General features: G+C 33.2%; 1 protein-coding gene across 1 annotated transcript; it reads left to right on the top strand.

The window, feature by feature from the left end:
* Positions 1–25,786: 25,786 nt before the first annotated feature.
* Positions 25,787–44,446, top strand: LOC128982314 (roundabout homolog 2-like). The gene is made up of 17 exons (XM_054401306.1): positions 25,787–26,051; positions 34,606–34,890; positions 35,783–35,936; positions 36,474–36,604; positions 36,757–37,029; positions 37,236–37,453; positions 38,685–38,976; positions 39,156–39,406; positions 39,588–39,899; positions 40,171–40,396; positions 40,799–40,914; positions 41,154–41,353; positions 41,473–41,639; positions 41,937–42,238; positions 42,616–42,736; positions 43,192–43,382; positions 43,957–44,446. The coding sequence occupies exons 1-17, from the start codon at positions 26,003–26,005 to the stop codon at positions 44,140–44,142; spliced, it is 3,474 nt and encodes a 1,157-aa protein (XP_054257281.1). The 5' UTR covers positions 25,787–26,002; the 3' UTR covers positions 44,143–44,446.
* The last annotated feature ends 27,643 nt before the right edge of the window (positions 44,447–72,089 follow it).

Here is a 72,089-nt window from a genome sequence, read left to right as displayed (position 1 = left end):
ATAGATCTGGAGCCCGGAGCAGATGTTAGTTAAGGAACAAGAGCCAAGGTTACTGACATTGAACATTGTGTTGGCTCAACTCTTTGTTTCAATTATGATTTCATCACGGTAAGCTAATTTAAGTGTGTGACAGGTTAAACAAACCACTGCTCATGTTTTGCTAAGTGTCTTGTATCATGGTATTAAAAACCATTACCTAATTAATTTTACAAGGTAATTTTTAATAGTTGAACGTCCAATGTGATATATCCCTAACCAGTAGTTAAGTGAAACATATTCATGCGTGAAGACAGTAAGTAGCACATTCCAAATTACATTCGATGACCCCTATATACAGCTTTTCTTGCTCCCTAATGGTCCAACAGAAAAGTGCCAACTATTACTCAATGTGGAAAATATTACACTTACTATAAACATCTCAAAATATCTGCTCATGTCGCTTGGTAAATTTACCTAAAAATAGTTTTTCCAGTATAGAGATAGTTAATAATATAAATATAAATGGTTTGGATAAAATAATTAATATAATTTATAACCAGGAATTGCTATTACATAAACTCCCTACGAATGATTAAAATGATATATTATTCAAATTGTTCGAGTAAGTAGTTGATGATGTGATTATGTTCAACGAAAATCAAGAAACAAATATGGATACTGTACAAGGTGAATATGAGCAACAGTGAATACCAATAGAAAGGATTGTTGGTTTGTTGTTTGATTCAACAATGCCATCATCCCGAGCTATCGGAGCTGACCGTGGTTGACCGCAGACCAAGCGAATCACTTGGTATCCATTGTTATCATATTGTGGCTTTCACCAATCAAACCAAGCCGTCAACCAAATATACATATTGTATTGTAAAACTAGACCATACTTTGACGTGTTGTAGTAGTCGAAAAGACAAAATATAGTTTTAGCAATTTGATACAACTTCATCATTAGCTAAGCATAGGGAAACCCCCTAATTTTTTGTAGCTTCTTCCATTTTTGCTCCAGAATTAAAAGCACGTTTTTGACGCGGAATAAGAAGGCCTTGGAAAAGTAGTGATTTGTAAAAAAAAACATAAAGAATTTATTTTTGAAATACGCCATAGAACGTGCAACCTATGAAATTGACTATTATTTCCGCAATCATTATGTAATAAATAAGTATATTAATTATCAATGCATGTATTGCCAAATTTTGTTTGAAAAAAAAAACTTTGTGAGGTAATACGTTATATTCAACCAAAACGGCCAAGTTAAAAATTATCGAGGCTTAATCAGGGCAAGACGTTAAAAGATATTTAAGAGCCGTTCACGCATTCCCTATCAAGAAGTTCTCGTTTTCCTGTCCAGAGTAGTCAATCTCAGTTTGTAGGTCGTTAATTAGTAATGTACGAGCTGGGGCGAATGTAGGAAATGATGTTCCATGTGATTGGGTTTGTAACGTGATGGGGAGTTCGCGAATTGGCTGAAAAGAATTAATTGATAACTGATGTTGAACATTTTAATCATATATTTTTTACAGTAATCTATGCTGGTTCTTATTCTGGCCAAACGAAAACTCAAATACAATCCTGTGAGAATAGTACTAATGGGTCCTGGATGGGACAGCACAGGTGTAAAATACTTGCTTTCTAATGAAATGAAGAATTCTGTTTTCTTGATCTCAAAAAAGATAGTTAGTAACACTTAATTACAATGGCAGCCTTTCTCATTGAGCTATCAATAAACGCTCTTTTTGTAATGGTATTTTGCTATGTCTTACCCATTGTTTTAATTGTAGAAAATAGTCTGTAAATAACATAAACTTACACCTCGGTTCTTTATAACCTTAACTTTACCTCACCTAATCTAACCTAACTTCAAAATGCTTAACACTGCTCTGAATTTCAATAACCCCCATCCTACCATCCTCACATTTTTCTGACATCCAAAGGAATTTGCCAACGTTATAGAAGTTTGGTTAGGTTAGGTTGGGTTGGGCTTAGAGGTGGTTGTATTAGAGGTGGCTGTGGTTGGGCTCGGTTTGGTTAGCTCTTATTGGCACTTATTATGATTTAAATACCCACGTAAGCCACCAAATTAAATATGAAACGAACAAAATAATCACGTTATGGCCTTCCCTTTGGCATTTACAGAAACCTTGAAAAGCGTTTTTTCGTAATAATGGCGTTTGTCCCAAAAGTTTCAGAGGGAAAATGTGCTTGGAATTGCCTAATTTATCAAATACAAACAAAAAGGTTTGTAAAAATTGCCTATGTAACTGAAGCCATCTATACTATTATATAAAAATCTAATGGTGTCTGTCTGTATGTGTATTACTAATAGGTGCAAAAACTACTGAACCAACTGGGCTTAAATTTTACAAAAATATAGCTACCATACCAATGACCATTATAGGACTATTCACATTTCGATACTGACCGTAGGCTTTGCCCCTTTGTCTTTAAAAGTTCCATGGTGAACATTTTAAAGGTAAATATTGATTGGTCTCCATGGCTGTGATGAGAACACTAACAATGTTTGTTTACATTTGCTTTGACATTTAAATATAAACAAGAAGAACTGCTAAACTGCATATTTCACAATTTCAGACAGCTGATACAAAGAAATTAAACATAACATTTTCTATAAATATGAGGTAGGTTTATTTTAATCTAACCTTTTATCATGGATTATTTATTCTAAAACTATGTCAATGAGTATAGAAAAAAAATATTTTATAACTGTTGCTGTATCAGCTCCGGCTCTGCTTCGGATTTTTTAAAGCGTCTTAAGTTAATAATCTTAAGTGAAATTAATGTTATTGATATGTTTTCATGGAAACAGTATAAAAATTACAATGTATAGACGTTTTGTATGAATTTGGAGACTACTTGAAATAAATTCTAACTGCTTCACATGTGTTAGATTAACTTATTATAACTTGAACATCACATTGTTTTTATATGTTCTTTTGTTTCTAAAATCAATGAAATATCTGTTAATATGTTTACTTAATGGTAAGTGTGAAAATGTAAAGGCAATAGACGATGGAACTGAAAGAACTGGTATGATATTAAGTTGTTTGTTGATATTTTAGTAGAGTAGAATCAGAGATGCAATGAAGCATTGTACTTTTTTGTCCTTGGTCCTTGATAGGTTGATAATTATATCAGTTTTATCTGCTGTCGTTAAAGCTAAATTGTTTGTTTAACATTTTTTATAGTACGGATATAGTCCCTTTAATATTTCAAAAGACTATTGATAAGGCACAACAATATTTCTAAAGATTCTAACAGCTGACTTAGTTTTGCTAATGATTTATTGTGAGTGTAGAAACTGAATATGGAAGGATTTGTGATTTAATATGAAGAAGAGTGCAATTTAAAAAATGTTCATTTAAATTTAAAAATTAGTATTTTTGCAACTTTAAAATTGAAATTGAAAATGTCAAAAATAAAGAAAAAAAATATGTAACTAAGGGAGATGAAGGTAAATCATGTATGTGAAAGTTTCATTCGAAGACTTTTTCAATTTTTCTCATATCAGCCTAAACAAGATTTAAAATTAATCAAACCCAAAATGGTGGTATCCACTACAGTACTTACGAGATTTAAAAGTCATAACTTAAAAGTTTCTATTAAGGCCATAAAAGTTGAATTTTGTTTCTAAAAGCGTTGGTGGATGTGTAACTATATTATATGCAACAGACGTAAAGATAAAAATGTTTCTATTTTGGGTCCTCTTCCCATTGCAAAGCACGGGTACAACAGCTAGTACTTAATATAGGCAACATTTTACATCTGTAACCTGATTGAGGTAGGTAAGTGGGTTCTTCATATTGTAGAAAAGCAACAAACTAAATTAATTTTAAATTGGTAGTACAACTACTAACTGTATAACAAATCAAATATTTAAATAGTAAAAGGGTACAGTATTACATTATTCATTACTAGGGGGCCTATGCGATTTCGAATGAAAATAAGATTAATTTTTCTTCTTGAATGAATGAATCCATTCTGTTAGTAAAGTGTGCAATCTACTTTTCAGCCACCTTGTACATAGTCACTGCATAGTTGGCTAAAATGTATGGTTATAAAACCTGTGTGATTTGATAAACATACAATGTCTTTTGACTTTAAACGGTTTGTTTGATTCTCTATTCACTGACAACGACTTTGTTTGGAGGTTTCGTTTTTTTTTGTGAGGTTGCCAAGCAATTAAATATCACCAGGTCTATAGTTGTCGTACTATTGCATTCATTTAAACTTGTATTTTGACTTGTGTAAAACCTTAACAAACCAGCAAAGTTTACTAAACATATTACGTATGATGATAGTGTTTTGAATAGTTTATAGTGATTCTGTAAATAAAGAATATTCTATCCCTTGGAAAGAGTGTTTTTACAGTGTATAATACCCCCATAGCAGAAAGACTGCTAACATAGTGAATTTCTATTTGTCTGATCCGATTTCAACTTCAATAACCTTTAATAATTTTAGATGTTTTTCACATTTAAGAAACATTAGGTTTAGTGAGTACTTAGATTTGCTGCTAAAGTAAGATATTTTTTAAATTGCCTAATATCGAATAAACAAATTTTGCCAAATTTGATCAAAACTTTTACCAAAAGAAGAAAACAACTTTACTTCTCCTTAAGTGGGTAGCATGGGATTTTTTTATATTTGGGGACATAAAAACGAAAAAGTGAAGTGGTCCTGGGCCTAGGTATACCATCTTAGGGAGACCTACTATAATAGCGTATTCTCTATATGAGAAATTTTCTCGTAAAAAAAAGTTCAGTGAGAAATGCTTTCATGCAGTGTTTTTTTGTGTGAGTATTCCAGTATATTTATTAGGAAGGCGAATCCTCCCTTTATTAGGAAGGCAAAGGAAATTATTTTATACTGTATTATAAATTGATAAAGAGCACTTTATTAAGTTATGCAGTTTGTCTCAGAGAATTTTTTTGTTTAGAGTAGGAATTTTGACAAAAAGATCGTTAATATAACCACATTATAACAAGCATCGTTTTCAAAATAAGATTTTATCTTTGTGTGGTGGGTTAAAGAACGTTATGGTAAATACCTTTTAGTTTTGAAACCTTTACTGTTGCATTTTGTTCAACATTTAAAATGATAGTTCAGTTTGTCCAAACTAAATTGAATTATTATAGTGCTTACATAAACAATTGCGAGTGGTTTCATTTGTTACTACTATACAAATTTATTCCATTTGTTTTGATTTTCTGTTGTTATTTCGTTGTTATTTCTTCAACCCATAAGACCCATTATATATTTTTTTAATTCATTTTTAGGCTATAGTTATTTTTTAGCCTTTTTCAATTTATAAAGGGATGCTGCACATCTACAGGCAAATCTCTTTCTAACAGTATGCGTAGATTTTCCCTGGGATGAACACGAGTTGAGAAAAAAGGTTTCAAAGAAACATGCTTACCTATTAATATATAGATATGCCTAATAAGTAAGTAACTTGTTATTATTGCAGTTATCCTGATGTAGTTCTACGAAAGTTGAATAACTTACTCCTATGAAAATGGATACCAAATATGCTTGGATACCACATATGCTGGCCCTCTAAATAGTTTACAATAGTACTCATCGTTGTATAATATTTGTATAATATCGTTGTTAATATTTTGGCTGACGATGGCGAATCGAATAACTTTAAAGGCGAATCATGATATTCATTACAATTTATTATAAAAATCCAAAGCCTTGATATACAACTAAATATCAATTTTCGATATACATTTGTAATCTATCGCACAATGTTAAGATAGTATGAGTGTAAACAAGGATAATACATTTTTTCAAACCAAATACTCTTGCCTTACATAACATAAAAACACAGAATAGATAATGCATTCCTATTTTAGAAAACAGTGCTCGACTGAACATGATTATCGTTACCCAAATTTCATACAACTATCATAATACTGTACTCAGTTACTTCACGCTACATATAAAGGATTGATGAGTGACGTAAAACTGTGACGTCCATTTTGATTTATGAGGGATCAGAGTTGTATCCAACTGACCATCAAAAAGCTGAGAAATATTGCGCAATAAATAACACTTACGTCAATGATTACTTTTTTTCTGTACTGTGTCAGGATGGATACATCTACCTTTGTATATATTTAGAAATCCATAGTCTACGATAACTCCAACTCTATATAAGTGTTTGTGATGAATAATAACTACAATAGACCTATTTTTTATATGATTTATTGTTGGATTAAACAATTGTAGTTTAAGCCATTCTATATCCATTGTGGACTGTAGGTTTGGCTACATAAAAAGGTTTTTAAAGCATTTTGAATGGGTTGGAACTAAGCCAGCTTTGACCCTTGATCATTTGGCTTTTAATCATTACTCGAATTTGACATTTTTTATTGCAAACATTATTGCTCACCGAATAAGTAATCACATATTGCAAACACACAGTGGCCAAACACTGATAAAGCAATGCAGCATATCCGGTAACATCATCGCCATTTGTTAATTATACTTAACAGTGTCACTTTATCACTGAATGTCTGACTATGTGTATCAGTTGGACTACGTTCAATGCGTTATACGTGGATTTTGTTAATTGTTGTTAACTCCAGTTACTGATGCTGTTGCACTGATTAACATCAATTTGCTGATTTGCTTTCACTGGTAGAAGTGTAAAGAGTTTGTTCCAAACAAAATTTTGTTAACTCCGCACAAACGTGATTTGCTGTTGGACCATACACGTTCACGTAGTACAAATAATTGAAAAAGGTATTTCCCGTGAAAATGTTAATTGTTATTATAGTTGTCATTAATGTTGCAGGAAATGCATGTTGTTACTTGTTTTTGAAAATTTATCTCTTTTGTAACGAGATTTCGTGCATTATTTGTTTTGGTAAATTCATACTAATATATAAATATCCCCGCTGCAGCAAACCTGCTGACTAAGCGAATTTCCATTAGCCTGACCGAAAACCCCTGAAATACTACCTGAAAAAAGGGTGGATTTAATTCCCATTTAAACGTTTGCCGCTACGACGAATGTCAGAAAATGCGTTTTTATCTACATGCTACATGTTAGTAAATGCTTTATTAAAATTAAATTTATGTTAAAAATAATTGCTTAAAACAAAAAATAAAACACCAAAGTTAACCACAATATCCATAAATATGTAAACTGCAACAGCTTGCATGTTCTCTATAAGACATGTGAATCTTTAAGTTACATGTTGTTGAACTTTTTTCCGTAACCATTAGACGTACAATGACGCTTCAACTTAATAAATTATTTGTTTTTTAGCTCGACATCATGGACTGTAAAGAAACTTCAAAATATTTTTATTATAATTTTAGGGCCAAAATGAGGGGAAATCCCCCCCTTTCTTTCCCATATAAAACCCCGTTTCCATAGTCTGATCATGCTGGTACGCGAGCTCGTTTGAAAGAGCGTAGATTTACGCGTTTATACCACAGAGAAGTAAGGTGCAAAACTGTATCACATTCGGATGATTTTGATTCACGTTATCGTAAACAAGAAGTAATTTTAAACGAGGTTGTAATCATGGCATACATGAAAATAAAAGATCTGTTTTCAATTACTACGTACATCATTGACATGGAAAACATTTAAGAGGGTGTAGGCCTACCTCTACTCAAGTCGAGATTGCAACAACACAGTTCCATGTTATGCTTGTATTTAGTTTTGATGCTCGAGAGTTTCTAGTTGCAAAAAATGTCCCTGCTTTGTTGTTAATGCTAGTCCTTTTTTAAAATACAACTAATCTTAACAATCATAAATGGCATTGCAGCAGTATGATTAAAATGTACAGAAATTAAATTTTCTCTTGGTTTTGTTGCGTCTTTATTCGGTGATACTTTGGTATTAATTATCTACGAGAAAATATAAATGAGTTTCCATAATTTTATGAATTTTAAAGGTTCCCAACGATGTAACGATCTATTTAAAACGTTATGTTGATGACAAAACTAAATGTCTAAGATGTCTTTTTACAGTTCAGTTGACCTGATAGCGTAATATTTAATATAAAAAGGATCCGTAATGGGAAGATGAACGGCAGAAGAATATTGGAAGGATTCTGTTACAGCCCATAAACTTCAAGGGTCCTCCTGGGCCTTTAAACATAAAATATATATCGTAGGACAATCTGAGACAATCACGGTGGCTCCTTATATAAGCGCCGCCATTGCACCTGTTCTCCATATCCAAGCTAAATCCCTCCAAGATCGCAATTCTTTGGTTTTATATTGGCTGCTCTTTGGGCAATTTCTGCGAACTTATAAAGTATGACCACTATTTGTCAGTTAGCACATCCAGGAATGGGCTCACCTGGCGTTCTTAATTTTGTTATATAACTGTCAATAATAACTGTGAAACCCTTGATGATATTCACTAATTTTACATGTTATTAGCAAGGGAATCAGAAAACCCCATTGTGATCAGGCTGAACGCAAACATTTTGAATACAAAAATTAATTTATTGTTGTTAAAATTTACTTCCGATCCGTAACTATATATAAATGGAACATCAGTACCCAATACATTGATAATACGAATGTGTTATAGTAACTAATACTATTACTATTACTCCTGAGTTCCATAATTGATTGAAGAATACAATATTTCTACAGTCCAGCTTAAATAATGGAGTTGAATTCTTACAGTAAAACCCTCAAGGCACGGACGGCAAAAGTTCAGCAATAAATGTCATAAGACGTCAAAGAACATAAACACAAACCCCCATAATAACATAAAGGAAATGTTTCTTTCAGAAAAAAGAGCAGTAGATAACGCCAATGGTACTCGTTAACTACCACTGGCTTTACACATTTGCATAGTCATCGCACTAGGCAAGGGAGGCAAGGTCACGTGGCTGCCCGAGTGATAAGCTTGTGAAGGGATGGATGTGATTGCTGTCATAAATTGTCGATTTCCGGGATCAAGTAGTCAGCATAACTTAATCAGCGGCGAACATTCGATCAGTGGGCACTGCAGAACTTACAATGGTTTTACTGTACACTACCAACGGGAACGTAAACCTAAAAAAAATCATAATTCGAATCACGTGACCTTGGAACGAAAAATGTTAACTGGGCCCAAAAATACAATATGTAGGCAGGATGAGGAGAAAAATTGCCTAAAATAATGTTGCTTAGAGATACACGGAAGCTACATACATATCTGTTTTATTAATGGGCTTCAATTAAAGCAAAACATCATTATTTGTTTAAAATAGTAATTTAAGCGAATTTACCTATAGAGCTATTATCGCAGGTGGCACGGGAAGACCTTGACCTGGGACTAATTTACTTTTTAATTTTATTTCCAAAGAGGCCAAAAACACAATTCGTTTATATTTGTTAATATGTCCAGTAGATGTTCTGAAAAACTGTTATATATGAGATACGTTGGCCCATAAAGATATATTCATTTATATTTTTTTTTAAAGTGTAAGGAACTTTTTCAACGATGACTTTGGATCTCGTTGATGGAAATCATAATAATAAAGGTTGTTAAAACATCCTTAGTGCAAGTAAATTTATGAAAAACTGGAGAAAGAAAAAAATTATACAGATTTTAAACTAACAAAGTGAGTGTAAATATCCTTAAATGTTCTTCCTTAAAGATCATAACCAAAGTAAAATTCAAACCAAGAGTTTCGACAGAGAGGAGGAACCAGCAAACCCGATGTTTGGAACACGTTCTCCTTAGATCGTCTGACTTCGGAATGCATAGCTTAGCAACTTCTCTCAAGTTTGGCGTTTAAGTTCCAAACTTTATCCTTAATAGGAGGATCTTAGTTATCATCTGTAGATGTAAAACAATTTAACTATATATGAGACAACGCGATTGGTAAATAGAGTAAGATTTGTAAGCCTTATTCTACACTACTGCACTCTACTCCTTACATATTACTCTATTTAAAACATCTCCAATGAAAAATAATTAGTGTGAAATTCATTCCAACAGATTAGGCTCACTCCCTTGTTGGCTTTTGTCATAATGGATCAGCTGATGGTAGTTTTAGGTTCTACAAGCAACTTAAGAGAAAAACCTGTGTTGACACCAGCGCGCTCTAACTTAACCAACACGTTACACAAAAGACTGTTATTTATTAAAACAGTCTTTTTATTTTAAGGGTAGTATAAAAAGTAGTCTAAGTGTATTTAGACTATCTAAAGTCCAAGTCAATGTTTTAATGTGTGTTATAACTTCGGTATTTAATGGAAATGTAGACATTAATTTCCATAACATACAGAGTGAACACCTTAAATGTGCCACCAATGGCATCTCAGAAACTACATATTAGATTTCGAGAAAACATGAAATGGAACATTTTTAAAAATAGCTTATATTTTTTAATATTGCGTCCAACTTTTAAATATCTCATGGATCATCTTGTATTTTATAATTAATTGTTTAAGATTATAATGTGTTTTGATACGTTTTATTATTGGATTTCTTCGTCTAATGCTATTTGTTATCCCAGCGTGTAACACGTGTCAACCATACTTACTGTGTGGCTTACTATGTAAATACTGCATCCTGTACTTCCATAACGAGTAAGTTTGTAGAGGAAATGCAAAGAAAAAAGTTGTAGTGAGCTGACAGATTTATCAGCTGACAGATGTTTTAAATAGTTTATTGAATTTTGGTTGCTATGAAAAGAAAAATAAACAAAGAGACATTCTTTTAGGCTTTTCAACCAAAGTGGTTCATTTTTATTTGTTCCAAACAATTAATTGTTAATTACTTGTAAAGGTATGATAAACTAAACAATAATATTTAGTGGAAACCTCTAGACTTTTATTTAAAGTATTTATCCTATTTAAATGAGGTTCTTTTCACAAAAAGTCTTATAATTAAATCTCCAATCTACAGTATAAGGATCTATAAGGATAGTATACATTAAATATATTAATTTCGCTGTTTCAAAAATGACCACCGTTTTACAATATCACAGCTAAGTTTAAAATTGGAACATTCTGTCTTCCACTTAATGTGTACACGAGATGTTCCTGAGATACCTGTGGTGTAGATATGATGTGAGATAAGCTCTCCACCTTTAAATTCAAAAATTCTTTGAACTCATTGTGTCAACTATACGTTTGTCACCAAACAAAAACTACTGTTGTTTGTGTAAAGTGTAAAGTACCGGTGATGAATAAAATAGGTAAATACAAGACAACTTCTTGGCCCATCTCATAAATTCTACCTGCAAAGAACAGTAAGACATCCGTATAAAAGTTTCCTACTTAGTATCGGGCTTTAGCTACAGATTGGGAGTATCGGAGGGACGCTGGTCACGTCGCTCGCAGCTGTGGTCTCTGACGAGTTTAGAGTTTACCCTTCTTGGAGAAATTGGATGGTTTACAAGAGAATCTTCAACTGTTCGGATCCGACCAGCGGAGTTTATAGAAGTGGTTACCAAACGTTCAATAATTTGACCAATATCGTGAGTATCGTTGACAAAAATAAATATTGTCTTTCGAAAAGTCAAAATGATGGAATACGGGCATCGTGAGTTTAGAGACACATTCCCAGCCAGATCAGTTTACACTTCACATAGTATTACACATTCTCAAAACTCATATACACAATGCAGAAGGTATAATGAGGTCGTAAAGACTGCGTGCATAACCGAATCTATAATGCTTTCTGTCGGCGATTTATCAACTATAAAACTCGTGTGTTGTGGTTCAAACAGTGATTTAAAAAGCCTTATTAAAATAAAAATAAAAATTTTAAGATGTCAATTTATTTAGTGTTCTTCCCTATAAACAAAGGATCTGCAAATATTTCCCCGATTGAAAAAAATAAAATAACTGACGAAAAGTTTAGTAATATGTTTCAATCATAGCATACATTCAATTTTCATACCAATACGGAATTGAGCAAAATAACATTTCAATAAATTTACTAATGTGTAAAAACATGTTAACTATGAGTATACAACTCACAAAAAGCTCAAAGTATACGATATAAAATACATTAACATCAATAAACGCGTTACTATTGAATGTTTGGCGCACATTGCAAATGTACTGTATAGATAAGTCCTTTGTATCATAGATCAAAAGCCTTGATCAGTTTATAGGGTTTGATCTTACTAATGGACTCAGAGGTGGTCAACAATGTACTCTTGTGTGTTGTGGTTGGTGGTTTTAGTACACATCAATTAGATAATTAGTTGAATTACCTTTAATTACTGTGACCACTTTGAATAACAGAGGCTAAACAGGTATTTGCATGTCTATTACTTATTCAACCTAACACTGCTATTACCTTTACTACACAACATCACAGCTTCATTCAATCGAAGACTGATTAAATTACGTTAAATGTGTATTCATTTGTTTTGAACTAACGCAATGCTGCTTTCAATTAAGTTTTACTATTAAAATGTTAACTACATACTATTGAAAACGTATGGATTTACCTTTTTCAAACTCCCAGAAGGCAGGGGTAATAGCCACCAAGTAATTCAACACTATATTTGTATTAATACTATACCCTTGCAATCTACTACTAAAAGATATTCTTTAGACATCTCTGATGTATACCATATTTCCAAGATGACTCCAGGACCAGCCATAACGATTGCTACATTCCTGGTTATATTCTGCTATAGCACTTTCGGCAAGCATCAAAGTAGTTGAGACACTTTCCCACAATGCAGTTCTATAATCTGCCTTGTCCTCTGTCACATTGCGTCACTTGAAGACATTGTGGCGTTGTCAAGAGACCCTCTCCACTCTCACAAAGCCGCCCTCGGTCAGGTGAAACTGAGACCGCTGGACCGAGGAAAATCGCCGAGGTCGACGACAGATGTTGCGGCTAGGGACGCGCCAACCCCTACTACTCCACCCCAGGTCGCGGTTCGTTTGCTCATTTTTCACGCACATATGTTGAATGTTTACTTAAAAAATCTGGAGTATTTTAGTTGCTTCTATTTTGCCCTCTTTCAATGTTTCCTTTATCCGGCCAGTTTCAAAACATTAGTTACGCATATATTTACTTTTTGGAATACAACTCCCTAAGGCCTCGATACAACACTAAACTAACTTATAATGGGGTTGTTTAAGTTAAATGCCATACTGTATATTTGAAATATCGCGTTTTCGTTTGCTTTATTAAGATAAGGTTTCTATAAACTTATAAAATAAACACTCCACCATACGAGGAACTTTGTATGTATTTAATACTCAATGTATTTGGCTTATGTATTTAATACTCATAAACGTATTTTAACTATTGCTTTACCACAAAAAAATTAACTATGACTTAGAATTAATACTCAATAAATTACAAACGACACAAAGCAATGCATTTTATGTAAGCTTAACAATATGAAAACCGAACAGGTACAAAAATGGTTGTTATATGGAATGACAACACACAACTATGCAGTAATGAAAAGGTATTTTATTCTGGGAATTCGCGTTGAACATCCATCCTTTTCCCACTTTACGTGCTTTATCCCTGTTATATTACCCTCGGGAGTTTTATTCAACAGTATTTTGCTGCCTTTAATGGCTACTACCCCCATTCAAATGTTGAGCACACATAAATTGGACCATGTTTATGTGTTAAATGTCGCTCATTTATTGTAAGGCTCAGGAAAGATATTTTACCATCGTTCTATTCTACAGACAACTGAAGGATTTAATTGTGGTTTGTGTTTAATTTTGGTTTATTAGCATCAATTTTAAAGACTACTTAGGTTTGCTGCTACAAGGAAGGTAATAACGTGAGTTTTTTTATTCAAATGTTTTACTAGCTTAGTGATCAAAATACATACCTACAAACAACCTACAAAAGTTTATTTAGTCTTCATAAGAATAAAATATCATATAGAAGAAATATTGTAAGAAATAAATATAGGAATTTGAAATTAACTGATTTATATAAATATTTTCTTCGTAACCATTTGGCGCAGAACAACTGATATATATATAATTATTTGTTTTTAAGCTCTGTAAAATGGTTCGGAAATAAATAGCAAAGTTTTATGTTTTGGGGTAAAGAAATGGAAACGCAAAATTTCTACCCCATAAAACCCCAAGTCCGAACATGCTAGTTCGCAGATTCGTCAAATAAATGTAGGTTTACATGTTCATACCAAATTTCAATTTCAACACATTTGCAGGTTGCATACAAACTCTCTTGAACCCTTTTGTATATTTATTCTTTAGGTAAAAACAATGAAAAATCATCATAAACGTAGGTTTAAAATGTCTGGTTTCCTGTATGATTGCCTGTAAGTGATTTTCACAAATTGTATCCGTCACTTTTAAACCCCTCAAGAGATTGACTTCGAGCTTAGTACATACGTAGGTGACAGGCAGGTACAAACTTTATTCAAAGTATCAGGTTTCTTAATTGTATCAATTAAAAATTGCGGCTATATTATTGAATACGAGAATCTTTAAAATTAGTCGTTATATAAAAAAACTTTACATCTAGGCTCATAAACCTTTAGGAAATTTTATGATAAACTCAAAAGTACTTTATTTGTGAAAATTGGATGATAAACATTTTTGTAATACCCTGCATGGCCTAGACTGACTTATTTTTCTTTAATTAACAGCTCTATCATCTATAATTTTATAACGATTTCTAACGCTATTTTTCACCACACTATACCCTATTACCACTATTCACCACTATAATAATGCACACTGATAGTCAACACAACTACAACTTTAAGAAGTAATTTGAGGAATCAGCAAAAATAAAAATAAATAGTTGCTAGGCAACGGTGAAAATCACACTATTCTATTGCAATGCTATGGATTTTGATTGTGAATTTAAAATGCATTCATGTTTTAAGTAAGTAAGTGGTCAGCTGATTTTGCGGCCCCGTCCTGTAAAAACCTGCTCGGTCCCCAAATTACGATGACAGCTGGCATGGCCAGCAAAAAGTATCTTTCAGCCACCAATTAACGTATGTAATACAGCCAAAAACATCATAGTGTGGTGAAAAACATATTATGTAGTTTTTAGCTGTACTAAGAATTTTCTTTAGTAAACAAATCCAAAATTTACTAAAATGTTGTTATTTCATTATTTACGTTAAAAATATACTACAGTAATTTGCACAACACTTTGGCTAAAGGAATCCTATCGAATAGGCTATAAATTATAGAGTCCTAACGATGCAAACTTGTTCACTTAGTACCGAATTCACTATCGCCGCGCAGGTGGTAGCTTAATATGAAAAGGTCGAGGGGTCAACATTTAGGATAGGATAAAATACAGTCCCAGAAACCCTGTTAGACAAGTCATGCTGGTCTCTGTACCTCCCAAGACACGGACGATGATGGAGTGTCCCGTAGGTCCAGGGTCTCCCTCCACTCTAGGGGTAGGATGCTCAAGGGGATAATACAGTCACCGAAGCGTTACTATGCCACGGGTGTCTTCTCATTATCGGTCATAAATTCTCTTTTTGAAAAGCAGCTCCTAACAAAGGGACAGCTGTCGCGCGCCCAAACTAACCTTTTGTTATTTTTTCTAGCCCTTACCCTATTGATTCAACTACAAGTATTTGATGCCGAGTCTAAAAAGTGTCCTCCTGAAGAGGATCATCTTAAGAAGTGGCTAGATGGGTTTCAGGAGGAATTATGGATGGTATTTTTTGCCATCACAACTGTTTGTGTAACACTGGATGTACCGTGTCGTTTGTTGTATGGCATGACTTATGATGTTGACGTACGTGCTCAATGGGAAGCATGACAGGTTGATCCAAATTAATATTTAATAAAACTTAAATAATGTCTATATTTCATTTTCAAATTACTAATATATAAAGAGAAACTACTTCAATACTATAATTAAATAATGAGAGTGATTTACAAAATACAACAATCCTTTCTTAATTAATTATATGGACTAGTTAGGAATGCAGGTTTTGTTTAAGACTCATGAAAAGTGGGTGTTTATGTTCTGATAGTATAACTAGTATTACCAAGACATCTCGTATATACTAGTGTAATTCCCCTTTGAATGTAGTAAAAATTACATCCATGCAAGATACCGAAAAGATAAATCAACCAATTTTATTAGTTTGATAGAACTCAATTTTACTAGCAATTTTCGCCGGACATTAATCGTAATAAACATTCTCTGAAATAAAACACTTAGTGGTTAATTCTGCATGATTACCCAAGGAAGTTTAATATTCTCAGTGCCAGCTGAAACGTGAACAAGACAAGATAAAATCTCGATCTTATTCGAATTATGAAATGTTCTCCGGGAGATAACTTGCTTTTACTGGAAAACGCTTGCACGAAACTCAAAACTCCTCACTCACGAGTTTGATGGCTTTGTGTAAGGTTTGAAACTCGCTCATAAATTATGTTTATTTATTAAAGTTGTTAAACAGGAACGTATATTCTTTAGCAGCGTGGTGGTAATCTTCCTTTTTGAAAGGTATACAGTATATAGAGTAAATGTAGAAATTTATATAGTAGAGAATGAATCAGATTTATTCAAATTTATTCAAAACTAGTGTACCATTTGCTTGAAATAGAGCAATTGCTAAGTATTTCAGGAGTTATTTTAAAACTTAGTGAATTTGAAATACAGTAAATAGCTCTCACAATAAGTTTCTATTAATTTATTACAGTCCACTAATTAAATATTAATTATCTTCTGGAAGTTATCATTATTTTATGAAAGTTTTTTTGATAATATTAAGGCTGTAAATACTGTATAAATGTAAATTGTAAATACTTTATAGCTTTTCGAGACCTGACTTATTCATTAGAGTTTTACAAAAATAGTTTAATTACTCCAAACTGATTTTTCTGACTTTCAGCCACATAACGTTGGTCATGTGAAAATAGAGGAAAGATAATAATATCCAGCTGGTAATATTTAACCCTTGCTATGAACTGACCATGAGCTTTATTAGTGGCATAGCTAAAGCTGAAATGACCAAACATTGAGTTATAGGAATGTAATGGCAGGACTTTGTTTAGTCGATTCAAATTCTCTTTGGTTAGGGGGCCTATCATAAGTTGTTGCTTAGTCCTACTTGAGGAACCAGTCAAAACCTCGCAGCCTCTAATGTGGTTACGCAAACATTTCACATGTAGTTACGTTCCATTAATCGATCAATTGGACAGTATGCTTAAATTCCTTATCCACATTATATACCACTGATTTGTTTTGTAATAGCTGATGTTGTGGCAGTTCACTTAGACAACAGACGATATAAAATATTAGTAAAAAGTATTTAATATCCTATTGAGTAGGTATGGGTTATTTTCCTGCTTATCGACTGATATTACATCAAACCTTAAATATACTTCTTCTAGTCCTGGGATCATGTATGCTAAACTATTGTTAAGTAAACTAATTCGATAAAACACCCTTTGCAACTTATCCTTGAGCTCATTTTATTACTGTTTAACCTATTAGCACAGTCATATTAGGTGGAAATTTTTCCCTAAATGCGAAAACTTTGCAAGTGTAATACTTGTTTCCAGTATATTAAAAATACACATACTGTATTAAAAATCAATATTCAATATCTCTTCTGATGACATTTGTGCCTTATCTCTAACGGTTATCGAGAAAAATTCAAATTCAAATTATTTATTTGTGATCATACAAAATCTTGGCCTCGCCAAGTTTGCAAAACTTGTCGGCGAGGTCCAATTGATTCACAAAAATTTAACAAACAAAATTTACATTCTTTTTTCTTTTTAACAAATATAAATATTTCTAGCGCTACTAATTCCATGGCGGTTTGTGGCAGGCACCTATCTAAGTTGTACATAATAATGGCAGCAGAAATGTAAAATTCTAATACAGTATGGCTTGAAAAAATTGCTGATTTATAATCAATGCTTCATTCCGAAGTCTTTGTTCTCCTGGTTCATAGACCAGGGGATTCTAAATATTGAAGAGGCAGTGTCTAACTGGAGAAAAATGTATTCATTTGTTTCTTGTTTCCTGAAAATTTGATGAATTGAGACATAACCTCTCACTAAGAAAGGTTATGCCCATGCAGGCATTTATTTACACAAAGCGGAGAAAAAATAAAAAAACTAATATGTTTGAGAAGCTTTCTTTGATATTTTCTTCCCTAATAGTTGTATTTTGTACTGTGTTTCTAATGTGGTGGGTTTTGTGTGTGTTTGTAAAAATTGTATTTAACAGTGGCTGTAAATGTGTGCCCTAGCAAAGTTGTAACCTAATTTTGTGAAGTGTCTTTATTTATTAATGTGATATGTGTGTGTTTTGTGTCCTATCCGATGTAGTTAGATACCAGTTTGGCCTAGTCGTTTTTATTTTGCCTGGAACATAATATTTAGGCTGGGTGAATCTAAGGTAAGTTTACTTCACTGCTTGAGAGCCATTCAAATACTGCTATCTTATAGGCTTTTTTGTTCTGTTGAAATTTAAATTAATGTTTAAATTTAAATTTAAATTCTGTTGAAAATTTTCTGTTGAAACTATTGAAATTTATATTATCAAAACAAATGTTTACCATGATAGAGTATTCGAAAACCACTTTTTTTGGGTTCAGGGGGACCCAAAACAGATAGGCTATATCCACCAAACCCCAAACTCGAGTTTTGACGAAAACAATGGGCAAACTTCTAACTAACATCTGGGCAGACCTCTAAAATATGTATATTTGTGTGTTATTTAACATTTGTATCAAGAATATTTCTGTATTTCCAACGATTAGTGAAATATGTTCTAGAAATTGAAAAAAAAACTGTCATCCTTTTCCAAGATGGCGGCAGTAGTAGGCCTCCATAATTCATACACGAACGTTGACTTTTAATATGTTGTTACTGGGTGCTAGTACAAAACATATGCAGTTTCCAGGGGGAATTATTTCCAGGTAGAGGGGTTTTTACCTTTTATGATTGGACTATATAGTAGAAGTTTGCTGAATCAGTAATTACAAAAATAAAAAATACATTTGAAAGGGTAAACCTTCTGGTAAAATACTACTAAACACAGACGAATAAACAGCTAATTTAAATATTTTTATTTCTTAACGTTAACATGTGGACTTTGAAGGCCATTTGAGCAAAGCCTCACATCGAGTTCATTTCATAGTTAGCACAACTTTAGAGTCAGTTCTTTAAAATGCAATGAAAACTTTAAAATCGGTTGAAAACTGTATGGAGTAGTTCCGCGCACAAAATAACCCCTTGCAAATGAATTATGTATAGTATGGATTGCTACCAACTATTATCACAACATAACAATGGAAAACAACTAATTCACAGAAAATCCTATACTCTAATACGAGCAATGTCTGTTTGTGCGTCTGTGTACACAAAACCGTAGTAGCATGTGTTTATAACAATCTATCCACAGTGTACTAGCAAATTACAAAATACAGTAAGAAGGGAAAAAAACTTAACTGTTTGTGGATGTTTAACTAAATGTATTTGAAACTAGGGAAGAATATGTTTTAAATTTTAGGAATAGACAATTTTAGAGCTAACAAATCTATTGGTGGACCTTTCGGCATACCACAGGGAACTGTGAATGTTGCTGAAAAAAACTAATTTGATACCTAACTAAAAGTCGTAGCACTTGACTTATGAGGTTTTAGATCGGAAAATTACAGGAGGAGTAGCGCAAACGTGATAATTAAAACTAATATGATTTTGTTTATCAAATACTTTTATCTGCTGTCATCGTTGAGCGTAAAAATCGAACACCGGGGTTCTACTAGAGGGGAGAAACATTCTGTGCGAGTACCACTTAAACTCTGTCAAGATCATAAAAGTATATAATATTTTGGTTTAAAATTGTATACTTTTTACAGAGTGTAACATCACAGAGTTGTTTCTTGTATCAAATGTCCTTTGTTTGTAATAAAAATGTTTTTCGTAAATTGTAAAATGTGACTGTTTACTGTTTATTGTTTTACCGTTTAAACCCTATTAACCAATACTTCCAATTTCAACGAGCAAGGCTCGGTCCCCCGGTACTGTTTGTAATAAGATATTTGATTTATAAAAACCAGACCTATTAATTATATATGTTTTCGTTATTAATTTATTCTTTTCATAAGCTGCAGTTTATTTATCTATTAGATACGAAATTACTTCAAACCAGAACAAATGTCCTTCTGTCTTCTGTCCTTCTTGTCTTCAAATGTCCTGACGCAAATAAATTGGTACATTAATAACAACATTACATTACATTAATATCATAACAAGCTAATAGGGGAAAGTATGTGTCAGTTTGCTGATAATGTTTAAATCTCATAATTAAATGCTCGGACTAGCAACAGGAACAGGTGTGTTAGAGTTAGAGAGGAACTGCTTTACTGTCTGTTTGTTGAAGGATGTTTGTGTGTTTGAACAAGCAGTTTGTTGAGGCTCTAAGCCATATAAACTGCACAAAGACTGTAGTCAGAATTAGGTTTACTTTATGACCTTTTCACGGGGTATTGTTTCATTACCACATTTTAAAGACAAACAGTTGCGTCAGAGTTGATGGAGAGAATGCAGACAATCAGATCTTTTGAGGATCTAGATTTTAAAATAGCTCTCTCCATGATTGGTCTACGATGTGATAATACAGAACTGTAATATAAAGAAATAATAATAATACTACACATCATAAATGTAATTGTGATACTTAAGATGCCATTACGCAAGACAGCAACAACATATATTACATTTGTATAGTTGATTAAGTTTTTGCTGACTTAATATTATCTATTTTTAACTAAATAAAATGTAACATTTAGTCAACACATCCTCCTTATTCTCTAAATTGTGAAATAATATTCTTTACAAGAAGTTTTGCCTCATATAACGAATAAATCTCACAACACGAAATAATTGTTGGTATTTGGTCCATAGGCCTACTCGTCAACACCTATTTTTCTGGACTAGTAACGTAATACATTATTATATGATTGTTACACAATTTGTGTTGTTGTCATGATATTTAATACTGCAACATGTTTTTTTAATTTTTGTTTGACATGGAAATCGTGATTCAGTAATTAGGGACGAAAACAGAACACCAAAGATACAACTAACACCTCTTTAATAATTCAAAACTGATAATTTTATTTTTCAGTTTCAAGTTATAATATTTACAACATAACTTCTGCTATTATCAAAACCTTCGAACTACCTTTCTCATGACGGTGGTTTATATACTTAACTGAAATATAAAGATTGTTGATCTAGTAAACTATGACTGTTCTTTTGTTATTTAAGCATTATTGAAAATTAATAATCGTATAATATGAGTGTAGAAAAAAAGCATACAGTAATTACAGAATGTTATAAATATTCTTCTATCATCACAAACCTAATAATTTAGATTTTAATTTATATAAATAAAATATTATAATTTATAAAGGTTTTTTGTTGGCTGATACAAATAGAATCATTATACTATTTGACTGGTAATAAAATAATGTTGAAAGTCCTTGTTACGTCATTATCCACTATGTTACTTTCACACAGTTAACAGTCTCTAACTGTTTAGCTATCATCTTGTTCTAAAAACATTGCACATTACCTATTTTGAAAATTGATATTATATCAAATCCTACTAGGAGTCTATCTGCATGTTATCTATTAGTTAGTTATCCTCATACTGCGGAAATCGTGAGGGGATTTGCGTTTGTGTGGTCGGAGGGCAGATTCGGAGATTGTATCAATCAGCATAATAGTGCTGATGTGGCCTGATGTTTGAAATGGCGGGAAATGACAGCTGATTTATTGACACAACAGCTGCGGCCTAACAGATCGTTATCAGTTACTGATATGGGATTGTTGTGGCCATTAGTGAATACGATTCATGAGTCGAGCTCGGACATTGAGAAACCCCTTGGTCAGTATTGGATGCTGATTGGAAGATCAGCGGTTTAAATTACCACATCCGATAAGGTCTATAGATTCGAATTTGTGCACATAGCCTATTGTGGTATTATTTAACCATTATAAGACTGTGTAAAAATATTTGGATTTCTTCCCAATCATAAAATCAATCACAATAATAACTTTAAACCCTTTTTAAAATATGCATATTAAAACTAGTGCCAATGGTTAAAAAAGTGTCCTTACCATTGCACACAAAAATACTGTTAAAAATTCATTTATTGATTATTCCATTACGACTTTATAAGCTACACCTGCCTTTAATTAAGGAAAAGAGAAATTGGTCTATGTATTTAGGGGAGAACCCCTTGAAGTTAGTTTCAGACAGAGTTTGGACGTCCTTATTGGAATTGTTGATAGAGTAATTGGTACAAGATTGTGGCACCAAGGAGGGCAAAACTTGATTGGGTAGTGCAGTAAATATGAGGTTAGATGGTATTTCGGTTGTCAGCACATTTGGTACTTTTAAAGGACAAACACAATTTTAGCATGGAGAATGTTAATAAACAAATATTTTATGACGTCAAGGTGGTGTGTATGAGATTTTGAATAATGTTGTTGTTATTTTAAGTGTTCATCATGCTATGTTTGTTACACTATCAATTAGTGGAGGTGATGTTATAGTCCAAGCAAACTAAACAAACTTACATAGGGATCGTTAAAAAAATTGCAAGAAAACGTTTTATGGTTTTATTTTGTAGAGTTGGGTTTGCAGAATGACATACTAAAAGTTGCCAAAAATCGGTGCACGAGAAAACCACTAAAATCAGAATTTAAAATGGCGGCTATTTCCAACATTGGACAAATTAAAAAAACATATTTCACATGCATTTGTTATGCACATTTTTCGAGATATTGACTTGGGACTACCGCCTGTATTTATTGGATGGTTATCACTTCATTTTGATAGGGAACATGTTTTTGGCCGCCATCTTGGATCCGCCATATTGGACATAGATAATTTGTTTTCAATGTAATGATAGTGTTGTGACACATCATTACCAACTACATTTTTACGTTGATTTCAATGCCGAAATCCGTTTTTAAATATCTTTATTCATTTAGAAGATATATTCAAACGAAAACTCTCCACCATACATTTCTTATGGACGTTTCGTAGTTTGATAATTGTTTTTAAATTATTTTTCTTATATCTCCAGTTCTTATTGACGGTTGTAGTTCGTTCTAGGCTTAAAATATTCAGTAATGTAAGGGCTTTCGTTTGAACTCTTGATCATTAAAATCAGACGAGTTAAAGACCAGCTACGAACCTCAGAACAATATTAAATTTAACTTTTTAGAAATATATTGTTATTAAAAGACTTATAACTCGGGAACAAATCGGAAAAAGCCGCCATTTTAAATTATGATTTTAGTCGTTTTCTCGTCCACCGATTTTTGGCAACTTTTAGTATGTCATTCTGCAAACCCAACTCTACAAAATAAAACCATAAAACGTTTTCTTGCAATTTTTTTAAGGTCATATCCTATATTTCTCCGACTATTATAGTCATAGAGATCAATCACCAGATACACTTCACCTTTTAATGCTAAGATCAATAATGAGTAAACACATAACCCATACTAGTTTAGAAATAATATGACGGATACAAGAAAGGTCAAGTATAAATTTACAAACAACTGTGTTTACATTTCAACACTTGAAATGCAAACAAATTCCGTATGCCGTAAAACTTTCTTCTCAGTCACTGTCTTTGTAATGATATTGCGCCCTTAATTACTTGGCCTTTTGCCGGTGTCTTTTCAATGAAATCTTAAAAAGAGTCTTTCCATTAGTTTCCAAGAAAGGAAGTAAAGAGTGATCTCGTTTGAATAAATCTTTAAGCAGATCTCCCTTCTTCTCAGACTAATGATTTTAAGACTGAGATTCCAACAACAGTTCTTTTCACTGTTGTCTGGTGCCCCCATCAGACAACAGTGAAAAGAACAGCAACGCTGTATTTTAAGTACAGTACTTAAGCATCTTTTTGTGTACGTAAAATATAGAAAAAAATAGTTAGGCCTACAATCTATGTGATATTTCATATAAATTCTTTTATCAAATTTGTTTTTAAATCTACCAATCAGTAAATATTATAGAAAGGGGTCTTAAAACGAATAAAAATGGAGACATCCTGTTGTTTTGAAATGTACTAGTATTTTATAGGGGACGCAACTTATAAGCATGAAAAATACGTTCAGGAAAAATGAGTACGTATGAAATACATGTAAAAATCCTTGAAGATATGATTATGATTTTTAGACTTAAGTTGATGAACCAAGTTAAAGGGTTAAGTTACTTTCTCATTTATTTGTAATCTGAAAACACAGCTTCAACCAGTTATTGACAATTAATTATGACTCTAGATACGAAATAACTTCATATTTGATCATGGATATGGTATGATTGCAATATTTGGAGGAAAGAAACACTGGACATTGAACTTCGGTATTCAACTGTTAAAAATAATCCGACTATTTTAGTTTTTTTTAAGCTCTTACATAAAATTCAAAATACTCGAATAGTATACATACAAAACATTAGATTGAAGCGTCTTACTACGAACTACTAACGCATAAAATAAACTTGTAACGCATATTAATCATACAGCATCATACTAAAGAGACAATGAAACCCCACTCGAGTGTTTAGACTGTTAACTTACCGAGGGTAAGGACGAAGTGTGCTAAATCTCGGACTGGTCATCGTAAAGTGACCCTGTGGTCGTAACTTGTCGCAACACAAGCAACCCCTCTCGCAGGGGAGGCCTGGTCCAGCGACAAACCTCAATACAGTACTGCAACATTGTACACGTAGTCATCGACGCAAAACGTTACTTCAACTCATGAGAACAATGCACAGTATTAGTTGTAATCGTAAGTTTTTTGTAGCAAGGGCATTAATTTAATATCTGTTTCGGTTAGTTCACAGGAATTTAATTACGACTAGATGTGAGCCCGTCCCACGAACGGGAATCAAGTATCCTGTCCGAACTGGTTATGATTTAAAACAGCGGGCTTAGGATTTTCTTTATTTGTCCACGAATTGGTATTTCTAGACGTTTTTTGTAGAGGAGCGGTTGCTCCTCCTGGCCCTGTTACTATCGAGTCTACCTTTTTATTTTGTGTGTGTTTCTACGCAAAATGATTTTTTTTGTTATGTATCACCTTTACATAACAAATGACAATCTGGTAATGATCTCGCTTGGAATCGAACCAGTGACCTTCTGGTTTGAAGGCGAGTAGTATAATCACCTGGGTACCTAGAGGACCAAGTCAGAACATGTGAGAGTTACAGACCATAATACACACAAGTATTACTACATAAAGGCAAATGCTAACCCCCGTAATGAAAAAAAACCTAGTAATTAAAATGTCATACTCAAACTATTTTTACCAATAACATACATATTAAATCTAACGACACAACAATAAAACAGCATCTTTGTCAATCTGTGGAAAAAGTGTTGAAGTGAAATTGGGGGATAACACTACTTGTTATTAGCAGCCACACCCCAATTTCCATTGGATACCATTTATATTGACTTTTGGATTGGTAATTATCATATAGTCACAGCATTTTAAAACGCACATTAGTGCCATTTATACATCCGTGCTAAATAACCTATGGAATTTAAAATCATTACTTGTACTGAATTATTCCTTTGTAAGTAAATTTTGTTATTAAGACCCTTGGTGGTTTAAGTAGGTCTACATTTTTCTATTACAATTACTCATTTGTATAGCTTTGGCTGTATTCGGTTCGCTTTAGCTATTCGTTGAGTGAAGGGTGGGAGGGTGGATGATCCCCCCCCCCCCCTCTTAGTCACGAGACTCAAATGGGATGCTGGCAGCCTCAGTGTGGCATGGACCGCGGTGCCGAGAGTAGGATTGAGAGAGACATGCCGCTGTCAGCGAACTTACAAACCATCACGTGTTTACAACAGTTACAAGTGTCAGATAAAATACACTTGAAACTATGTTGAATCAAGTCTATAGTGACACTATACGCTGCAAATGGTTGATGTAAATAATTTTTATTGCTGTTTATACAAATTTATGTGGAGAAGAGAGTGTGTTTTCATACGTGTGTGAGCTGTGTAAAATGCGTTTTGTAGTGCTATGTGCGTTGATTTCGATTGGATATAATGCTGGTGAGTAGATATATATATATATACTTAGATATAGATTGTTATACAAAATTTTAGAACTACATCAGATAATTCAAAATTTTTAGGTAAAATAACAACCAATTTTGATTTTGCAGAATCCAACAGAAATATAATTAGCCTACTTGTTATTGAGGCTGCTCACAAGCTTCCTCTACTTTAAAAAGTAAATATCTAGATAATACAAAATAGATAAGGCACAATGGAATGATGCCATACCAATGACAGAGGATGTGGTATTTTTCAAACTAAACCTAATTAAAATTATATTTTATCTCACATTTCAAGAGTAAAATTACGTTATTCTATAAACTACAATAATGTATTATTACCCAATAATTTATTTATTACTCTAAGAAAATGACAGAAACATAAACTAACACAACTATTACTTGAATAAAGCTGAAAATAGTATTTATTCAACAAATTTTAACGTGCAAACTCTACTCCAGAAACAACTGTTGAATAAAAGGAAGGCTCACATACAAACGTACAATTTACTTACTTTTTAAATAGTATATTTTAATATGCATAGGTAAAATCCTTATACTCTGATTAAAGCCTTTTCAACAATTCGTTAGTTAAAAAAATTACCACCACCAATGTTAAAAATCCACCACCAGGAAATATGATTTTTAATGTTAAAAGCCGCTCCATCATATTTAAATATGGGTGTACCAACTACATCGAATCTGTTAAAATGAGAAAAATAGTAGAACCCTCTGAAACTATAAGTATTGCAATAGACGTAATGATCTTAAATACATAACATCATGGTAAGATAACGTTAAAAATCATTTACTGGTACTGGTTTATAATGGTTTTATATATATATATATTACAATTACGGTGTATTGAGCGTATTAAGAGTCTATTAGGTCTCTTTGAGGATTGATGTGTATCGGAAATCACATGAACACTGAAAACAATAGAACACTATATTTTATATAAGAACTAAACATACAAGTCGAGATTCAAGTTTTGGACACTTGATTGACATTTTAAATTTATATAGACATTTAATAGTTTGTGCTATTATTGGGGATTTGTATAAAATATTGTAAAAGCTAGACATTATAAATACTGTGACGTTTTAGTTAAAAGTTATATTAACTATAAACTATTAAATAGAGATTGTATTGATTTAATAACACCATTATTTTATATACCATCATCTATCCTACTAAAGAAAAGAGTTAATAAATAAAAAATCTCATCTTGAGATTCAACTAAGCAAAAGCTTATATTGATGTTAATATCAATCAAAAATTGTTCATCAGCAAATTAACCAAGAAATAATAAATCCAACACAATTGAAGACCTTACAACAAACGCAAACATAAAGGGATGAGTTCCGTTTCATTGAACCAAAGATAATTTAGTTGTCAGACAGCAAACTCCAATTTCAAACTCACCTTTGTTTGAGAAAGCATTCAAGCCAGGTAATATAGAATGCATCAACAAAGGACTAATATAATGCCTGTTGTCGTTTGTTCCGTACAAATTCCTGTAGTTACATAAGAGAGATTATTTAGCCGTGATATTGGCACAGCGGTGTCGTTGTTATTGCTCTCATGTCATCTCTAATGTTGTTTGATGAAAGTTTGCGAAAATGGAATCTCACTTAGTTAAACTGACACACAATCCCTAATAACGTGTTCTAGGGAATTGCAACATGTTTGGACGTATTAGAGAATAAATTCGTTTACTGCAGGCCGTGGCAGTAACTATACTTAAATGTCTCTTTGTCGATGACTAAATATACTGTAAAATAATTAATATTTAGTTGGGCGAATTTTTGTCAAGTTTAGAAGGATAAAGTAAGTGTAATGACTGATTTAGTTTGAAGCTTAAGAGTGGTTCATCATAATCGAGCTATTGTAAATTGGTATAAATGCTGTAATAATTGATTTAAATTAATTTAAATAATTTATTTATTATTTTCTGGAAGTTATATTCCTTTCAAATTGAATATAAAATAAAAAAAGGTGCAATCCACTTGTTGTATCAACTTGGAGCATAAATTTAATTATCTTTGTAATATAGTCTTTTAGTCATTATAAAATAATTTATATATTATATCTGTCAATGTTAGGAACCCTAATAGTTACCTATGCATGACGTTTTATTTGGATTTTATTATAAAGAAATTTTTAAATCTTTTGACTTTAAATACACTTTGTTCAATCTACTGTAACAGCTAACATTAAACATTAAGTAAGTTCGAAAATGTAATAAACTATGATCCACGAGAAAAACGAATGAAATTGTTCTTCAATATAATTTGCATGTACAGTATTCATGTATACGTACTTACAACATTCTTAAATCACACTGTGTCTATACGTGCGTTACGTTATATTGTAATTTTCACGTGAACATATCTTAACATTCGATTAGAGGTCTACTCGGCCTACGATTGATTACTTCACGCTGTGGTCAGACTGAACGTAGCGTGGGTGGCGCGGCGTGGCGCTCAAACAATATTGGCTTTTGGCTCTTCACTCTGATAATTTAATTTACCTGTGGGGCTCCTCGTCTGCCGCTGCAGTCGCCGTCTCTTTGAGCTTTAACTCAACGCCAGGCTAGGAATGCCACATGGATTTAGGAAACAATAAGAATTCTAATAACCCAATTAAACTTACCAAATTAAACTTATTTCATAGGGGATACGAATTATGAATTCAACTAAAAGTACTGTATGTATTGATTGTTTATTTTTAACGTCATTTCTCTCATCAGAAGGAGTAGACAACGGTGTAAATATGGGTGATAGGTGTGTCAATTTATTTTAGTGCAGAATACTAATTAAGAAGGTGAGAATTATAATTCGATATTAAGTAAAGTATTTTTTTTAACTTGCATCATTAAAATATCTATTTATGTATACATTTTCAGACTTTGTGAGTTTTATTGATTATGAAATTGAACAGGTTGGTTCATTATCCATTTAGTTGGAGTTGTGGTACGTATTTGGTAAAGAATATTCAACCTGTTATCAACATATTTACAACTAAAAAAGATATTTGCTGTTTTACGTAAGAAGAAGGATTATTGACTCCGAGTACGCAATGTAGAATTGCAATGTACAATTGAAATGAGCTTATATTGGAAACTTAGGAATCATCATTTTCCAGTTAATTTACTTTTTGATTCTATTTAGCATTAATTTTTAGAAATAAAATAGCCAAGAAAAATAGAGATAAAGTCTTAGTTAGATATTTTAATTATACTTGGCGTGCAGCCTACGACTTTTTTGGGCGAAAACCCGTTCAACATCCACAATGTAACGTTTGAACACTGTAGCTGGAATCTGGCCAAAGCAACATATTTGAATAGGAATTCTTAAAGAGTAATAACACAAAACAATACAAAACATACTCTTGCTTAATTTGTTCCAAAGTGAAGCCAACAAAGTACAGAGGCAACAATGTAAATGTTGCACACATTAACGGTTGTAGAGAGAGTTATTTGCTGCATTTGCATAGTTTAGAGCCAAAATACAACCGCGTCATGGGCCACAGCCTCAGTAAATAACCGAGCAACACACCACGCGCCCTCGCTGATGGACCATCTTCATTGTCAATTTGAACGACACAAATTCCATCCAAATATTTACCGGGTCAAAAACAGTTTAAATTGAAAAACATGTCTAAATTTAGTTTAACAATATTCAGTTGAGAATGTTTTGATACTGAAATACAGAATGTCTTATCGCCTCCATTAGTGTATGTGGTATTATACGGATAGAATAAAAGTCCTCCAACAACACTACTCGATACATTAAATCCACACTGTTATATTGACTAGATACTAAATATAATTACATATTTATTATTAACCTAGTACTTGTAGGCTATGGTTGTTTGTTGTATTGCGTTCTTTCTAAGCTCAATTGAAAACGACTCAGTTACATTAATATAACATTTGTATACATATATTTGTAAACGATTGTGTTAATTGTAAAGCTCTTCAACATCATAAACATAATTAGTTAGCTTGATAAATTCCAACTTGTTCAATCTATTTTTGTAATGGATAAGCTCACTGGTGTATAACCTTTTTATCGCGTAAGAGCAATGAAAATAAGACATAACCTGTGACAAGTTATCTTAAACTTTTCTTTTAGTATGCTTTCCTAAAAATATAATTAACTGTAATTTACCTCTGTGTTATTAAATTACACAAATGACTAGTTAATAAATATCTACTATAGTACTATAGTACTATTGTAAACTATTAATAGGGCAAGCATATTTGGTATCCATTTTCTTGAGAGTACAGTATATTACATTACAAGTCCTGAAAATAGGTGTTTACCGAACGAGTGTGGCGTACGATATTTTACGCCATACTACTCTAAGTTAACTCAACAATAAAAAAAATCTGTACAAATCCTTATACAGGGTGTCCATAAAAACGTTTGGGAATGAATCCTCATACTGAAAGGAAGAAAAAAGTAGATCTGAAGGTATGTCCGAAAATGCATATTCACCCAGTTATCCGCCATTTTGTTTTTTATACAAAAATATTTTTATCTGTGAAGTTTTTCGTTTGATGATTATGAAATTTGGTAACCATGTTAACATACACAAGACCTATAATACAAAAAATAATAAAGTTGTTCCAATTGTAAATTTCAAAATGGCGGCCGTTTGGATTTTTCTAACTTAAATAACTCAAAAACCGCTAATTCTATAAAAAAAATGTCAAGAATCCTTCTTTTTTGCATTTTTAATTCCCTATCAAACTATACCAAGATAAAAAGATCGGACAAGAGGTAACTGAAATATAACAGTTTTTGTGTGAAAACAAGGCAAAGTTAGTCGGGGAACGCTTAATTTTTCCTTATTTTTACACAAAACCCGTTATATTTCAGTTACCTTTTGTCCGATCTTTTTGATCTTGGTATCGTTTGATCGGAAATTAAAAATGCTAAAAAAGTATTCTTGAAATTTTTTCATAGAATTAGCCGTTTTCGAGTTATTTAAATTAGAAAAATTAAAACGGCCTCCATTTTGAAATTAACAATTGGAACAACTTTATTATTTTTTATATTACAGGTCTTGTGTTGTTAACATGGTTACCAAATTTCATAATCATCAAACAAAAAACTTCACAGATAAAAATATTTTTACGCCACACTACACTATTTTGACAAACTTAACATGCAAGGATTTAGTCCAGAAAACAGCTGTTTGTCGTCAGCTTAATCAAATGGGGTTTCATTGCGTACTACTGTACTGCAATGAGTTTTACCGGACACCAATCAGCTGATATATTGTATTTGGGTGGCAATAGTTAGTGGTTATAAACAAAAACATAACCTCTCTCAGAGGTTATGACTAGTGATTTTTAGTCCTTTAGTTGGTGGTAATTTATAAGGATTTGAACAGATTTAGTAGTATGGCGTAAACTATCGTACGTCACTCGTCCAAAATGTCTTTACCGGACTCGTCCGGTAAACACTTATTTTCCAAGACTAGTAACGTAATATACTATTGTATAAAAAACAAAATGGCGGATAATTGGGTAAATATGCATTTTTGGACATACCTTCAGATAAATTGTTTTTCTTCCTTTTAGTATGAGGATTCATTTCCCAAAGTCCTGAAACGTTTTTTATGGACACCCTGTATATTCCCACCGACTAAAGGTCTAACAATCACTACTTATAACCTCAAAGAGAGGTTATGTTTTAGTTTTTAATCAGTCATTGCCAAATAAAATCAGCTGGATGGTGTCCGGTAAAAACTCATTACAGTACAGTAGAACAAAATGAAACCCCGTTTGATTAAGCTGGCGGCAAACAGCTGTTTTCTGGACTAAATCCTTGCGTGGGAAGTTCTTTAAACGTGTAGCGTGGCGTAAATTTGTTTAACTGTCATAAAACTACATCAAGATGACTGCGATACAAAACAGCTACTGACTTATTAGGCATATACAAATAATCACGTTGGAAAAAAGCTCAGGCTCAGACTTCTCTATGTAGACCTAAGTTTCAAACCAAAATATTAGTAGGAAACTTGTTTTAAAATAGTTTATGGATGCTGTTAAGATCGCATTGATTTCTTTCGTTAAACTTGTTTTAAACCGTACATTGATTAAAACAAAATATTATTAAAGGGTTTAGATAGTTTTTCGAGTTCTGGACTTTTCATCGTTATGCTACCATGCTACAAACATTAATCTTGTTTGAGTTTCGCCATAATTTAGAAAGTGTTAAATCAGCAATGATTGGTTAACTGGTTCAGTAAAAATCAAGTACGTATGTATATTATACATTTTTACCTATTTAGTATAAGATGAAACATCCAAAAATACAGCTAATATTATTGAAATTCCCCATATTTACACTATTAAATATAAGAAAATCACCTTATGAATATGAATACAAATGAAACATACAATTTTCTAAAGTAATACTTACTTACTTTTTTATGTTTTACTTTGGTAAAACAAAATTTCGTTTAATTATATCCCAAACAAAGGCTTAAAAATGTAACTCTAAAAATATTCTTTACATTAATCCTTATTCTGAGTTAATACATCTACAACAATGTTTAATGGTCATGTAAAAAACAATCTTTTATGAAAAAAACAATAATATCTTTCAATACATAGGTATTCAGCGAAACCCTGACGATGTAATAATATTCATTAGTATAATACTATTAATAATATAATACATTATTTTAATTCCCAACATTTTTTGCACAACAAATACATGGGCAGCATTAAACATGTTATACTCTTGTTTATTTACCTGTAAAAAAAGAAATATAATCATTTTTACATTGTATACGGCCTTATCCTTTATATTATCTACGAGCTGGCCCAACAGACATCGTCCTGTCCTAATGTGGTTTTATGTAAAATGCTCGTTCATTTTCAAGATGAGCTCGTTCGCATGGCTCAATCACGCCCTGGTTGAAGTTCGTTCGCTACGCTCACTCACCTTCAGGTTGGAGCTCGTTCGCTGCGCTCACTTGCCTTCTGATTAGCTCGTTCGCAATGCTAACTCGCCTCCATGTTGAAGTTCGTTCGGTTCGCTCACTCACCTTTTGGTTGTAAATTAGCTGTTGTCATAAACTAAAAAAATAATAGTGCTACACCCTGTTGATAAACCTATTAACTTTTTAATGCTATTGAACATCACAGAATCAAATTGTTTAGTTGAACCAGCTGTTAAGATTATTTAATTCCATTTAAATATGAGTACTCATAAGGTTAACATGGGAAACTCCAGAGCCACTGGGGCGGAGCCCAAGAGTCCGATCAGAATAAAAACAACTTAGTTTTCCTATTTAATTCCTAAAGAATCAGTGTACCAAATTTCAGCCTCCTAGGTATATGGGAAGTGGGAGAATTAGTGATGAGTGAGTGAGTCAGTCAATGAGGGCTTTACAACGCATTTTATATAATACTTTTTGCAACAATTCTACACAATTATGTCGGAAAGACATAGTTCGATACAGACAGGCCTAGCACTAATCGTTTACGCCATCCATGATGATTTAAAAAATAGAGAAAATTTAAAATTAATACGTACTGATTTGAACTGACTGGGCTAGTAAGTGTTTACGATCAAATCCGAAGGTGTGGCCCTAAGTAGGATCTATTGTGGACCCAGTTATTTTTTAAATAATAATAGGCATATTAAAGATTTAATTGGTTATCTACTATCTATACTACTTATACTATGGGATTTTATGGACTATCTACTAATAACGCTTCCTAAAAACCATTAATGGAAGGGTTAAGTTGGATAGAAAAATCCATAATGGCCCTTTGCTTAAAACCTACTAGAATTACAAACTACAGAATTACAAAAATAAAATAAGTAAATACTTGGTGTTTTTTAATGCGCAACCCAAATTAAAAGTACTGTGGGACACATTTTAATGATAAACAACATTATATTTTGGTATCCTTGTTTTCTTTACTTTATTACCGATCAGCTTATATGCGTTATCTGATACATAGTTATCTATGAGGGTTAGTGTTGTTATGAATTAAATTAATTAAAATATGATCATATCAATAATATTTGATTTATAAGGTACTGTAGTCACACCTGGTAACTTAATTTCAAACCTTTCTTGGCATACAACCAATGATTTACTTTCAAAGTACTATTCTAACTTTTCGAGATTGGGGAAACACCAAGTTATGTCTTATTTACAATAAATTCCCAACAACACTAACCCTCATAGATGACTCTGTATCAACGCATATCAGCTGATCGGCAATGAAGTAAGCAAAACATGGACACCAAAATATAAGGTTGTTTTGTCGTTAAAATATGTCTCACAGTACTTTTAATTTGTGCTGCGCGTTAAAAATCAACCTGGATATCAAAATGTTAGTAATATTGCAAATAACATCAATTAATTTTTCTAATAACAAATATATCTTTCATTATCAAGTGTCATCAGCGGTATTAATTTATAAATTGTAAAATACGTTTCATCAAGCCTTAAACGTTGAAAATCTAAAAATAAGCATTATGTTTACCGGTGCCTCTGTCATGTTTCAGGATCACAGATGGTACCACCCCGTATCACGGAACATCCCGCAGACCTGACTGTGCCACGCCACGAGCCTGCCACCCTCAACTGTGCCGCCGACGGTCATCCTCCGCCCCACATAGAGTGGTACAAGGATGGCCACCCTGTGCGACCCTCGGCCAGCCGCGTACTACTGCCTGGGGCGCTGTTCTTCCTCAGAGTGACTCCTGGCCGCGACGCCGGAGTCTACTGGTGCAGAGCGACCAACTCCGCTGGCCACACGACCAGTAGAAACGCCACCTTGCAAGTCGGAGGTAAGACGTGATACAACCACAACTAGGTTTGGATATTATACGTTTGAAAGGTTCAGAGAACAGACAACAAGATTTGTAAATGCACATCGTATATCATTGCGAATATCTTCTCTGTTAATTGTGTATCCTTTTATGGATAGGTTGTTGAAATGAATGAACCTTAAATTAAATAGCATTTCACTTGTAATATATGTTTAAAAAAGATGAATTACTTACAGGGTGTTTTTTTACGTAACCCAAATTACATGTACTTATTAAATTATAAATTACAAGATTATAAAAACACCATTTGAGTCTTATTTACAAAGAAATCTATCTATATATTAATAGGCAAGCATGTTTCTTTAAAACCTTTTTTTCTCAGCTCGTGGGCATCGTAGGGAAAATCTACGCATACTGTTAGAAAGCTATTTTCCTGTATGTGTGCAGAATCCCTTTATAAATTTAAATAGGCTCAAAGATATGTGCAAAAAATGAGTTTAAAAATTTGAAAAAATTAACATGGATCTTATGCGTTGCCATGCTGGTGACGAAATAACAACGAAATATAAACAGAAAATCCAAACAAATGGAAGAAACTCCAATCACATGTTTTATTTACAGTGTGGGGTGAAACATTAACATAAGTGAGTACATTACATACTTTTGGTCGAGTTTCGACCACTGGACATTACTCGTTCCAATAAAATTAAACCTTATAAATAACTAAGCAACAATGCATATCAGCTGATCGGCAATGAAGTAATGAAAACAGGGATACCACCATAAATGCTTGTTTTGGCGCTAAACAGTCTCACAGTTTTTGTAATATTTGTTTTGCGTTAAACACCATATACCTTGTCAGTCTTAGTTTTATCTGAATATTTGTAACGGCTTTCTATATTTGCTTTAGTGCTGAGGGAGGAGTTTCGTGTGGAGCCGTCAAACTTAAGGGTTGCTCAAGGGGAGACGGCGCTGCTGGAGTGTGGTCCTCCCAAGGGAGTTCCGGAGCCGCAGGTTTCCTGGAAAAAGAATGGTGTACTTGTGGAAGTGGACACCTCTGACAGGTAAAGTACTGCATATACGCTGTCAATTATATTTAACTTCCAACGGGTTTTCAATAGACAATTTATTTTCGTGTACTATTGAACACAGATAAAGTACGTGATGATATGTAACAAACTTTTAATCTTTTTATTTAAACAATATTTTTAGGTTTTAGAGTAAATAAAATAATGTTATAAAAGCAAATTGCCTCATCATCAAGCGATTCCCAGTTTACAATTTCTTATCAGAGTATCATTTATCAGTGATTGCATTATATTCAAAAAGTACGGTAAGTATGTGGATTTAAAGTAATCAACAATAGTCCCATAAGAATTACAATATTACATTTTGTTAATAGCATTCAGTTCAATAAAGCTTCTAACGGGAATGTATTTACATTTTGTTTTGAAGTACTATACTAACGTTTTTGATTTACGGTTGTAAGTATATGGCTTCTATTAATAAAGTTTTGTTAACCCCCAACATAACTATCTTACTAAACTTTATATGGTGGATAAACCGTTTTCATACAATCTAATTACATTTTTGTATTTCAGATTAAAAATTGTAGATGGAGGAAATTTGGCTATTCAAAATGCAAGAAAGGCGGATGAAGGGAAATACCAATGCGTCGCCAAAAACGCTGTTGGGGTGAGAGAGTCCGCTCTTGCACAACTTAAAGTCCACGGTAAGTTTTTGAAAACAATTAGATTTATAAACAAAGAATTGAAAAGTCATTTAAAAACAAAACGTAGGCTAAACACCAAGATGGTTTCAGTCATTAGTTTTAGCCATTAGTCACTTCAAATTCTACAGATAATTAATTGTATGGCATTTCAGTGAAACCGTTCCTAGTGCGGGTGCCTGAGGATGCCGTGGTAGTGGCGGGAGCGAGTGTGGAGTTCTCCTGTGAGGCGGGCGGAGACCCTGTGCCGGACGTGCTGTGGAGACGCACGGCTGGCGGCGGCAACATGCCTCTGGGCAGAGTCCATGTACTGGAGGATCGCAGTTTGCGGCTGGAGGCGGTCACTCAGGAGGACGAGGGAGAGTACAGCTGTGAGGTGGACAACGCCGTGGGAAGTCTCACCGCCTCGGCCATGCTCATCGTCCACTGTGAGTAGCCTTCCAGCAATAGACTAACATCTGTACTGGCTACGTGTTAACACAATATTCGTATCTATTTGACTACTCTATTTGTTAATAGGGTCTTCCCTTAAAACCCCTAATAACATGCATAATGCAATAAAATTTAATTTCGTACGTGATATTGAAGAGCTTAAACGCATTGATTACTCAAAATAGGCAAATCTTTCTTACAGCTCCTCCGGTGATTTTGGTTAGGCCACAAGAATTAACAGTGGAGGAGGGCCGCAACGCCGTGTTCTTCTGCGGGGTGAGAGGGAAGCCAACTCCGACACTGTTCTGGCTTATAGAGGGTAACCACACGTTGCTGATGCCCGGAGACGAGCAAGGACAGATTGTGGCGTCGACTACCAGCGAGAGCCACGAGGGGGTGTCACTGTCGTTGACCATCCAGGTACCGTAAATTGCTTTGTCACAAAGTTAAATTATTGTGAAATTTCTTTCTGATAAAAATACGCATTTACACGTGATAAACACATTTTTTTACATATTAGTACGTTTTAAGTATAGAAAAGTCTACCAATTTATTAAATAGGGCTTACTTAGCTTTTTTACTAGGATGTAACTTCTCCTTTGTTTGAAGTAGGCTACTCTATAAAAAACACAATCAGTTATACAAAAGAACATAACTTATTTATCAATGGTTATGCAAATAACCTCGAAAGCTAAAAAGTAATATTTGTTGTCCAGTGACTATCAGAAAGAGTATTATTAATAAAATACCCCCGCCGCAGCAAACCTGCAGACTAAGCGAATTTCCATTTGCCTGATTGGATTTACACTAAAATGTCTACTTAAAAATATAAAATTTATTTCCTATTTAAATAGAATTAGTGTAACAAGTACTCAGGTTTGCTGCATCAGGGAAGGCAAAACTGTTTTTTTTTGTAAAATGTTAATACTTAGTAAGAAATAAAAACATTTTCCAAATTTGATCAAAATATGTTCATAAACAAGCAAACTACAACAGTTTACTTGTTCTCCATAAGAATAACATGGGAATTTAAAATTTACATTTTTTTGGAATTTTCTCCGTAACCATTAGGCGCATAATAACACTTCAATATACTAAATTATTTGTTTTTCTAAGCTCTACAAAATGGTTTAGAAAGAAATTGCAAAATTTTATGTTTTTTGGGTCAAAAATGGGAAAAACCTATTTTTACCCCATAAAACCCCCCGTAAACCCCCGTTGCCATAGTCCGATCATGCTGGTTCGCGAACTCGTTCAAGTTATCCCGCCTTACACCTTCAAACCAAATTTTATCAAAATCGGACAAAAATTACTCAAGTTATCGTGCGGATGGACACACACACACACACACATATATATATATATATATATATATATATATATATATATATATATATATATATATATAGATATATAAAAATTTGAACGAATGGTGTTTTTGGCCTCTGGGGACATCAAAATGAAAAAGTAAATCGGTCCCGGGCCTAGGTCTTACCATGAGACCTACGGTAATAGCTACTTCCCTATAGGGAAATTCGCTAATATACTAATATAAAGAAAGATGTTTATAGACATTTACCTATTCGGTGGCTAAAAATGTAACTCAATTGTGTGCAAAACAAGTTTTTAACCACCCCCCTCTTTTTCCCAGGGAGTCCAAAAGAGCAACAACGGCCTGGTGGTGATGTGTGGTGCTATCAACGCTGCTGGCTCTGACTCCTGGACCTCTCGCCTCACCGTCGTCTCACCTGACGATCACCCTCCTCCCATCATCCAGCTTGGCTCCTCCAACCAGACTCTGCCCCTCCACACCCCGGGCATCCTGACCTGTCACGCCTCTGGAGACCCTGCTCCCATCATCACGTGGTACAAGAACGGCATCCCCGTTACCATAGAAACTCCTCAGGTCACTCTGTCTGACGATGGGACACTTACAATACACAGTAGGTTGAGTAATGTAATTTTACTAATAGTACTAAGCTTATCGTAGACTATTTGAACGTGACTGCCATGTTGTACATCTTAAAATACTTATAAGTAAATCTTGGTTTTTATACTTACTATCGTCCATGAATGACAGAGATTCTTTAGGGCTCTAATGTTAATTACTTACACTTTGCAGACCTAGTGGAGAGTGACGAGGGACTGTACACATGTGTGGCATCCTCTCGTAGTGGGAAGGCAACATGGAGCTCCACTCTCACACTAGAGCCCCGTACCAACCCCAACGCTCCGTTCTACCGCAGTCCGGAGCCCTCCACACTACCGGGCCCTCCTAGCAGACCTACACTAGTGAACTCGTCCGACAACAGCCTCACTATATCCTGGACCAGGAACAACAAGATCGGTTCTTCCTCTCTGCTGGGCTATCAGGTAATAATAATTAATGAGTTAACTATTGTAAATGTTGTAACACGATTGTTTTATTGGAAGGTTACTACACTATCAGGACAGTTTGCTCACAAGAACATAGTTTATTATTTCGAACAACAAAACATTTTCAGATGTATAAGTAACAAAAATTTTTCTGATAAAACAGTAATTTGTTTTCCAGGTTGAAATGTTCAAGAGGTCGCTGAGTGGAGGTCACAGTGGTGGTGGTTGGGTAGTAGCGGCCAGGAGAGTCCCAGGTCCCACCTACACGCAGGCCTACCTCCAGCCTGACGAGTCCTACACGTTCATAGTACGAGCGGAGAACTCTCACGGTCTATCATCCGCGTCCCCGCCGTCTGCCAGTCTCCTGCTGTCCAACACCACTGTGGACGCCTCTGTAAAGGAGGCGAGGGCCAGTCTGTCCACCGGCCACGTCGTTGAGCTCACCTCCGTACAAGCCGTCTCGTCCACCTCTGTCAGACTGGGCTGGGAGGTGTGTGTCTGCTGTATCTTAAACCATAAAAAACAAACTGTGTAATTGGCTGCGTTAAACTGCTTCGTAAAACTACAAAAGTATTATCTAAAAATTGAGGCCTTTCTGTAAAATTATTATTACGTTTGAGCATGACCTGTCGAAATATAATTTCTTTTAGTGCTTTGGTTCAGAAATTTATTTTTATTTTGCTCAGAATAAGCCGTATACGTACCGATCATAACAGCATTTTAAAATCAGGAGTTTGCTTTCACGATGTCTAAATGTTTAGATCCTGAGCAGTGACTACGTGGAAGGCGTGTTGATCTTCTCCCGTGGTATGGATCCTCACGCGCGCTCCACCACCATGCTGACGGTACTTCACACCGGCGACACGTCAGGATTCTTGGTCACTGGCCTCAGACCCTACTCGCGCTACCAGTTCTTCCTTGTACCCTTTTACAAGCTAGTAGATGGAAGACCGTCCAACTCAAAAACAGTTCGCACTCTCGAGGATGGTGGGTATAGGAATTAACGATATTAACAATTCAATTTGGTATAAACGTTATTGAGACTAATCAACACCGTAGTTACGCTAATATGTGGATTGTAAAGTATTCATTCACTTGTACGACATGTAAAAGGACATGGAAAAGGATTTTTTTGCTGTTGTTGTTTGATGTTTAGGTTTTCAATGTCTGTGAAGTGTCTAGAGTATTTTATTTAAATATAACTCAAGTTCCTCAACAATTTAAATTTGCTAAGGCCTACTCACGAATAGATGATGTCGTTATATTATAGGTATAGATATCTTTCCTATGATCTATTCCAGCAACAGCATATAGTAAAAATGTAACTGTCTCACTTTACATTCTACAACACCGTATTTATAACCAAAAAAACGTTCCTTTTGTTTTTAGTCCCATCTGAGCCACCAAGTAACATTGAAGCTGTTCTGGTCAACACTAGTGCTGTGTACCTGAAGTGGAAACTTCCATCTCAGACCTCTCACAACGGGATTATCAAGTCATACCAGGTAAAAGAACAAGCTAGATAAAATATTAGTTCTGAGTTTTAAGTCTGCGGAAAACATTTAGAATCTTCTCACTATCCCTTATATTTCTGATAAGAAAAAAATTGATGAAGTTAAACTAAGAGTTAATTTAACCATCTAAATTATATTGCCTGAATGGTTGACAGCAGGCAATCATATTATTGCTGCTAGCAAGTCTAGTCGTACCACCATTTTGACAGGGTTGTGATCGATTTCTGCAGGTCGTGGTGAGAGGCACGATGGGAGTGCTGAGCAATGTGTCAGTGAGTGCCGCGACACCGTCACTACTGCTTACCAACCTGACCGCAGGGGTGGTATACACCGTGCAGACGGCGGCGGCCACTAGGGTAGGGCTGGGACCGTACAGCGCTCCCGCCACGCTGCGACTGGACCCCTCCACCAGGCTGCTCAATCACCCCAGGTAATGACCACTTCAGTGGATATAGGAAAATACGAATTTTTAAACTTAAATTAGTAGTAAAATCCAATAGACCAAGTAGTGTTTAGGTACAACTCATAGCGAATGCTTACTCATTACAGACAACCAGTGGGAGTGCAGCCTAGTATGGAGATGGCCAGTTTCGACTTTCTCTCCGAGACTTGGTTTATAGTGTTACTCAGCTCCATGGTAGCCGTCATGGTTCTTCTCTTCAGTTCGATGCTGTATTTCTGGAAAAAGCAAATTAACAAAAAGGACTACTTACCAGGTACTGGATATATTGGATAATATTACATTTACTTTTTCTCTTGATATCAATAATTGTGGTAATTTAAAGTATTTTATCTAATGAAATACTGATTTAGTGGCGAAATTTAGCAGCCTTCTCTGCAAGATTATTGCCAGTTTTCTTGTGATAATAGCATTATAATTAACCTGAATAAGTGTACTTCTGATTAGAAACGATCCTTGTATATGATATTGTATAGTTTAAATTTATCGCAAACAGTAAGCTACACAGTACCTTTACCCAGTAAACAACCCAGTAAACAAATGTAACTTGCAGATTCCCGATCGAACGCGGGCGTGCTGACCACACCTCTGGGGTTCAAAGGTTTGACAGTGGGACTGACTCACCCTCTGGCCACGGACCCCAACCTGTGGATAGAGGGAGGCAAGTGCGAGGTCGATGAGAAGTGTCAGTTGTACAGCGAGGTACCGCAGACTGCCGAGGACTACGCTGAGGTCAACATGTTACAGCGAGGCTCCTTGTGGACGTTCAAGGGGGTGGGAGGTGCCAGCCAGACGTCTGCGGCGTACGCCTCGACCACCCTGGTACTGCCGCCGTCCAGCAACAGCCACTCCCCGGTCAGTCTTCCCTCAAACCAATCAGAATGCTGCTCTTCTTAAATGGTCGTTGCTTTGTTTCTTTTAATTCTGTGTAATGGATTGATATATTAAATATATAGATGACTAATCCTGATTTAGTAGTGCTATTCGTAGCTTTAGAAGGTATTACTTCTATGCTATCAATATAAGTTGTCTTAGTTCATCTAAGTGTACCTGGACCAAACTTCAAGTAGGTTGTATTAGTTACAATATTATTGATGACTAGGAAGCTTATAATTCCACAACCAAAATTTATATTGAGCGTTTTTATAAATCTAGAAAAACTGTTTAGTGCTTTCGTCTGATCGCTTAGGAGTGTTAATAAATTGGTTCAAAAATGTAAACTATTTGTTTAGGACTCTGACCAAAAGAGGAGCAACGACAATGAGACATCCTACACATCATTTGGCTACTACGACGGAAGAGTGTTTTCTGATAACTATTACTTACTTGGTGACAGAGGATATAGGATTAAGGGTAAGCTATTATTACCTTGCATGTCAAACTTAGTACCTACCGTGCATTAACAAAACCCTTTGCACAATTTAGTATGCGGATTGTAATTTGTGGAAAGATTATAATTTTTATCCTTTAATCTTAATGGCGGTTCTAAATCTTTACTAGAAAATAAGTCTACCATAGACGTATTAACATCATAGAGAACATTTTTGTTGTGAATATTTCTTTTTGTAAACAATGGCGATAGCTCCTATACTGCATATTCGTTTACAAAATTCAAGCTGACAGCTAAAATCATTAAATATTTGTATATAAAAAAATATAATCTCAATTCTTTTGTTGTATTAATTATTACAAAACAACAAAAAGAAAAAATATATATATGATTGATTTTGTTTTACAAAGTAAAATTATTAACAATACTGCCTTATTGTACATATAATTGAGCTTAAAGCTGTGACATTTTTGCACAGGTAACTACAGTGCGGGGGTGCCAGCGACTCTGGTCATCCCCCAGAACGGACGTAGAGCGCTGTCAGACGCCGGAGAGAGAGACACAGAGAGCAGTCAGCTGGACACCCCTCCCCCACCACCACCATCACTGCCACCACAGCCTCCTAGATACCGACGAAGCTCTGCCTCCACGCCACTCATCAGGCCACAAGTGAGTCTAATAACACACAAACCTACAACATGATTTGAATTTTATTTATATTTTATTGTAAAATACATCAGCAATACTACACGACATTTGTTTAGATAAACCTTAGTCATAAATTTTGATTATTGATATGAGTAGATAGCCCTTTCCCATGTTAAATCTGCAGCTACTTTAAGAGTAAATTGATTGTAGTTGAATTGAGCCCAACAGACTATGCTTAAGTCGCCAACTTCCTAACCAAGCTAAAGAAAACAGCTTATTGTAACCTGCAGCATGTTGAATGACACATAAACTATCACAGTAACAGAAACTTAGGGAGAAACTGGAATTTGTACATGAGCACACTCTTTTAGCGGTGTTCAATTTGAATACAATATCCATATAGAGGGAATGTTACTTCACAATCCATAAGTCGTTAACGTTAGCAATAATTAAACAGTGTTTTCAAGATAAGAGTATTACTTTCATGAGTTACTCCTCATGTAATGGGTGTTAATGAGTTACTTCTTTATTATATTTTGACGTTAAATATTTCAATCTTAAATTATTACTAAATCTTGTATATAACTGTTTTCAGGAGAGTGTATATTCCGACGGCAGCAAGTGCCGGATACAGAGACCTCCTAGACACCCACGGACTATGACATCGTTCAGCAGCTACAATGACCACCACACTACCATCTACCACAAACCGAACCACAGCTATCATGTGACAGCCAATGGTAGAGGAGAACCACCAGGAGTGTGCAAGGGAACCACATGATGGCTACCCAGGACCACCTCGCCTGCTAGCGAACCATACTGCAGGCCTAGCTGAGGCTGTACCTGAGTACTGACCAAAGAAAATAACAACAACATGCTGTACGAATATTGTAATAGATAGTGCATTATGCATATGAAATCAAAAAAGAAAAATGAAATTTACTGGATGTTCATTTTTGAGATATCAAAAAACTGTAATTTATACATTTATTACATTTATTAGTGATACAATCCCTGAACATAGTATGTATTTTACCTGGTATTCAGGGGCACTTCCCTATTGCTAAGGGTATAATAATTGTATTGATCAGGACTACTGCCCTGTAGATTGGGTAACAGGCATACATGTTACTTTCACTGAATAAGATTTTTCAAAAAAATGTATTGCTCGAAAAACACAATTTATCAATAATGAAATACGTTATAACTTATCATCACCGTCTCAAATGTATGACTACTAGCCTAAAATTCGTGATTTTTTAAAAGCCAAATGGAAGGGAAAACAAGTCCCGACAAATGTTGTATTAGGTTAGGTGTATATGTAGTGTGTAATATTAATGTTCAAGCATATAAATATGCTTGAAGTCGTTGACTGCTGTCTAGTGTGTTGTAATCTTTGAATGTTCTACTTAAATGGATCTATAAGACTGACTTAAATGCTATTCTAAGACTTTGAATTATCTTGAATATAATAGTTTATCATAGCCTACATACTTGTACATATCCTACTTGTACATATCTGAGATGTACATATCCTAGTTGTAGATATCGCCAAAGCAATAAATAGTATTATTTTTCTTAGTTAAGAACGTTATGTACATTTTAATTTATTTATCAATAAAAAAAACTATGTTAAAGTGTTTATTTTTAGAAATTTGTTAAAATAAGACATTAACAATTGCAGTGCATTTCACACTTAACAAACTTTTTACATCTTTATTGGAATAGAATTAATACTTTTAGAGTTTTTATACATACATCTATAACGGGAAAAAATATTTAGTGAGTGTAATACATATTACTTTGTTTAGTTTTCCTGAAACCTAATTAAGGAAATTGTAAATATGTTGCTTTAAAAGCAAATATTACAACAAGTTATGAATGGTAATACCATTGATGATCAATTTTAGTTAATTATTTTGTAATAATAAACTCTCCACAAGAAAGTATAGAAAATACTTTTACCAAGAAATGTGTTCATTTTTTAAACCCAGGAGGCCTAATTAAAAATATTTGCATGATGAAGAAATCTAATTACTATTGAGCCACCACTCAATGCAAATAACAAAACATTCTGTTAGTACCTCAGATATTCTCTAGGCATACACAGTAATCAATACAGTTTAGTAATTATTCACTCAGTAACGCATTCCTGTCAACTGAAAGTAATGCAGCCTGGTTGTATGACATGATTCCTTTACCTGTTGTTCAATTTCACCAATTTTGTATTTTTGTAATAGACTGTAAATAGTGACCACCTTGGAACTGAGTTTTACCTTTGTACCGTTGAATGTGATAGAATAAAAACTGTTTGATGACATACTACAATTTATTTTCCTCAATATGTATCCACAAAAGCGAAGGAAAGCATTGTGTAGAACGGGATTTTGAAATAGAGGTGGTGTTATTTTTTATACATGCACATAAAAAAGGACATATTCATACTTTTGCATAAACCTAGACAAACAAACAAATTTTAACGAGTTCCTCATCCTTTAGCATCTATAGTTTTATTCAGTAAAGTTTGCTGCAAAATATGATTACGTATACTCATGACAAACCCCCTATTCAACACTGATATGGTAAACTTGTTTACAAAGTACTAGCAGAGATTTAAGAAAGAAATAGATTCTTCCAAACAAATTTTACTCACACAAACAGCCTGCAGTGTACCCTCGATAGAGTCAGCCCTTCACCCTAGTGCCCTGATAACTGCACCCCTAATCCTAAATGTTGACAAACTTAATTATGCTTCAAGTTTACTGGAACGGAGTGGGATTAGTTATAATCCATAGGCCTTAGCCAAAACTATAATTTGAATTTCAAATTTCCTCTATTTACCAACAAATTAAACTAGGGGTGTTCTAGCGACAGAGGGGATGGCAATTATGCACCCTTGGTTAGGCGGGCTTTACAATATGAAGGGGCTTTTAGTGAATATTGGATTGTATCACATACGATATACTCGTATGGCTAGCCTCGCTAAAATAACAGAATGTAAACAATGTGAATCTACAAACACTGGTTATTGAGGGTAAGGTTGACAAAAGTTTGTTAAGTTGGGTAAAGTCGCTTATTTTGTACTTACAATAAAAACACATTTTTCAATTTAAACTACTTTCTAAGGACATTTTTAGAATAACTACATCTACATAAAAAATAGGTCAACAGATAAATATTTTACTATAAAACTGAAACGTGCTATTATAAATAATGTTATTTATAATACAACAATCATAATGTTTTAGTAATTTTCTACGTAAAACACGACAAATCAATTGGCATGAGAGTCCTTAATGTTATGATAATTATAATTACTATGGATTTTAGCCATTCCGTGTTTTTCAAAAGAAAATCTTAAATTTAAGAATGAAAAAGCAAAGAAACAGTAGGTTATTATACATAATTTTTAAAGGTTATTAACTTAAAAGTTTTTAGTAATACTTGACACTATCTATAGTCTAGTTTAATTTGTGTAAAAGTTTTTGCATTTTTCTCAGAGATCATAAATTCAAATTTCTGTTGCAGAACTACTCTGTACTATTACTATTGACAATTTTATGAGGATTCTGAAAATAGCATTACGTTCTAAATAAAAAAAAATTCAGTTCACTTATGGCCATTTTATTTAAGTAAATACAAATATTTTGAAAAATATTAATTTGTCTACCTACTATTTCCCACCTGTGAGGGTATGGTAATCTAAATTATTGGCATTCTGTCACCTAAACTAGGTAGTTTAACACATACCAATTTTTAACACTAACTTCGTTCCACCCGGTATAAAAACATAAAATGAAACACGGCCACATACAAATTATTACTGTGCCATTAAATGGAATATGAAACCTATCTTTTTGAGGTACCAGTCAAATTATAAACAATCCATCTTGTCCACAAGATGTTGTGGTTGACAATAACACAACAAACTTTCTTAATAAAAAAAATGCGAAGACGTACTGAGCTTTATTTTAACAATTTACTTAACTCAAAATTACACTTACTCATTACTATAGAGTATGGTGGACAAATTTGGATAACTCACTACTTGGTGGACGTTTAAAAATTAGTATTATCTATAAACATTTACTGGGGCTCATTGAACGGGTTTTTATTGTTGTTATATCCACAGTACTTACCTTATAAACAACAACTTTGAACATTATATCATTCAAAGTTATTGTACATTTTAAAAGAAACTAGTGATGTTTACATAGTAAATTTAAAAGTTGTCGTTTCCCAAATATTCTCTTGAAATGTTCTGATATCAGGAATTCAAACAAGCAATTTTACTTGATTAATTATACGTCAATTAATGTGTTTCAAGATATCAGTTTAACGGTACAGCTATGTGGTATAGTATTCCGGTACATTATATCTACAGTAAGTTTGTGGGTTGTAAGATGTTATGAGTATTCTTTTCACGTTCCCTGCAGCTGCTCCTGAACATCTCGTTTTTATCAATAACCATGGGTTGCCCTGTGATCTAGGTTAGTCGTTACGTTATTATACATAATACGCACTGTGTATTTTATGTACATAATTATCCAAATATATGCTATTTACTATTATTATTTTAAAAATAATATTTAAAATAAATTAGGACACATTAGTACAATTTGTTTAAATGACATACTCTGCGGAACTGTACCCTGTTCAGCAGTGGTAGTTCAGAGAAATAAACCATGGTAATAACTAAAAGATAAAGAACTATGTTTGATTGTGGAAGTTAAATAACGATAATTTCATAGTATGACTACGTAGCAACGTTTATCTTAGACATTTACTTTAAAAACAACGCGAAAGTATCTAGACTATTAGACTAAAAATACTACCTGTTGCTCATGAAGACGGGTATTTATGTTAAAACTAAACGCAACATCGTAACAAATCATAACAGCTATAATTGTTGCTATTTTTGCCAGTATGAATAAACACTTGTCATATAACAATTTCAATTATCATTATTATATTTAATACATTTTTTATTCAATCGAATATACTACAAACCTCTTGTCCTGCAATCCTCTGCCATCCATCTTGTCCACGAGATGTAACGATGAGATGCACACGCGGCTCAGAGTAGTGGAATGAAACATGGTTCCAGCTCACCTGTTTGACAGACTCTGTGTTAAGGCACCAGGACCAGGGAGGATGAAGATAGGTTGGAACAGGTAAAATATTTAAAATTATTTTTAAAATCTTCAAATTTTAAAGGGATTCATTTTTACTTTTTCCCTCTATGTATATGGAAAATGTATTGTTTTCGTCGAAGGTTTCGAGTTTGAGTTTTAGGTGGATATATATTTGTTTTGGGTCCCCTTTAACACAAAAAGGTACAGTAGTTTGTTGTTATCGAAGTGATGTCTGTGTGTGTGATTGTCCATATTTGTGTGTGGATGTGTACAGACCATAGATGTGGTCCGATTTCGACGTATTTGGTATGTGGGAAACAATTTATAATATATCCAAGTGTTTTTTCATTTAGAAATTTTGATTTTTAATGATAATTTCTCTTAGAAATCCATAAAACTCGGAAAAATTAAATTCTCTAGAATTTTCTTCAGCGGCTGTTTTAAACGAAATTAACATTGCTCTTAAGGTGGGCAAATCAAAGATGGCCGTAGCTTCCATTAACTCCATTGGATAACAATTCAAAATTACAAAGAACATATTAAAACCAACAGTAGACTACTAGATATTTAAATTATAATCACTTTGGTTTTTGGAAAAATATTTTTGGACGATAAATAACTCTTCGGCAGCAGTTTGAAATTATCCAAGATGGCCGCTAGCATCCAAGGACTCGATCAGACTAACCCAAGTCGATTGAAGTTGTGTTTAATTAAGATTATAATACAACCACAACCATGCAAGGCTTCATACCACGCCCTCACTGGGTGTTATTGGTTGAAGGAAAGGAATGGTTCCTGGAAATACTTAAGCTCTTTCATGATTGAAACAGATTATATACAACAAAATCATCTCAAATTGATAGTTTTAATACTTAAATTTGTCTGATCCTATGTGAAAAAAACTTAAATGTAGTTTTTAGTTGAGGTTAAACAAACTTATATACAAATTTACTATTTAATGTAATATAGAATTTTGATCCTAAAACGATTAGACGATCTCCAGCCGAAGAGAAAACTGACTAATTTGTTAGAGATGTATTTGGCCTGTACTATCATTCTTTATTATAAAGATTGGCAAAACATCATATAATCTGTTATATTCGAGTTCTCAACACTCTAAAGTAGGTTTTAAATTAATATATCGATGCGGTACGGTTATTTCATCATAAAGAACATTTAAATGAGTATGTTCAAATTCATTTAGTGGGAAAAAGTTATAATTAATATTTATAAATATTATAATATACTGTAGGCCTTTAATCTATGGTTATAGATAACCTTTTCAATCTATGGTAATATAAAATGCTGCATTTAATGAAATAATCTATTTCAAAACTGCCTCTTTTCTTAAGGTTTTGAAGCAAAATCTACTAAAATAAGAGCCTGTCCACAAAATAAGTAAAATAAGTAGGTTCACAAGTTTAGTACGGTCCTTTAACCACCCTGTTTGATTCTAAGCAAACAAGCCAAGCTTTACATACTGTTGATATGTGTAGCCTGGGAGATACTTACTGATTGAGCAAAAGGCTAATCTTGATGCATCTAGAGTTAAAGAGTTATTTCAACTTGTCGATTCAAGAGAAATTTAATTAGAGTTTAAGACAGAGATAAAAAATAATCTTTGGCTGTTTTGATTTCATCAGTCAAACGAAAAAGTTAAAATAAACTAAATATTGCAGAGATAATAATGTTCCGTCTCAAAACAAACCTGGTCACAGAAAACTTACAATAGCAAATCGACAGTTTTTACACTGAGAGTTTATTTAGAGGAGTTCGTAAAAAACTACACTGTGATGAACACATTGTGAACATAATATTAGCATAAAGATTGCTAAGGTTTGATATATCAAGGGGAATGCTGTTCTTCATTATACTTAACAGTTCACGAAAAATAGTAAAATTGTATGAAAATATACTTACAAACAAGCTGCGCAAAGCAATTGATTGATTTTTCCCCTACAAAGATGACATAGGAAACGAAGTACTCTATTTAGTTTCTCTTGATATTGTGACGATTAAGATCTGGTTCGTTGATCTCAACCACCTTGAGGACATTCCATCCCAATGCTTTGTACATCTCACTCTCACCATAAATATTGATGTCAGCTGCCCCTCCTCGGCGCGGAGAAATTATACGTTAATGGGCGGATAATAACTCAATAAGCTACCAGAAAACATGCTAAGAGGCCTAATTCGTATAATTATTCCCTGAATAAGAAATGGCTTCATTTGGTTGATCCTATATTAATGTTCCATAAATCTCAACACACGTGAAGAGAGAGTTAGGTATAATGACTCACTGCAAGCACATGACTCGTGGAGTGAGAGTTAGGTATAATGACTCACTGCAAGCACAGGACACGTGAAGTGAGAGTTAGGTATAATGACTCACTGCAAGCACAGGACACGTGGAGTGAGAGTTAGGTATAATGACTCACTGCAAGCACAGGACACGTGGAGTGAGGGTTAGGTATAATGACTCACTGCAAGCACAGGACACGTGGAGTGAGAGTTAGGTATAATGACTCACTGCAAGCACAGGACACGTGGAGTGAGAGTTAGGTATAATGACTCACTGCAAGCACAGGACACGTGGAGTGAGAGTTAGGTATAATGACTCACTGCAAGCACAGGACACGTGGGTTTGATAAAGTTATTTATATTTTATAACTGATCTAACACTTATGAAAATGGTTCGTTAAACCCCAACTATCTAGGGTATAAATCTATAAAGTAAAGGTATCCATATTTCCATCTAAAAGCCGAAGGGCTCTTTGATGAGCATGTAAATATATCAAAAATAAAAACCACGTGAAAACTCGGTATATTTTTATGAGAAAATTAAATATTGCATAAATAATATTCTTACCACATAACAATGTTATCAAATTTGCAGTCAATGATATCTCAGAATAAATTCTGCTACTAATTGAAATTGATTAAATATTTTATTGTTTCTATATAGTGGATTACAGTTGCAATTTTAGTGGATTCACCATAGCTTCAATGGTATAGGTACCTCAACATTTCTATCTGCATTGATGGTGAAGTGCGGTTGAATGACGTATAAAGGTTTTCAGAGTGAGAAGCGATTAAGAGGTAATAAACCTGAAAAATAAAACAACTCACTGAGTGATTTTCCTTTGTAGGTTGGCTAATCCTCCTAATCCTCCTGGATTTTACATCACCAAAAGTTTGTTCGCTAAAGGTTCCCCATTTTATTTGTGCATTTAATTCAAAAGCAGCGTTGTATTGGATATGCTAGCTGATTAAGTAGCAGAGAATAATTAGTTTTTAAGGATTAATACCATATCACAAAAAAGCATTATAACCAACGTTAAAAAAAAATTACAACTTTCATAAAGGTCTATAACTTAACAGTTAAGTGTAATATAACAATTAAGATGTTATAGTTAGTGTGAGTGTATTGTGACGTTTTATATTGTAAGTAACATTCACAATAATTACATTACATTGTACTATTAAGTTTCATAAATATCATATAAATATATAACTATATTACTACTTACAAGTTGCTAACTAATGTGAACTAGCTAAAGCAATTAGACTAAATAAGTAGTTATGATGGATATCTCAACCTCTTGATATAAATTCAAGCTTCACCTGTAGTATACTTCGAATAATCAAGACTAAACTTTGCAAAACTCTAGGAAGAGCTGACCTTAATAAAGAAATTCTATAGCACAGACAAAAGGAGAAAAGAAGAAAACTAAAAATTTTAAAGTAATTATAAAGTACATGATTTTTAATTGTTGTATTTTAATGAACAGATTCAATAAACTATGTGGATCTTGTAAACCACTTGAGGCTATGAGTCACTTAATTAATTCTGTTCTTGAAGACTAATTTCCCCTTACGAATAAATCAACCCCAGTTTTTATTTACGAATTCCAAAGCCCAAAACGATCCATTGGAAAATTCGAAAGACAGCTACCATCCCCAATGGCAATCTTCTTCCACTTACAAGTACTAAATATTAAAATGTCGGTGGATCGCTTGTACAGTGTAAATTACATGTAATGTTACATGTGAGGGATAATGGCTCAATAGGCCTCCTGGTAGTGGTTTTGTTGTCCATACCTTGTGGTTATGTAGCGTAACACCTTGACTTATAGGCTACCTTACAGTAAAATTTCGGTAATTAAGGGAGTACAATACCATTTGATTTTGTTTATAGACTTAAGAATATGCAAGTCTTAAAATTTATGTTACGAAAATCGATCCTCATAGAACTGTATAGAGACTCATGATGATATAGAACTCATTGAAGTAGTTCAGAACATTTTACAACACACATTTTTGAAAAAAAAGAAATGTGATAATAATTTAATAGTTAGACATATTGTTAACGTACTCTTTGATATGTTTAATGTGACATTTCTATCCATTTTGCTGCAAATATCTCTAAAAATTGTGTTTTTATGATTGATATTCAGTGCTAGTAAAAATTCAATGGGAATACAACAAATTCATTCTGAAGTCATTGCCCGATTGACTATACAAACTACTCGCCTCTATAACTGTACTTTTGCAACGGGTGTGAGGTGGCGAAAGAGAAAATGAAGGTTCTTGCAAATACCGTATACAATAGTTTCACATCCACCATTTGGTTACAAACGAAATACAATTTTAAAACTAATTTTCGTTAAAGTGTTTTTGTTATCTTAGGTGCTGAAAACTTATTTATCTTCCTTGTAAATTGCAGAAATGACTCGTTCCCCTTCACCTCTGTTAATTTTACACATAGAAATATTCTAATTTAAACTACGTTTCATTTATAAAACATATTTTTATTGTTAACTACTACGAAAATGTAAATACTTCACCACAAAAAAACATACAAACAGCTGGTATAATATTGTACCAAGAACGGGCAAAGTGGCACTTTATCCGTTCCATAGTACAAGGCACTTACATTTACACTCTTACCATTGATTATAGAAAAACAACATTCACACGCAACCATTCCATTGATTTTGGAAGCTCAAGTCAACTGCATACAACTTTGTTTAAAAATATTATGTTTGGTTTCATCCAAGAAGTTTTGTAGCAAAACACAGCCACAAAATTAATTGTAATGTATAAAAAATAACGTCTGTGTTAACAACACTTTGCTTTGATCTCAATCAACAGTTAGCTAACACACGAGATACATCGACCTACATTTATCGTGTCCAACACATGATTCCACACCTACTTGCTCTACACTGACACCACCTTAACTGACTTAGTCGAGTCAATCCGTACGAGAACCCTAAAAAAATTGCTTTAAATTGTTTTATTGGTTATTTTGACTTAGAATTATGTGTATTTTCCAGGAAAAAAAGTCTAATGAAATCGGAGTCTCGGAAGTCCAAAATTCAAGATGGCGTCCAATATTTTGGTCAAATGTGTCCGTTAGCACAATAACTCAAGCAAAAATGATCCGAATTCGATGCAATTTGGTACAAACATGTAAACATGCATTTATTTGAACGAGTTCGCGAACCAGCATGATCGGACCATGGGAACAGGGGTTTATGGGGGTATTTAATGGGGTAAAAATTGGTTTTCCTCATTTTTGACCCTAAAATCGTAAAATTTTGCAATTTATTTCTAAACCATTTTAGGGCTCAGAAAAAAAAAAACAATTTAGTACAATGAAGCGTTGTCATGGGCCTAATACCTAGTTACGGAGAAAATTTAAAAAAATTAAATTTAAAATCCCTATGTTATTTTTACGGAGAATAAGAAAACTTGTTGTAGTTAGCCTGCATATGAATATATTTTTATCAAATTTGGAAAATGCATTTGTTTTATACTAAACTATTTAACATTTTACTAAAAACACTTTTTTTACCCTTCCCTGTCACAGCAAACCGAAGTACTAGTTAAAGTAGTGATATTTAAATAGGGAATAAATGTGATATTTTAAATGTGATATTTTAGTGTAAATTCAATCAGGCAAATTGAAATTCGCTTAGGGTGCAGGTTTGCTGCGGCGGGGGTATTTTAATTTATGACTATTTTTTGCTTGAAAAATTCAATAATAGGTCTTAAAATAAAGATCACAAGCTTGCTAAAATTCAACATACATATTTTATTTACTTGAATAAATATCTATAAATTTTTAGCCCAAAAGGATTTTTTGAGATAATAATAGGCTTGTATTAATAGGGAATCTGAGCTATCATAAAGCCACATTTCAGCCCAATCCGACCAGTAGTTAATGCGTGATTGAACTTCAAACAAACAAACTGTCACATTTATAATATTAGTAGTAGTACAATATAGCCACACTTTCTTTTGGTTAGTAGTAGAGCATTATACAAATAATAATTCATAATTCTCATCAAGTTGTACACTGTTATGATCACTTTACGAACAACTGTCACATTGTTCTCCAAGCTGGTAAAGTCCACAAGCTGTAGTACAAGGTACAGTAACCCATACTTTGTTGCAGGAGCATTGCAAATTCTTGCAGCTAGTAGAGTAGTTGCAGTGAACAAATCTTAAAAGAATCTCTGGTGCGGCACTTTGGGTCATCGAATCGTTTTTATTGTTTATTTTTTCCAGCAGAGCATCTCAACATGATTTTTTTACATTAATTGAAAAAACTCTTCAAATGAATAATAGTTCTTTTCTTTTTTTAGCAGTTGATTCACTCGATTTATGAAATAATTTTGGTTTATTTTACTTTTTAATTTGGTAGGAAAATGATTCAAAAATTTTCATCTCATGAAGGTTTCCTTTTTTAGTTTTTCATAGAAGCTGAGATTGATAAATTTATATAAATTTTATTTCTAGTTTAATATGAATGGACAAACCGTGTGAACGTTTCCATTTGTTATGTTGTGTTATTGATTGAATCTTTATTTTACAATTGTATTTCATTGACACATCAGGAGCAACTAATATACGACTCCAACGGAAGGAAAACCAAGATATAAAAAAGAAACACTGTTAATTTTAAGTAACATAAAATTGATAATTTTAAAAACATATTTCGAATATTTGTCTTTTTATATATGGTTTTTTATTGTAGTCTAAATTAGGGGATATGGCCCCTACAGACCACTAGTTATAGTACATATTTATTGATTAGACAGTCAAAATGTGTAGTTTTGAAAATTGATTTTTTACAGTTATCGTTTGTCTAAGTAAGTATAGCATGATTCTTATAGCATTTTTAGAGTTTCAGAACTGAATCTAAATTTTTTGGGCGTTCCTCCATAGATTGCCAGACCATAAGACAAAATATTTTTATTTTAGAATGTCCAGGTTACATTAGTGACACTGGCCTAAAAACATATAACCCTGAAGAAAGTTGTTGTATTATGATTTGTGTATATTTAAGATTTGTGTCTAGGTTAAGCCCAAAAATTGAGTATGCTTAAGATCTATTTTTTATCCCATTTTTCACTGTAAAAAGTTGCAATTTATTTCCAAACCATTTTGAAGAGATCATAAAAACAAATAATTTCGTATTCAGAAGCGTTGTTGTATGCCTAACGGTCACGGAGAAAATAAAAAAGTGTACATTTAAAATGACCATGTTACTCTTATGGAGAATAAATAAAGTGTTAAAGCTTGCTTGTCTATGGAAATATTTTAGTGAAATTTGGAAATTTTGGCCATATTGAAAAAAACCCGATTTCCGAGACTCCGATTTTATTAGACTTTTAGTATATTGTTTCACATACTTATTGGCAATGTAAACCATCAAAAAATCTTTTAAATCAATTTTTTTAGGGTTTAGGGGTTTTATTTCATGTCTTGACTAGACTAAATTTGATCTAAATAGCTGTAAACATGAACAACAATACGATTGGAATCATATGAAGTCAAAAAAAAACATCTGATTAACAGCAGGATTGCCAAAATAAACATGTACACATTATACATATAATTTTTTTTATAAACTACTTGTGAACTATTACAAAATAAAAGAATTGAATGAGCGTAAAAAAAGTACTGAAACAAATTCTATTACTTGACTCAACACAGAATTCGCTTATGACAAATATGTGTGTGTTTGTATCTGTGGAGACGATACAGGCCACGATGAATTGTTATCCAAGCGTACCAATTAACAATAATTAAGATATGGTAATTTTCAGAATTTCCATAAGAATTACATAGTTTTTTTTTATAACTATCCCACCACCACGTAAAATTATTAAATGATTAAAAATGCTAAATTGCATATATTTTTTAAGGATTTACAACATGGGTTTAGCACAGACTAGAGACAAAAAGTTTTGTTCCCTATAGTGACCAATATTGAAATAAGTTATTTACTACTAAGAACTTGAGACAGATTTTTACCTATTTTCAACCACATACAACACGTTTACTGTATATTATTTATCTTAAATCATGAATAGTTTATAGATAATACAGTTTCAAAGGTTTGTACCAAATTCGGTCTAAATTGGAGGTTCAGAAGAAAATTTACAGGGAAAATAGTAAAGGTTTATTATTTTTTTTAATTTTTGGACGCCATATTGGAAAAATCCAATTTCCGAGACTCCGATTTTATTAGACTTTTAGTATGTAATTTAACATACTTTTTGGAAATGAAAACCATCAAAAAACCTTTTAGAGCAATTTTTTTAAGGTTAAGGGGTGTTTTTTCATATCTTGACTAGACTAACTGTAAAACCTGGGTAAGACATTCCTTACTTTTACGAACAACAGTTTGCTATGAGACATAGCCGTACATTTTATAAACTTAAATCGCATTTTTCTTTAGATTTTTATGCTATATAGTAATTACTTTTCTTGTCCACTCATACATTAATACGTTAGTTTAAACAAATTTAACTTGATTTCAAATAAATAAATAAAGTTTTTTTACCCTTAACTAAAAACGAAGGATTTTTAATTTAGATTACAACTCTTTATAATTGCTAATGTGATATTTCTATTTACGCCGATGTTTGAGCCCACCGTCATCAAACGCACATGTAGAAGCTGAGTCTAATGTATCCACACTTCATCGATCATGAGGTCTAAAGACAATAACACGACCTGTCGATCCGTCAACGATAAACCTGGTGGGGAGCTCCCTTGGTGAATATGAAAGTGAGAATAGATTATGATTACCATAACGTTTCTGATATCAGCGGGAGAGAACTTTAACATAAGTTAACATTTAACGGGACTTGATGTATGGTTGTTTCTTTATTTTACGATTTTTACTTCAAATTTCTACACACGGAAAGGTTTTTAAACATTAATAAGCGATAAGATCATTTTTTATTTCCTTAGGATATTTTCAGCCATTTTCGGTTCGTATTTTATAAATGTAAGCAGTGAAGCTGTTAATTAATCTATAGTGTTTCTTTACAACCACATCATTTGGTACCAACATTAGATTGCCAGAGACGAAATTATTTGTGTATGGATGGCGCTTCGCTTGCTAACCATATGAAAGACAATTTGTCATTGTGTTACCAAGACTCTATTGATGCCAGGTTAAACTTCATTTTAGTAAGGGATTGGGGTTTACATCGTTATTTAATTACTTTATGAATTAAATACATTATTCACATAATTTAAAGGAGGCCTTTTGTTTCAATATGAGGCGTTAAAAGAATAATTAATTAATTTTATCTTACTTCTTCCTAATATTATAAATGCGAAAGTTTGTGCGTTTTTTTGTTTGTTAGTTTGTTTGTTTGTTTGAAGTTCAATCACGCATTAACTACTATAGGTCAAACACTTAGAAACAAAAAGTTCTTTCCAAGCGGTCGTCCTAGTCGGATTAGGCTGAAATTTGGTATAATGGTAGCTCACTTTCTTGATTAACATATAGACCTTTTATTATCTCAAAAATCCTTTCGGGCTCCACCTCAGTGACTCTAGGGTATTCCATGTTAACCTTATTCATGTTTAAAAGAAATTAAATAATTATGTGAGCTGTTCTAACTAAACAAGTTGGTTCTATGATATTGAATAGCATTACAAATCATAATAAGGACAGCAGGGTGCAACACTATTATTTTTTGCATTTATGACAACAGCTTAAACTAAGCAACAAAAAGCTGTGATACAAAAATGAGAAATTTCAAAGTAGGATATTTTACCGTTATATTTATGTTTTAACAAAAAAATTGTAATATTGTGCGAATGTTTGATAGTTTAATTTTCTATTGTTTAGGTGCAGTGGTATGGCTATCGCAGATGTGTTATACTATAGCATATCGTTAATTTAAAGAACCAAATTTTTCTCAAACCTTGTCCTCACCCATTGTAAACGTAAAGCACGAGTATAACACTGCAACGAGAATTTTATACTTAAACGCCAACCCCGTAAGAAGGACGGGTACTCTACTAGTAATAACATAAAATGATGCCTTGATCTGTCAATTTATAGTTACATTAATAAACTGACTGAATTTATACTATACTAGCTGTAACCCGCGGGCTTTGCCCCGCTTAACTTCTTAATTTTCAAGATGATCTCGTTCGCATGGCTCAATCACGTCCTGGTTGAAGTTCGTTCGCTACGCTCACTCACCTTTAGGTTGGAGCTCGTTCACTACGCTCACTCACCTTTAGGTTGGAGCTCGTTCGCTGCACTCACTTGCCTTCAGGTTAGCTCGTTCGCTACGCTCACTTGCCTTCAGGTTTGCTCGTTTTTTCACTACGCTAACTCGCCTCCAGGTTGAAGTTCGTTCGCTATGCTCACTCACCTTTTAGTTGCAAATTAGCTGTTGTCATAAATGCAAAAGAAATAATAGTGCTGCACCCTGTTGGTAATCCTTGTAACTTCAATGCTATTGAACATCATAGAACAGAACCAACTTGTTTAATTGAAACAGCTGTTAAGATTCATTAATTCCATTTCTCATGAGGTTAACATGGGAAACTCCAGAGCCACTGGGGCGGAGCCGATTGGACGGATCACGAAATTGATGGTGTATAAACCTATCCCATGAAATTCTACACGTATGTACCAAGTTTCGTGGCAATCGGTTCAGCGGTGTCTGATTTTATCACTGCCAAATATATATATATATATACAAACATCCTCTTTTATACTTATATTTTTTAGATGAAAAATACGTGTAGTGGCGTGATTAAAGGAATGCTCTCCTTATTTACATACATATGGTCTGTAACAATGAATAGACCTCCGTTCCGTGCACACTGCTGGCGAAAAAAACAGATTCTATTTTCGTTTTGCGCGTACTTTCTTTTGATTCGGAACCAAAGCAGTCACCCATTTGTGTTCTCAGGTGCTGCCAGATACATCAATTTGCCTCCCCTTCTTATCTGTCTTCATTACCAGAAGTTCCCAGCCATGAGCCGATAAGGAGATCTACCGTATAACCGGACATTTTCCTTTTTGTTTACTCTAACATGAGCAGTTTATAAAATACACGTGTTGCCACGAGGCATAATTGATTACTTCTTATTAATTTGCCGGAATAAGTCGTAGCGCTATTAATCGGATGCATTCAAATAGTTCAGACTGTAACTGTAAATGAACTAAAATATAGTCAGAAAGGGTAAAATTACAGCTATCAACACTTACAAAACAGGCTGTGTAGTTGTCGTGCTATTGTATTTTGTACAACATGGAGTATGGATACAGTACTGTAGAGGCTCCTAAGCATTATTATCATATTAGTACTTGCGTATGCGTTATCTATCTATATTATAAAAGTTATGTAAAGAGCTACCATGTTTTATTAAAAACAACTAATTGCTAGTTCAACTCAGTGGAACTGTAAAAGCAATACAAAATCAAAATGAAAACAAACTACATCGTACCTGTATTCTTATTTATTCAAAGTGTGTTGATACAAAAATTAAATAAAAATAAAACAATTTGTTTTCATTGATTTTAAATAATATGATGACTTGTTTGCTTAAAAAACAAACCATTTTGAAAATAACTTAGGTCGAATAACGAGTGTACCAGAATTGGAAAGTTCTAATTCAGTATATTTTTCATGTACCAATATAAATAATCTGCCTCCTTTTGAAGAAATAATATGAGCAGAAATTAAAGGAAATCAGGAAATCATGGATACTACTCAATCGTGTAGAGCTGGAGACTAGAAAATGTATAGGCTGCGGCATATTACTATGCCTACTAATACTAATTTGTACGAGAATAAATAATGAAATGTATCCAGTGTACCTAATGTATCGCTTCATGGTGTTTTAAAGTCTGTAAGTAGCTTATTGGTTATAATATTGGAAAAATACCCCTACTGTAGCAAACCTGCAGACTAAGCAAGTTTCCGTTTTACTGATTGGATTTGCACTAAAATACTTGTATTTATTTGAATGTGGAATACTTTTTCCCTATTAAAAAAAAAAAAAAAAAAAAAAAAAACTATGGGTTCAACGAGTACTTAGGTACTTTTACGTTTGCTGTAACAGGAAAGAAAGGCATATTTTTGGTAAACTGTTTTTTATTAGTTTAATATGGATACATTTACCGAATTAAGTCAAAATATATTGATTAACCAGCACAATGCAAACGTTTATTCTCTCTAGGTAATATTCATAATAATATTCATAATATTCACATGGAACGTTCAAATTAAGGTTTTTTCTATAATAGTTGTACAGTAATGTTTGAATATGAGAATTTATTTGCTTATAAGCTCTTCAAAAAAAAAAAAAAAATATTCCCTATATAACCCTAGGGAAACTAAAGGACAAATTAGTAATTAATTAGTAATTGTAAGTAGTAAGTTACAATTAGTTAAAATTTATATAATTTTCGATAAATATATAAGTTAATTTTAACATAGCAAGCGAAAAAAATTAACTTTTCCCTATTGAACTTTATATTTCTGATTCTTTTGGTGTACCGTTAAAATAATTTCTGCTTTGAAATCAGGATTTATTAAATGCTACACACAAAACACCTCTAAACACAACTGTAAAGAGTAATATTTTCTTCTGACCAGTATTGATGGAAAATATGGAAAGTGATCTATCAATATTCTATTTGGATGAGCGGACAACGCTCGGTATATGTTAACACTGTAAACAAACTGGATGGCCGTTTTAAATTGAAATGTTTTTGCTTTCTTTAATAACACTACAGTTATATTCAGATTTAAACTGAACCCTTCCAATTGCAGTGTTAGAAGCCAAAGACAACATTTTCCTCAATTACATAATACATTGATTATTTGTTTTTTGGTAGTAAAACTGTATCATTATTTGGACCGGGAATACTAAAGATATATTTTAGTGGGCCAATTCCTTTAAATCTTTAAAACTGTTTGTTGGACCTGTTGAGGCACCTGTCAATGATAAGTATGTAGTCTACACGTTTTAAACTTGTTTAACGGGGTTTTTCAGATAAGTAGTAAACTCAATAGGATATCAATAGGAATCTGAATTTTGTATATAGTTTTTGAGAAGAGATTATTAAATGCCTACGTTTTATATGTTCTATTCTGCAGTAACCAATAACATGCACTTGCATGTCTAATCACTCAGGACACAAATAATCCTCTATAACGAGATTAGCAATTAATGAATGTAGCTCTAGTCTGTGATATCATCCTCAAACGTGCTAAGCGGATTTGACACAAAATACGTCATATTATCGCAGTTAGTACTGTACATAATTAGGCCACTGCAATATTTGAAACTCAAGAATATTGTGCGACATGTTTTATGTTTCAGTTGGGTTTTTAAGGTTTTAATATATAGAACAAATACATGTTTATCTTTGTAAGAGTAAATAATATATTAATATACAGGGTGTCCCGGAACTCTCTACCAATGTTTTAGGGCATTGCTCCTGGGTAAGAAACATACCTAAATATCATATTTAAATTGTCCGGAAGTCCTTAGTTACTCACACAGCCGCCATTTTGTTTTTTTAAGTTATTAATTTTTTTCTAAAGAATGGTTAAACATACAAAATGTAAACTTTGCACAAACATTTATGACAACTAGACAAAGCTACAAAAAAATTATGACGATTTGTCATATTCATAAAACAAAATGGCGGCCATTTAAAATTTTGTTTCTTAAATAGCTCAAAAACCGTTGATTTTATAAATATTTAAATGGCCGCCATTTTGTTTTATGAATATGAAAAATCGTCAAAATTTTTTTGTAGCTTTGTCTAGTTGTCATAAATGTTTGTGCAAAGTTTCCATTTTGTATGTTTAACCATTCTTTAGAAAAAGATTAATAACTGAAAAAACAAAATGGCGGCTGTGTGAGTAACTTAGGACTTCCGGACAATTTAAATATGATATTTAGGTATGTTTCTTACCCCGGAGCAATGCCCTAAAATATTGGTAGGGAGTTCCGGGACACCCTGTATAAATATAATTTAAATATAAATTACGTAAGCCGATTATTTCCGTCAAAATTGTGGGCGACTGGGAAGTCATAGAACGACAGGAGAGGGCTCAAATTAAAGGTCTTGGCCCCATGACGGCGGGGAAAATAGTGAAATTCCCCAAATTTTAACACAAAATTAGATATAAGGTAAATTTTTCTCCATAAAAAAGCATTAGAATCCATTTGTGTATTTTTAACTTTTAGCATGAAATAACCACATTTACTAAATAATTAACGACTCAAAATTAAATGGAAAACTTCTGCTTTGCTTTTATTTAAAAACATGTTCTAGATTTATTCTACACTTTCTTTATTATACATTTGGGATTTATTGTATTGTTCAATCAATATTTTGTATGGAGTGGAATAACCTCAACGGCTACTCAGAAAATAATCTGGTGATAAATATGAAATAGGTTCGTAGTAAATATTTTTGTAAATTCTGTAAGTACTATATAACAAGTTCCAATGGGTGGATAGACAATATTGTTTGGAGATTTTAAACAGGTACTGTCAGTTGCTCTAAACAAAAAAGGTTAAAATAACATAGCCGAGCATCTATGGTATATATTAGTAAAGGGAGCATCCACATATAAACCTAGTAAACCTAGAGGTAGTTTCCGTTTCTTAAACAAACCAAAAATATGCAAGTCAATGCTGATGAAAAGTAATTTCATGATTGGTTTCGATAACTGGGTAATGCAACCCTAACCAGTCGCAAAAGAGTTAGGAATCTGCTGATGATTAGGCCTATTTTGATAGAAAATTAAAGTAAATCTCACCTTTAAGAGGAATACCTGAGTAGATTTAAACTTAAAATTTGGTTCAGTGTACTTGTCGTCACTACTTCTTAAATATCGCCATTTGAAAGGTTATTTTATAACATGTTGTCCATGAACAAGGAATATAACAAACAACTCTGGAAGTAAAGTATCTGGTTCCCATCGCCCGCCACAAATTTACTCTCCTTATGCTATGTACAATATAATTAATATGTTGGTGTAAGATTGTGATTGTACATTTATTTGTAATAGTTCTCTAGCAATGGTATTATGTGAAAAGTGATTAATGATGATAGGCCGTATTTATCTGGCTTTCGTAGAAATCAGTTAGTTTTTATTAAGGTGGGAGTTCATGAAAATACTGATTTTTTTTATGTTACGTTGCTATGTTTTGGTTCTAAATTAAATTCGATGTACTGTATAAGAAACATAGAATATAAGATAATACGATTTTTATTCACCCTGAAAAACATTTTTAAGTTAATAATGTATGGCGATTTTTTCCAACCTTGGATTGTTTTGTTTTCAGTATTTTAGTAGTACCCCACTAAAATCTAAAAATTTTACTAAAACCAAGTTATTTCATCTATCTATAACCTAGATAATTCAAGTAGAAAAACTACATTTTAATTCTATATTGGAACCTTATATTGACTGTTTATTTTTAGGAAGAGCTGATTCTGTGGATTTCCGAAAGTGTTTTTACTCCAGATATTACGATATTACCTACACAACTCCACTTCTAGAAGAGATAGAGAGAGGCTGTTTTTAGCGAATTTCCCTATAGGGAAGTAGCTATTACCGTAGGTCTCATGGTAAGACCTAGGCCCGGGACCGATTTACTTTTTCATTTTGATGTCCCCAGAGGCCAAAATCACCATTCGTTCAAATTTTTTTATATATATATATATATATATATATGTGTGTGTGTGTGTCCATCCGCACGATAACTTGAGTAATTTTTGTCCGATTTTGATAAAATTTGGTTTGAAGGTGTAAGGCGGGATAAACTCGAACGAGTTCGCGAACCAGCATGATCGGACTATGGGAACGGGGGTTTACGGGGGGTTTTATGGGGTAAAAATAGGTTTTTCCCATTTTTGACCCAAAAAAAATAAAATTTTGCAAAATCTTTTCAAACCATTTTGTAGAGCTTAAAAAAACAAATAATTTAGTATATTGAAGTGTTACCATGCGCCTAATGGTTACGGAGAAAATTCCAAAAAAATGTAAATTTTAAATTTCCATGTTATTCTTATGGAGAATGAGTAAACTGTTGTAGTTTACTTGTTTATGAACATATTTTGATCAAATTTGGAAAATGTTTTTATTTCTTACTAACTATTAACATTTTACAAAAAAAGTTTTACCCTCCCTGATGCAGCAAACCTAAGTACCTGTTAAAATAATTCTATTTAAATAGGAAATAAATGTTAAATTTTTAAGTAGACATTTTAGTGTAAATCCAATCAGACATATGGAAATTCGCTTAGTCTGCAGGTTTGCTGCGGCGGGGGTATTGTTTATTTTGTTAAGCTTGATGTTCAATTCTGTGATCTGTAGGATGGATATGAAGGAAATGATGTTAGTATTTTCTTTGTTTTAATTTTTTACATAAAACCTAGTTGAAACTTAAAAGTTTTAAAGGACCACTAATTGTTGTATTTAAACAAAACCCATCCTACAAATCATAGAGCGAACCTTAAGAAGCAACACTTAGAAACAAAAAGCTATAAATGATATTTTTGCGTTTTAATAAGTACTTGATCTAGTAACCCCTTGTATTACGTGAAAAATCAGCCCCCTCCCCCATATAAGGTGAAAAGAATTCAAACTCATTTTTTTGTTTTTATGGTTACACGTTCCAGACAAAGTTTCAATATTTTTGACTTATAATTAATTAAAGGTTTTTTTCACAAACCTCCCTTTTATAACGCATCCATCAATAAATTAGGCAGAATATTTCTAAGATTCAACACTAATTATCCTGCGTCAAATATTTACTACTTTATTTGGGTAATTATTATTTTATTTTCAGATAACACAGCAAAAATATTATTTCAATCTATGATGATGATAGCTTTATGTAGCTATGCAGTTTAGTGGAAACTATTTTAAAAGGCTAATATTTCTCGGAGATTCTAAGAACAAATTCTCTGAATTCCAAGTAAGACTAACTATATAGTTCGGCCGCTTAGAAAACGACCTGCGCGCTAATGCTAAACCAATGATGGAGGAGGTCGCTTTCTAAGCGGCCGACCTATATATTGGTAGTCTGAAGGTACGTTGAGTGGTCAAAATAAAAGAAAATACTAAATTTGGTTTGAAAGGAGATGGCAAACAGGTGTCAGTCTCCCTGTGTTACAGAGACCTGGAGGTTTCACGGTTACACGACCCTCCACACACCCTACACTCTACAGTGCAAAGTACAGTATTAACAAGTAGCCTAGTTACAACTATTTTAGCAGTTATATTACTTATTTTTATTCCCTAATCATTATGAATCAAATAAACTATTACAGACTGAATGGAGTTGCAATGAAATTATGTTAAATTTGCAATACAATTGAACGTAATGCCATCTGAAGGTACGAATGCTACCGTATTATTTTTTTTTCAAACCTGCGAGGCTTTACAGCCAGTTTGCAACAACTCAGCGAGGCGAGTTTGTTTTGTTCCGGATTTGTTTTAACGCGATTAAAGTCTCTCGGGACCACCGACACATTAAAGAGAAGATTTATTTTATCCTTTTATGATGTATATGAATAACCATTTGATAGGACGGACAAATAATTGGACAAGCTAAATGATCGCCTCCAATTAGGCTCCATGTCTATCAGTTGGTCTTTATGTACTATATGTACTGTACAACTTTAATGATTCTAACAATACGATTGGTTTTACCTTCTTCTCCTATACGTAGTTTGGAAAAATTATTGTTTCGTAAACATTTTTGAGTTTCAGAGGGAATACCAATTTTGTAGTTTTGGATTTTCGAAGCTATGTCTCTGTATGTGTGTGTGATTTTGATTTTTAGTGGTAATTTTCTCGTAAAATCCAGAAAGTAAAGTTATCGCAATATTTGTGATTTTACCCATAAAACATCATAGTTACTCCCCCCATGACAGGGGTTTTTGGCAAGCCAATAGGAAAAGGCACGCATCACTTTGCTGATACCGTTTACTGTATTTACAATTAGTTATGGGTTTACAATAACGAGATATTTAAACTACTATTCCTATAAATGCAGATTGTATTTGTGTCGTAAGTAACTGTTTCCGAAAATAATATTCTATTGGTTAATCATGCGTTTGTTTGTAGAAAATCTACGAAAATGTGTCTCTTAATATGTCGTTCTTAAACAACTTAAATTATTGAAAGTGTTTACATGTTATTCGTGTATGTTATTTGTGTATGGAACGAAGTGGCTAATATACAGGATGACAATTAAGTCTTACTTTTAGACTAAAATAAAGAGCTTTTTCATCCAAATTTGACGTGTCCAACCATATGGACATCTGAGCATAATGTTCGTATCATAATGTAATGGAATGGCAGCCGTTTAATGATTTATTGAATCTGCTACTTTGAATCTTTAAATGGCTGCCATTTTTTACTCAGTTGTTCTTTTGAGCTTAAACTTGCGCCATTGTATTCCACCGACGAAGACCTTTAATTTGATGTGCATATAGATCCATGCTTACGTTTATGACTTTCTTCAGTTTTTTAGCGAGTGCGGAGGAGTTCCAAATTCAATGAGTACTTGAACAGCTGTAATTTTTTTTTAAATTCCGGTTTACGGCATTGTTTCTAGTTCAACAACACCTTTAATTTGATGTACATATCAACCGATGCTTACCTTCAACTTACTCTCTACGTCCTGTTCCCTATAGGTGACACCCGATCCCCATGTTCACAAAAAGTAACTTACTATTACCCGTAATCATATGCCAAATTTGGTTTAGGTATCTCTTTTCGTTTTAAAGTATAATAAAGTCGTCCTAAGACTTAATTTTTCACCCTGTATAAGCTACACTTTACATTTTAATAAGATAATAATTATTGCTGGCCAACAGTGAATTGGTGACCACATCACAAGGGAGGAGGAAGGTGTATTTGTGAAGCTTCTATATTTGATTACCGTTTACAAGTCGTGCACCATCTAAATAGCTCATTTATCTACCAAATGCTTTGGTAATTTTCAGGTAAAAACTCCACTATATCATTCTTTTTATTTATGTATACTAGAGGTCGTCCAGTGGTCGAACAGTCGACCAAAAATATGTAATGTACTGACTTATTTATTTTCACACTACACTGTAAATAAAACGTGCGATTGGAATTTCTTCCATTTGTTTTTACATCTGTTTATATTCCGTTATTGTTACGTCACCAGCATGACAGCCCATAAGTCTTATGTCAATATTTTTAAAATTTTTAATAATTTTTTTGTGCTTACGTTTGAGCCTATTTTAATTTATAAAGGGATTCTGCACATCTACAGGAAAATATCTTTCCAACAATATGCGTAAATTTTCCATGCGATGTACACGAGCTGAGAAAAACTGTTTTAAAGAAACATGCTTGCCTATGAATATATAGCTATATGACCATTCCTCTACCTTGGAAAGTGAGGCGTTTTCTACCATAGTTTAATATTTTGGAAAATATTAAAAAGGTTTGTATTTTTCATAAATGATGTATTGGAGTCATATGATACCCAATATGTTATCTAAAAGAGCAATTAAAATATACATGAATATATTACTTGTTTTCAATATATAGTTCGTATACAAAGAGTTATTTGCAGATATCAAATAAATAAAAATGCGCTTAAACATTACGAAGCTAAGTTAAAATCTAAAAACAACTTTTTATCCATATTTAAATGAGGGAGAGTCTTTATTCACTGTGCTTTACGTTTTTTAGAACATGTTCGGTAGGGATGAATTTTCCAGTGGTGGAAATCAACGAGACGAATAAAGCAATATCCTCCACATGATGAGAGTCACCATTCCATGTTACTTATTCATCTTTGCAGTGGTTTGTAAACCTTTTGTTAAAAATTAAAACTCAATAAATATTTTTTTATTAGATGGCCTAAGATAAGATTTTTCTGTAATAGCCCTATTAGCGAATTTCCCATGTAGGGAATAAGCTATTACCGTAGTACTTATGGCAAGACCTGAACCCACGACCGATTTACTTTTTCGTTTTGAGGTCCCTAGAGGCCAAAAACACCATCCGCTCAAATTCATATATATATATATATATATATATATGTGTGTGTGTGTGTGTGTGTGTGTGTGTGTGTGTGTGTGTGTGTCCATTAGCACGATAACTCGAGCAAAAATGATCCGATTTTGATGAAATTTGGTACAATCGTGTAAACCTAAATTTTTTCGAACGAGTTCGCGAACCAGCATGATCGGGATTGGTGGTGTATGGGGGGTTTTATTGGGGTAAAAATAGGGTTTTCCCGTTTTCTACCCTAAAAACACAAAAATTTTCAATTTCTTACCAAACCATCATGTAGAGCTTAAAAAACAAATAATTTAGTATATTGAAGCGTTATTATGCGCCTAATGGTTACGGAGAAAATTAAAAAAAATTTTAAATTAAAAATTCCTATGTTATTCTTACGGAGAATAAGTCAACTGTTATAGTTTGCTTGTTTATGAACATATTTTGATCAAATTTGGAAAATACATGAATTTCTTACTAAACTACAGTATTACCATTTTACAACAAAAAACAATTTTTATCCTCCCTGTTGCAGCAAACCTAAGTACTCGTTAAACTAATTATATTTAAATAATAAATGTAATAAATAATAAATGTGATAATTTTAAGGAGACATTTGAGTGGATATCCAATCAGGCAAATGAATATTCGCTTAGTCTGCAGGTTTGCTGCGGTGGGGGTATTTTCTTATTTAACATTCCTCAAAAAGGTGGTTTATTTTGTTAATAATTTTGTAAATTAACTATTTCAATAATTCCTTTTTATAAAGGGGTTAAACCAGAGAAAATAAAAGATAGACAAATGTAGTTTGTAAATTTGAAAGACAGATAGATACATACCAATGTCAGTGTTGCCACACGGAGCTCTGGGAGATGTTCGGTCTAGAGACGTTAGTTTGTTGTATGCAAACAGAGTTTACCTTGCCTACAAACAGTTTGTGAACCATGCTTTGATGTGAATATTTAAATGTAAATAGCAATGTCAAATTACCGATTGACGATGTCAGTTAAATGGACGATTTAAAAATAAACAATAATCAAGGCAGTTAGATTTATCATGTGTATTGGCACAATTTAAAAGCAATTATTACTTATCATTTTCTTACAATCATAAAAAAGAAAGCTTATGGTATTCTCAATTATTTTTGTTTCAGTCAACGTTATATTTAGATAAATAAAAATATTGTGCCATTTTATACCTGTCCTTACAAAATATAATTTCGATTTAGCAAATGATTGTGCAAAAAATTGGAATGAGAAACTATACTTATGGAAAATATCATATCGTAACTATGATTTATTCTGTCATTTCTCTTAGCTACTCAATTACTTTACTTGTTAAGTAATTTGATTTGAGGAAAATTTATAATGATTGTTTTATGAAAACTTCATGTTCAGCTTTCATCACAACTGATTGTATTTTAAATGTTTGCAAATGTAAGTCAAACTAATTTTTAATTAACATACTAATTACATGTAGCCCAATTACAACAGTATTTCCAATCATTTCGAAACCACTCCTAACAATGTTGAGTGAAAGAACGTAACGTAGCCTGTTACATTTAATATTTCGGTAGCTCAGGGGCTTAGGTTTATTTAATGGAGCCTTTATATTAATAAAAAAATTAGGATTGTGTCAAATTCTTCTTCTAAAGATTAACGTACAGTAAAATACACCAACATTATGGTTTTGAGCTCAGTAATTAATAGGCTATAGACACTCAGTATTAATAGAACACATGCTTTCGAGTAAATCCATGCTACCATTTTTGAAAACAATACATATCCTGTGCTTGAATACCTCAACAAACGGTTATTCAACTGTGTGCTGGTTGATTGAGTAGTATCTGACTACCTCTAGATGATTTTACTGACGAACTATTAACAAACATAAAACACTCGGAGTTCCCAGATAGTTGCTACGTAGTTTTTTTGTGATATAGACCAATTCAAAAATCATTTCAGTTCATCTTTACTGACCTATAATGAAATATAGACAATTGAGCTCGATATTGTCTGTGCTTTCACCATCACCGGTGACCAATTATTAGCCATTTGTGGGAATATTCTCAGTTTAAAATTCAAATCCCCGATCTATCGCTCCACAACGTGAGACATACAGACAGGTGGGCGTGCAGCCTCGGGGTCCAGACACAATATTGTACTCCATTACAGCACATAAATACCTGCCCCAACACGTCGGGTGATTTATATTCAGTAGCGGACCTCTCATAGAGTCTATTGTGGAGTGACGCCGCCGCCGCCGCTGCGCTGCGTGATAGCGTCTGTCAGATAACAGGGCTTCCGGAGGGACTGATTTCTTAAATTATTTAAGAAACATTTATATTAGAATCAGAACTATTACAATATTGAATTTCATAGAATCATGCACTCTATATAAGTTTTTCCGCATCAGTATACCTTGTTCCGCTGGTACTTACCAAAGAATTACTATCCGCCTGAACATGGTGTCATCAGAGTTAACAAGATACGGAGAAAATCAGAATTTCAAAAAAGCGACTTAATCCATGAATCACCTGCATCAGCTGTCATTCAAGAGCACCTTAAAATGCTATAAAACATACAATATTTAATGAATAATATGGTGGTTAAAATTTACTTACACAAATGATTTCATATGCACTTCGCTGTTTTCTTCAATTTATTTTTTAGTACGTGTTATTAAAAAATTTTTACAAATATTGTTAAAGAGTGGATTTTTGGTGTTGGATTAAATTTAGCTGGGGAAAATGGGTTTACGAATTTCGTTGTCCAATATAGGCATTTAAATATAGGCTACATGTCATTAAGTTGGAAAAATAAAGACAAGATAATTATGATATGTGTAATGATGCGGATATGACCACAGAAATAATAACAAGTAGGTCATGGTTGCAGTATGGGTGGAATGAATTTTCCAGCGGAGGAAATCAACGAGACGGATAAAGCAATTTCCTTCACTTGATGGGAGTCGCAATTCTCTATAACGTATTCATCTTTGCAGTGCTGCAATCTAGGCAGTCGTTGCTACTGGGTTAAGTTATTTCCCCATTAATGGTGTTTATCAGGGTAAATAATTGTTACACATGTTACTAGGTTTCGTCATTACCATCGTAAACACTTGAATAAATTTCGAATTTTGATCCAGCAAATGAATAGTATAAACTCATTTGCACAAATAAATAATAATTTTGTTAACAAATTGATTAAACCAGTGGCTAAGGTTTC

This window comes from Macrosteles quadrilineatus, unplaced genomic scaffold (assembly GCF_028750875.1).
Source record: "Macrosteles quadrilineatus isolate MER2022 unplaced genomic scaffold, UCM_ALF_1.0 Scaffold_1__1_contigs__length_201487025, whole genome shotgun sequence".
In the NCBI taxonomy this organism is placed as follows: domain Eukaryota; kingdom Metazoa; phylum Arthropoda; class Insecta; order Hemiptera; family Cicadellidae; genus Macrosteles; species Macrosteles quadrilineatus.
The sequence above is the reverse complement of the archived record's forward strand: the minus strand, read 5'-3'. Positions and strand labels throughout refer to the sequence as shown.

Excerpts from the sequence above, each read along its gene's own strand:
- LOC128982314 (XM_054401306.1), top strand. The coding sequence starts at position 26,003 with ATGCGTTTTGTAGTGCTATGTGCGTTGATTTCGATTGGATATAATGCT. Across the intron at positions 34,891-35,782 it reads CGCCACCTTGCAAGTCGGAG|TGCTGAGGGAGGAGTTTCGT; the intron begins GTAAGACGTGAT and ends TATTTGCTTTAG. Across the intron at positions 42,239-42,615 it reads CCAGCAACAGCCACTCCCCG|GACTCTGACCAAAAGAGGAG; the intron begins GTCAGTCTTCCC and ends CTATTTGTTTAG.